We start from the raw sequence: 72,089 nt of genomic DNA, 5'->3' as shown, positions 1-72,089 counted from the left end.
CCTTTTCTATTGTTTCTCCATCCTCCTTTGTCATGGTGAGGAGCAAAGGGAAAATTGCCATTTCAACAGGCATGGCAGACTAAATTCAAATATATAGGTCCTTGAGATAGTCTTTTAAATCTCTTGCATTCAATTCTTCTTTTTGCTGAACTCAGCTTTCCTCCTTATCTTCATTCCACCTGAGGGAACCTTTCCATGACATCATGCTCTGACAGGAGGATGAATACTTTTATCTTTGATAGGATGAAATAAAATTAATTTCTTATTTGAGCTTCCTCCTAAGATGTCAACTGCCCATACTCTGGTTGAGTATGCTGGAAAGCACATCAACTAGATATCATTTGGTTTAAATACAGATAAGTGACTTCACTATTTGGGGATAGGAGTTGTCTTTTACTGTGGCATCAGTGTACTTCTGAATTACGTGCAGTAACATTCAAATGGTTCAAAACCAGCTCCTTAGCGGTGTACATAGCAACAAATGACTTAGATGGGGAATGTTATGAAATACTTTTAACAAATATTTTAATGAATTTTTAAGTTATCTCTTCAGTCTGAATTTGTGTGTGTATTCATGTGTACAGACACATAAGAAAGCATCTTTGCTTATTTTCATAGAAGATTTCATGCTTGTGGATCAGAACCACTGAAAACTAGGTTTACAGCCTGATCCATTGGACCGCAACTGAGCTGTCTATTGTTAGTATCATAAATGGTACTGCAATCACTATTTGTGTAGTTCTAGCATGTTTCATACACGAAGACAACTGTATACATATAAAGCTGGCTAGACCACAGCACAGGTAAGTAGTCAGCCAGTAAAGGAGGTCTCCTTGGATAGTAGTGGTAGAACTACTAAATTTCCAAATTTGCAGACGGTTATTAAAAATTAGGAGGAAATAAATTATGGGATGTGATCAACAGTTCTTATACAGAAATAATTTTACTATGTGTTTCTTCATGCAGGTCCTTGATGTGCAAGATTCATTGCTAGTATAAATTTATGTAGGTTCATGGAACACAGGGGTGTTATGCTAACAGAAAATAATTCTGTGGCTCCAAGCCCATCTATTTTAACTGGCTACCAGGTTCTTCCTCCTGCACCCCATTTTCTGTCTTCAAAAAGTTATTTTAAAATTTAATGTTTATTCATTAGGAAAGAACTAGTGATTAATTGACAGCATTGTTATGCCTATACTAACATTGCCAGAGACCCAGTGTTGAAACAATGGCTTTCCAGGTATGATTTCTTTTGTTCTTCATTTTTGAGCACATTTCTCTGATTGCAAAGTTCAGACAATGCTGCAGTATAGCAGATTTAGATTCATATCAGCTGTGCTTATTTAAAAATATGTTCAGATCATATTTTCATGCATTCCTCCTTACTCAACAGACATTGGTTTGTTGTTAAAATAATAACATATCTCAGCAATATAATCTTCCTTTGATAGCCTGTTCAATATATTTTTAGAATGTAATTAAACCATATCAGTACAGTGACAGAAAATTGATGACCTTTTAATTATTTCAGGATAGCTGAGTGCATAATCATTTCTTATATACCTTGAGAAAACAGAGGATGGTTTGTGAATTAATTATGAATTTAAATATGCCAAGTTCTTTTTGTTTTTCAGTTTTAAACATATTAGCCAGTTCTTGCTGTACACCAGGGGGATGTGAATAAATGTATACTCTGTCCCAACATTTGCTTTACTAGGAAGCTTGTGTAGCTGAATGCTTCAAATCCTGGATGCAGTGTGAGCAATACATGTCAGATGATTAAGATGTGTGTGACCAATGTAGACATATTTTTTTGGCCAGTTCTGGGTTTGCACTGTGGGCTGTGAACCTTTGGAGTATGTGGTCTTTTATGACTGAGATCCCTGTGCCATCACTGATGAGGTTGTCACTCCAGCACAGTTGTAATACAGCCAGGGCCAGAGCAAGCTGCTTGCCCTCTATGCTCTGCAAGGTCATCCTTCTCATGGCAGGGCTTTGGCCACGGTATGTCCACTTAGAATCCAAGGAGTCTGCACAACACAGACAACAGCTGTGTATCCTGGGAAGTTTTTATTTTTTTCTTTTTTTTTTTTGGAAAGGGAAGCCCAGATAACAGTGAATTCCCAGGAGGCTCAGTTCAAATAAAGATCCAAAACCAAAGGAACAGAGGTCTGAGCATTTGGTTTTTGTCAACTGCACAGACAACGACATGGGGAGATGATGCCCATTAATTTAGCCTTTAGACTGTTACCATTGATGCTGATCTGCACAGCTGAGTCCTAGAACTCTTGGGAAGTCAGTGTGCTCTGTACTGACGTGGGAATTACTACAATAAGAGTAATAGAACAGGTCTTTTAAACACTTTGGGGAATAACTTTCCCTGAAACAGAAGTACTTCTAAAGACTTTGCCTCATCAGCCTGTGACCCAATAACCAGGTACAGAGTGGGGACTTGTACAAAGCTGAAAGAAGACTGGATGTGGGAGATTATGCCTTTTTTCCCTTAATGAAATTAAAGTCAGGTATTTAATCTTTAGCAGGATTTTTAAAGTCATTAGTTCAAGAAAGAAGTAACACTGCTTTATAACAAAGCAGCTCAAGTAAGTGATCTTGATTAATTATTGTGTATGGGGAAAATACGCTATGTCTCAAGTAGCTTTTTGCTGAATACACTTTAAAACTGAATCAAGCTTATGATTTGCTGTCATGTAGTACCCTTTAGTCCTGTTCTTGCTGAGTTTTTTGGTTTTTCTTTCTCTCTCCAGAAGTTTGAGTGTTTCCACTGCATTGTTCATGTCAAAGATTTCCATTAAGGGCATGCCTTTATGATGATATAGACTTTTAGCTTTCTTTTAAGTGGTGGGAAAGGGGCAATAGGGTTTACATGAAGAATGATACCCATGCACTTTTACACATCCAAAACCAAGCTATAGAGCAGACCCAGAAAAGAACAAGATCAAGGGCTTCCCACATGGCTGCAAAGAGCACTACAAGTAAAAGGTAACCATCTTTCTCCACTTATTCTCAATGAAAAAGCATTGAATAAAACTTTCTCAACTGCAGAGCCAGGCATTTCTAAGATGAACAACCTAGTTTATGCCATTTCAGACTGGTTATCTAATTTATAAAGTTTCTGCTATGAGTTAGACCATGAGACAGGCTTTTGGCCAATGCAAAGCTGTTAGCTAAAATGGCTATACAAGGAAAAGCATTCTCTCCTTTGTTCCAGCAACTTAGCATTTATTTTCCACCAAAGGCAGCAAGCTGCTCACCACAGCTCCTTGCCCAAACCAAAAGATCTCCACTTCAAACATTATCAGCTGTGCCCTACAGTGTTGCCACAATTCCTAACAGATGGTGGAATGTCTATACACTGTATTGTTCGGATTAAACTGCATGAGGATTGTATGTGCGTAATATTCCACTATGACTTGGAACCAGTCAATCTGGGAAAATTCAGTGACAGCACTGAAATCCACAGTTCACGCTACGTATTGCAGCCTATACAGTGTGGTACACAATGTGATACACTCGCCTGAATACCCCTGAAACAGGAAAATGACATTAAAGTATCAAAACGTTTTTTCCAAACTTCTGAATTTCCTTGCTTTTATTAATGCTTTTTGACCTGAGCTTCTGTGGTTTAATTTCCTGTAGGTATCAAGTAACAGTGAATCAAGCAAAGACCTTAACCTTTAGTCCCTTTCGCATTTAGAGCTGCCTCCTCTTGACAGTGTTTAAACTGGTGTTAATTCCCCTTCTTTTCTTCCCCCGCCTCACTTAATGCTTGCACTTTAGTATTGTAGAATATCATCCTACTCCCTATGCTGATCTGAGCTACCTTTATTAATCAGGTACCTTTTGAACACCACCACTATGACAGACAAAGTAAGCAGTTTTCTAGCTACAGTTAAATAGTTTGTTTTGCCCAAGTGCTCTGGGACTGCTCCGGGCAAAAGCTTGCACCACGCAGAGCAGTGGCTGCATTGTCTGGCACAGAGGAGTCGCAGCACTGCTCTTTTGAGCTGTTTCACAGTGCTGCTATGAGAGAAACTAGGCACAACATCAGGGCCCTGGATTTGCAGTGGGTTTACTCTCCTCTGAGATAGCTGTGCTCCAGCTGAGATACCTCGAGCTTACAGCAGCATCCAAGGGTGATCAAAGATATCAGTTCTGTGAGCTGAGGAACGAAGAAACTACCGACTTCAGAAATCACTAAAAGATGAAGGATTTAACTTATGTGGCAGGAATGAAAATAATGCATAGTTGCATCTTGCTTAATTTTCTACTGTTTTTCACACCTTGCCTTTCCTCACTTTTCTTTTAAAAATCTCTCTGTAGAGCTGCCTAACCTGTCATCTGTTATACCCTGCTGACTTTTTATGTTCCTTTCTTTCTAAATAGAACCTCTAAACATCATAACACCAAAAATTCTTGCTTGCAATACCTCAGGAAAACAATTACCTGCTAAAGGCAGGGCTCAGGCAAAAGAGCAGCCCTCTAAAGCAACTGAGCTGCCATGTGCCAACATCTGTGCTAACAAACACCGCTTACTCCCTTTCACATTCTTTGATTTAAGGGCTTCATCTGTCTCAGAAAAGTTTAGCATGAGTGATTAGAGAAAAGGTTCTGAGGAGAATTTGTGCCCTGTAATAGGAAAGAGTATTTAGGTGTTAGTTTTAACATGGTTTTTAACTTGTAGTTGAAAAGGTCTTGGTGAAAAACTCTGTGATCTAGGTCAAAAACAGGTTGCCATAAATAAGGTGAGGGTTAATAGATACGTATATCATGTGTGTGGTAACTTGTGGACATGCAGGAGACTCAGTTATGAGTCTTGTTGAGTGGGTTAGTCTACATCAGCATTTTGTTAGCAGAATCCCAAATGCTGTCAGACTTGTCCCCTGGTGCTGGGTAGCTCAGTTCTGGGACGGTTTCCCAGTGAGTAAGAGGAATTAATGGATGGGACCTGGTGTGCGGCTGGGCCTTCTTTCTTCATCCTCAACGCTGTGCTGCACTTTAATGCCATGGCAGCAAAACACCTCCAGATTTCATTGTCTCAGTCTGGTCACAGACAGGTCCCTGTTATGGCTCCTTTCTTCCTATCTGTGGAGTCTGCAAGGGACCCCAAACCCAGGAACCACTTCTGGGCAGTAGCATTCAGGATGAGTTTCCTGGGATGAGCAGGTTTTGAGGAATTATTTTCAGGCTATGGAGTCTAAAATAGCTTGTCATCTTCAAGCTATTTGCTTTTGTTTGTGGAGCCTGCAAACTATTTTGATAGTCAGTTTCTACCAACCACGTGTATTTTTAAGATTTTTCCTCTATAAATGTGTGGAGTGTTTAGTTGTTTTTTGGTTTTTGTTTGTTTTTATTTGTTTTTGTTTTGTTTTGTTTTGTTTTGTTTTTTTAATAGTACATTGAAAAGGGGATTTGAGGAGTTCTTCAGGTTTTCTGAAAGGAGTTTATACCTTTCACAGTATTTTGTATCTCTCCCCTTCTTTGATGCTGTCACACCCGTTTTCACTTCACTGAACTAGCTCTGTTTTGATTCTGTTATAGGCTTATACATCTGAAAATGTTAAAACTAGAAATTCTCTGAAGCTCAGGGTGCTCTGACTCAAACTTCAAGGAGTGACTGAGGAAGGCTTCACCATCCCCAGCCCTGCACAAGGACCTGCACATTTCCCTCTGCTGCTGGTGTGCAGTGAGGAGTGGGATGATGCCCGCCGAGGCAGAAGAGCCACACAGAAGCAATTCTCCTCTAGCTGGCTGCTGCCTTTCCGAAGGAGCTTAGTACACATTCCCTGACTGCATTTCTTCTCTTGGCCTTTTGGTGTCATTCTGTGATTAACAAGGAGAGGAAAAAGCCTCGTAATTGCTTTCCCCCTCTTTTCAGAGCAAGGCAGAGCCGTAGCAAAGAATGATACCTGCTGGAAAGGCATCGAGCATGACTAAACTCATAAAAGTTAAGGATGGCGTTAAGCTTATACATTGGGCCCAGTTCCTACTAAGGGCACTGAGAAAGATGTGCCCATCACTTTCAGTCAGTAAGGTGACTTCCTATTTAGGTCAGTGATGCTCAGTTATAAATAAGAGGGGGTAAAAGGTTCAGGAGACCCCTACCTGGCCCTGCCTTGGCTCAGCCCATGCCCTGGAGACCATCTCTGAGGATCTGCTTGATGCAGCCTGGGTGAGGGGAGGAGGGCACAAATGCTGCCTGGAAGTGCAGTGGGATAAAAAGTGGAGGAGTGCCCGTTTAATGTTCAACTGTTAAAAAGGAGAACTCTAAAACTGAAGTCTAAGAGCTAAGATGAGTGTGGAAAAGTGCTGTGTGATCAGCTGCTGTGGGGCTGTATCACAATGCAAGCCTGCAAGCAGGAAAGCATCGTTCAGTGTGACCCCAGGAACCCAGAAAGGCTGCACTCTGGTACATGCTCCTGCACCTTGTGGAGACAAGATGCACACGACAGGGATGACCACACTGGGGAACGAAAAAAGTGCTAGAGCTGTACCAATGATTTTGATTTTAGTTTGCTGGTTGGTCTAGGGCAAAAAGAAATTAGTTGATAGAAAGTTTTCCTAGCAATTTTTTTTTTTTAAGGTTAAATGGACCATTTCCTTTGATCTAAAAGAAAATATTCCAGCACTCAGAAGTGTGTGTGTGTGTGTATGGGGGCATAGTGCCGATTTTTGCAGGATTTTACCTCCTTGATTGAAGGAATTTTTTTAGATTCCTTTAAGTGGTTGTCCTGGTTTTGGCTGGGATAGAGTTAATTTTCTTCCTAGCACCTGGTACAGTGCAGTGTTTCAGATTTAGTGTGAAAATAATGTTGATAACACACTGATATTTTTGTTGTTAAGTAACGTTTATCCTAAGTTAAGGTTTTTTCACTTTCCCATGCTCTGCCAGTGAGCAGATGTACAAGAAGCTGGGAGGGAGCATGGCCAGGAGAGCTGACCTGAATCAGCCAAAGGGATATTCCATACCATAGGATGTCATGCTCAGTATATAAACTGATGGAGTTGGCTGGGAGGGGCCGATCACTGCTCGGGCATCGGTCAGTGGGTGGTGAGCAATTGCACTGTGCATCACTTGTCCTCTCTTGGGTTTTATTTCTCTCTCTTTTTGTTATATTCCTTTTCATTACAATTATTATTAATATTATATTTTATTATTACTGCTGTCATTATTATATTTCAGTTTAGTTTAGTTATTGAACTGTTCTTATCTCAACCTGTGAGTTTTACTTTTTTTTTTTTTTATTCTCCTCCCCATCCCACTGGGAGGGGGGAGAATTGAGAGAGTGGCTGTGTAGTGCTTAGTTGCTGACTGGGGTTAAACCACAACAGTGGTGTAAATAAATAAAGTGCATACTGTGAGCACACTGGACCAGGTGTGTCATGGTTGTGTGGATAGACCCGACTGACCAGTTTCTGCAAACCTGGACTGAAGTCCACTTTGTGCCCTCAGAGAAATTGCACAACATTCAGCCTGTTAGGCTGAAACATCTAATAGCTGTTTCAGGATCTACAAAATTGGGAGGCACTTGAGAAATGATAATGCAATCCTGCCAGCCACTTTGAAAGGAATAATTTCTTTTTTATGGAGCTATCCTGCAGAAGACAATTTAGTTCGCCATCTTCCTAAAGCCTGCTCTACTAGCTAAAGACATGGAGGAAAGCATTGCATTTGTGGTAGAGCATAAAAAAGTGTTTTTTCTTTTCTAATGAGCTCTCTTCAAAAACTAATTTTGCTTCTTTTGAGTACAAACAGATATTTATAGCCATAGGTAAGGGCTCTGCCTGAATATGTGTATTAAGTAACACCAGAAAGAGCTTAATTTTCCCTCAGACTTCCATTAAATATTTCTAGAAAATTTGGGAATATTATAAAAATTATTCCTTTCTTCCTTCGTTTTCCCTTCTCCCTTTGTGAATAAGTCCATCTCTAGGAAGAGGAAGTAAATTGATACAGTTGGATACCAGGCACTACATTCTGCAGCATATCAGAAGTACTGAAAAAATAAAAAGAAAAATAAACCTTTAAGGAACTTTGACCAATTTGCTTTTTTGCTGCTTTTGTTTCACAACCCTGCTGGATTATGTTCTCCTTTTCTTAAAACTCTCAACATGGTGGAAAATACTTAGTTATGAGATTCTTTTAAGAAAAACAGATTTAGCCTTCACTGAATCATCTAGGGAGAATTTTCCAGTGCACTAGAAAGATTTGATACTGGCACTTTTTCTGAAATAACCAAGATGCTGAAGAACAAGAGTTTTGATTCTGACTGCCAAGCATTTCATGATCCAAATGCCTGAGCAGAGGGACCACCGATACAAGAAGGTCTCAGTTTGCTCCAGAACATATTTGAAGCTGTTTCCAGACATGGGAGTCAGCCAGTCTTTCCTTATTTCATAATAAATGCAGTGAGGTTTGAAAACCACTGGGTTTTAGCACATGTGTAAAACTGATCTTCCCAGCCCATTTAGGGCAATGACAAGGCTCTCATGGGCTTCCACAGGTTTTGAAGCGGCTTCAATCATCTTGAGTGGTACCTTCTCCCAACACCAGGGCTGTCAGGGGCTGGGCCTGTAGACTCTTGTCCATGCCCATACCAGTCCTGCAGAGATTGCTTGCCTTTGCTGAGACCTTATGAGATGTTGCATGAGATGCGTCTCTTTCCCTGTTGCCTGGGCAAGCTGGTAATGCGCTTCAGGAAGGAGAGCTGTGGCAGAGGGGAGGGAGAGGTGTGGTATCACCTTGTTCTGCCCAAGTCCTTTTGCCTCTCTATCTCTAGAAAATGTGGGTAATTCAGGATAGAGAGCTTGACAGCTCTCATTAGATAAAACTTTTTGGATGTATTTATCTTTTGATTTTGAGGTCTTTCCTCCAACCTTTCAGACTCCTCCATGCTGATAGCATACTGACAACTGGTGTCTTCTGGAAGAGTGGTTTTTCGTTTCCTTTTCAGTGTGCTTTTGAGTGATGTTCTGTCAGACTGCAGGAAATAAAAAAACATGTTTTTTTTTTTTATCCTGTACCAAGGTCCTGGCCTCCTTCCATAAACCCTATTCTCTACAGAGATAGAAGACAGAAGTACTTTTCTGAACCAATTCTAATCTTAAAGTATAGAGTTTGGTTTGAGGTTTCATGCTGAGGTTTGGAGTGACTCATATTTTGCAAACAGGTCTACTCAGTCTCTTAGAGTTACACCACCTATTTAAGGTAGAAATATGCAAGCTAGTACATAATGCATACTGTCTGCATGCTCCAAACCACAAGTTGCTCAAAAAAGCCAGAGAGGTGAATCCTGCTGGGAAAGTTCAAAATAATGAAAGAACAGCCACTTCTTGCTCTATTGCTATGACAGCTATATTTGTGATGTCAAGTCACATGGGGAATATAAAACTAAAATATAGTTAATAAGAGCCTTCAATCAGTGCTGGCTACTCAAATGTTCTGTCAGTACCTTCTACTGTGATTTCAGCGCTGTTGATCTGTAGAAAATATGTAGCCTGTTTAGGAAGAGAGTAAGTATTTTGTATTCTTTTGCTCAGAATATTGCTTTATGTCTTACAATTCAGGACTTTCTTATTCTGCCAGAAACTCCCTTTGTTCAAACGTGAATAAATACATTGTTATTTTTTAGAACAGGTAACCTGGAAAAGGTTATTTTACCTTTAAAGAGATATTTGCTGTATAGCTCTAGAGTTTGCAGAATGACAACAATAAAGCGTCAGAGAAACCAACAGAGAAAAGCATAGTGCTAATGGAAACAGACGTATTTTTCCATGCTCCTTAAGAAAAACAAAAGCAGCTGCCGCTTTTTGTTGAATGGTATCTCTGATTGGACTGAATCTGTTCTGTGCTATTCTTTTGCTCTAATGGGGGCAAATAAAATATTCTTCTGTATAACCCAGGGGAGTAGTTAGCCATCTCCTCTTAATTTGAGTGATCTTTAGATTTCTTATATGAGGTTCTGAATCAGACAAAGTGCTCAGAGTCAGCTCTTATCTCTACATAGTAAATAAGGTTGAAATTTAAAAAAGGCCATTAGCAATCAATACAGCTGGGAGATTTAATTTCCAGCACATGCTTGTTTTGTTTTATTGTTACATACCTTAAGAGTTCCAAGGGATTATTTCCTTATTATTACATTTGCAACATTCTTCTACGTAACCTGCCCTTCTCTGCTCACACTGTTTGCTACTTGATTGATCTGCTCTTGGAGTGTTGCTATCTTGTTGAAGGGCCAGAGCACAGTGGTCTTACCGGAGCAGCGACAGGCTGTGCTGTCTTGTGGCTAGGGTGCCGAGGGAACAATAAAAAAGAAGAATGGCCAGACCCCTCCCTTGAGATAGGAAGCGCTCCTTTCCTGCCAGCTTGGGAGTTAGAGCCAATTCACTGCTCTGAGCTTTCCACCTATGGTAGTAAAACAGAAGCCGTTCCAAACACAGCTTCCTCAAAGCTGTTCTTCAGGATAAAATGCAGTTGTTCAATATAATGGTTTAATTATATACTACATTTTCTGTAACTTAATAGGCCAAACACTGTTGGGGCAGACACTGGAATTGCTCATCCTTGTCATTCTCTTCAGGGATAAGAGCATCTTCGTTCAAAACAGAGCAAATAAGTCAGAATTGGGAAAAAAAAAAAAAAAAAAAAAGAGTATTTTAGGATACAACAATAAAACTGGTGGTGAATTTGTACTGTAAAGTTAGAGGTGCAGCTTGCCTGATAGCTGTGACTAGTCTGTATCTGTTGTAATGAGAGTTTGCCATCCCAAAACTGAAAAGCACAGAGATAAACTAAATGAACCAAGGAGTGAAAGCTGTTTTTTCCCCAGAAGTACTCAAAATTTCTTGTGTTATATCTTGTAGCATCCCCTGTTAAGCAAGATACCTATTTCACCCAGAAAAATTTGAAAGTGATCCCTCATGCAGTCATTTTGGCTTTATGCTGATGGTCTCAGTGAGATTCATAAACAGGATTTGGCTTTAATGTCAACTAGCCAATGTTAAAACATTGATCTGAGGACTAAGCATAAAAGTAGAGAGTCACGAAAATGTAGTGCTTTACGTATTCTGTATTCTGCAAGGGAATATTATGAAAGCCAAACAAAATTACCTGAAGTATGAACTGACAAATGAAGTCTCTCTGTAGAAACATATGTGGGATGTTTCACATACTCAAAAATAAATATTCTTGCTGTACATTGCCGTATATAGTAGAATTTTGATGTAATTATCAAGCACTTCTAGAAGCAATCTTCTTTTATTCAACACAATTTTGAAAGCAAATCATGTCATACATAGAAACAGGTTTAGCTTTGTGTGTTCCTAACGCAAGAGTACAAACATTTTTCATTTAGATTCTACAACACCTTTGAATCATAAAATTGATGCAATCTAACGTATGAAGCATCTGTTACGGTCTGTTTCATTAGACCTATTACATCTATATAAGAAGAGTTTACATTTGCTTTAGAAAAAAAAAAAAGAATACATCAGCTAGTTCATTATCACCTTAATTTCTGATACTTTGTCAGGACCTGATAATTTAAAAAGCCAACTAAGACTGTGGCCGTGCTCTGGTATAAGCTGGATCTTAGGTAGTTGCTATCAGTTATTAACTAAGGAAAACCATCTTTTTTTATTGATGTCACCTGTTCCAACCTCCAAAGGGTGTTTTTTTTATTTATAAACAGCACAGACTGTAAGAAGAGTCCCAGAGCTTTGAATGAAAGACCTGAGCCTACCATAGGCAAGATCAAACAGAAAGGGCAGGTTTTCTGGATGCTGCTTCTTGAAGTGATGATAGCGCAGTACATATCAAACATTTAAAGGTCAATGAATGTTTTAGTTGTGGGTTAAAGTGAATATTAATAGCTTATCAATATGGTCAGGACTTTTTTCTAAAAGCCTCCTCAGCTAGGAATAACATGGATTACACTTGTTCATTGTGAAGGAGAATTTATTTTTAAGCTTCCCCCCCCCTTTTTGTATTTAGGCACTTGATAAAATTAAAATACTTTTTTTTAAATTTATGCATGCATTATTATATGTATACTGCCATAAAAGTGTTTGAAAATCCATCTCAAAACCCCTGTGGATTATCAAAAAACATTTTCATCTTGTTTTGGTCTTTAAATCTGAGCCAGGTAAGGTGTAACAATGGAAAAAAAAAATCTGAATAAAAGGGTTCTTAACCTAATTAAAGTTAATGGACCCTAAATAGGCATGAGTATGTAATCATCTCTAACAGGGATTATATTTGCATCTGATAAACTGGGAGAGGCTGCAAGCACATTTAGAATTCAGGATTAAAATTGAACATGATCTTGCTAAATAATATCAATAATCTGAAGAAAAAAATAGTATTTTATTTGCAAAGAACAGAATTAAATACAATAAAATAAGAGCAATTTTTTGCACAGTCACAAGAGGGAACTGACTGGCTGGGTAGCAGTACGGCCAAGCAGCACCCTGGCAGTTGGTGACAATCATGAAATGAATATAGGGGTGACTCAGCTCCAGCCTTGTCATACGCTGCGAGTGTTGGGTCCCACAGGTCCATCATGGGAACTGTCAGGCTCTCACAAAACCCCCCCAGATTTTGTCCACTTGCCCAATTGCGTGTGGGAAACCTGCGGCAGCGTATGGGCTGCAGGCTGCTTCTCAGGTTGGAGTCACCTCCTCAGCAAAAAGCTGCCTTCAGAGAGCAGACAAATCACCACTTTGGCATTTTGGGATATGGACGCTAATATTTTAATGGTTATGAAATACAGCTGTTTCGTTCTTTTAAATGAAACATGCTGTTGAACTGGAAGGCAGCATTAGCTTCAGTTGGACCCTTTTTCTGAGTACAAATGGAATAAAATTCCTGGGTTAAAATGCTTATATTCTCATTCTAACCCTCTTCCATGATAAAGTGAATCTTCCTGTCCAATCTTACCACCTCAGACTCAGGGGTACAAGGAAGGCCAGATGGCAGCAGCATCTCAACTAGTGACCATCTTGTTGCAAGTTTGATGTTTGAAACAACCAAGGCAAATGGATCTAACAATTAAATTCATAATTCTGTATTCTCTCCAGTCTCTGCAATTTTACAATCCAGAATTGTTAATGCTGTTATTCTACTGTAATTTCTTGCAAAAACAAGTATTATCTTTCAAAGTTGCTCTTTGTCTTGAAAGTTTGACGGATATCAAGAATTTTGATTAATATTTCACAGCCTTCTCAATTTCACTTTACTACCAAGGTACATTTAGCATAGACATCAGTGCTGATACCTGACTTCAGCAAGGTGTTGTAATGTTTTTGAAAGGAATAAGGTGATAACAACAATGGCAATGTGATAAATTTATATTCTAAGACAAAATACCTTTTTAAGCAGAATTTCCATTGGCAGAAGAACCTGCAGGGTGTGACTCCAATGTAGAATAAATGGTAAGGACACAGCTTTCAAAAATTATTATAATAATCATACCTTTCAGTGTAATGCTATTTTTCAGTAGTTTGGAGGGTGTTGGAAGAGGTGTACAACTTTTTAGAAGGACAAAGATGCAGCTTCATCCTGGAAACTTAGAGATATGCCCCCAAAGCCTTTGTTTGCCCTAATATTCCATAATGTTAGGCTTTTAGAGTCAATAATCCATTAGTAATCAAGAGATGTATCATTTATTAATTATGCACCATATTAATATTTAATCTTTTGGGTTGCCGAGCATATTTCTAAATCTACTTTTTAATTACATTAAAAAAAAATAAATCTTCAAGGCAACCATTAGAAAAGTAATTTTTCTGCGCATTATGACTTCAATTACTTTGAAACAGCTGTCTGTGAACTCTTTGTGATGGTACAGTACTTGGTAAAATGGCCATCTCAGCTCATCCATGCTCTTCACTCATTTGAAAGCTAATTGAATATTAGAGCAAAGGGAATGTTACAAAGAATTTCCTATGAGCACTAAAGTACTCTGGAATTAGACCTGGAAATGTGGTGCCAACCGCCTGCCACCGCCCGCTTGGCAGGAGGATGCTGGCCAGTGATAAACAACCATCTGCCTCTAGCCCGAGACAAGATTTCTGGCTCGGCACACAGGGTGAAGCAAGGGTATTAAAGGGCCTTTCAGCCCCTGGGGTCAGGAGGCACGTGGCCCAGACTCGGCTGCCTTGGCTTGGAGGAGCCAGGGGGAGTCAGGCAGTCAGGTCAGCTCCTCGGAGGTGCCCAGATGCAGGACCTGCCTCAGCTCCACCGCAGGTGGGGTGGGATCGCTTGGGTGGCAGCCCACTCGGAGGGGCTGATTGCCCCTCGTAGCTCTCCCAGGAGGGCTCAGAGAGTGGGGTAAAATCCAGGGTCCTGAGGCCTGTGCAACCTGCCTGAGAAGGCAGAGCCTTTCTACACAGCTTTGCACAGATGTATTACTAATAATGATAGCAACATCATGGTAGACCGGTGCCCCATCAAGCTAAGCATGTACAGAGACAAAACATGAAGTCCTTTGTTTTGCAAAAGATGAAGTCTGATAAGCTGTTCCCCTTAAATGCCATTTTTCTTTGGCATTCCTTGAACTTGTCAGTGGAACTGTCAGTTGCAAGCCACTCACCAGAAAGTCTCTTATGGTTTCCCTTGTCAAAATCTGAGTTTTAAAATGTAATAGAGGAAATATTTCCCCACTGCTCTCTTTTACCTCACCTCCTTTAGGTGCAAAGCATTTGCTACATATAGTAAACAGGCTCTGTTTATTTGGGTATCAATGAAGGCAAGAGTTTATTTGAAGGATGTAAATTTTGGAAGGAAATTTTCTGTACTCGTACAATAATTTCAGAAACAGCCTCTAGAAAAAAATCCCTTCAGTCATAGAAGAATAAGTTGTCTGTGAAGAAAATAGTGAAATTATTCTGAACACTATGTTTATTGGAGTATCCAGCTGAATAAGGATGGACAACCAGGGAAGTTAAGATGAGTTACTTGCAGGGTTGAAGTCAATCTACATAAAGAATATACATTAAATCCCAAAGGGCATATTCTTACTAGGAGCATAGTGGCCTTAGCTTAGTGAAACTTTTTCTGCTTTGTAGTCCAAACCAAGAAAGAGAAGTTCTGAATGTGTTTAAATTAGGTTATCATGCTCCTGAAATAAAAAGGTGTCTGGAGTCTGACTCTAGCTGAAACCCTGGATATTGCACATGACGCTGGCAGCATTTAATAATGAACTCAAAACCAAACAGAAATTACAACAAAGAAGTCTAGAGCCTAATTCTCTGAAAACTTTTACATTCAAATCCAGAGCTGTTAATGATTTCCTCTACTTTAAACCTAGATTTTATCTTTTCTTCAAATGAAGTATTATTAGTACAAAAAAGTCTTTATAATAAAGATATTTGAAGTGGATGTCATGTATGTCACCAAAAGAAAAATATTCTTCTTTCACAAACATATTCTTGTGTCAATCTACATAAACAAAATGCAGAAATGAGGAGGAACTGTTGTATTCCTATCGCTTGCATATTATTAAAACATCTGCTTTTAAAACTGTATGTGTATGCATATATTTGACTTAGAGTATATTGAACATCTCAGAAAGTATAACTTGTCAAAGCTGGATCATGCTGCAGCCCCTGAAAAGGGACGATATTTGTGGACACCAGGCCTCCTGGGTTCAATTCTCTTATCCCAAGCGTTGATGCTCTTTATTGCTCTCAACAACTTCTCTTTCCCTCCATTTTCCCATGTGGGCCTATTAATTTATGAAGTGATGGTGAGTCACTTAATGATGCTGATGACGGGAAGAGTGCCATGGAAGTAGCCAAGCATGATTTCCCAGGGGAGGAGGTCAGAATGGGGTGCAGGGGATGCTTCTGCCAGTGGACTGGGAGGACCTTGTCCCAGTGAGTGATCCTGGCAAGGCTGTGCTCAGGGAGAGCATCTTCCCAGAGCCGGGCAGGGAAAGCGGTTCCTTAGGATTGTTAACTTGTCTCCTGACTGGTCCTCTTCTGTCTCCGTGTTAATGCTGTGCATAGCTGAGAGAGGAAAAAAAGTATTAATACTTATCCTCCATTACATACCTGATAAAAATGAAAGCTGATTTTTCCATTAAGCTATGCAATAGCCTGTTCCTTGAGTTTTCACAAGACATTAAAGGAATGAAGCATTATCAAAAAGACATTCTGTTACAAAAGAACACTAATCAATGCTGAGAACATTGGTTATAAATTATTCAGATTTCGTTATAAACTACTCAGATCTTAAAAAGACCCAAACCCCAAGCCCTTGTAGTGTGCAACACTGGCAGCTGGGTACAACAGCATGACTGCCTCACCTGGGAAGTTCCAGCATGGTATGCTGCATCTTGCAGCATCTGAATAAATGCATAACAGAAATGCCTGTTTCAGTGGATTAGAAGGAATAAATCAGTGAGTGGCCTTGCCCCCAATAGAACCTGATCACTGTAACTTGTTGTGCATTCTTCCTTCACCACACATCAATTTTTAATGAAACCATTTCAAAATAAAGTCATAATGTGAGTCATAAATCACAAAACGGTGGTAATAAACCACTTTGGTTTATATTAGCTCTGTGCAGATGATACTTAAGCATTTCCACCATCAGCAGGGAATACGTGAGCATTCTCCACACAACATTTCCTCTATTACTTCCATCTTAAATTGTGGAAATGTGGGAAGCAAAGCCAGTCCCCATCAACCTCTGGGTCACTATTTATTCTCTTAATTGAATGACTGTAGGCTAACAAGTGAAGATTTTTAGCACTTTTCCGACAGCTGCAAAGTATTTTTCTGTAACTTAGGGTTATAAAAACAATGCTGCCAGGTACAGCTAAGATGGAAAATGGAAAAAAATGGTCAAAGTGGAGGGAAAGACATGGTTAACTGACACAAGGGATAGGCAAGGGTGGATATTACTGTTTTATTGTTATGTTGTGCCCTAAAGGGCCACCTTTTGTTAAAAGGAGTAGCTATCTTGTAGATCTGTAATACAGAATATGAATTTTGTATTTTTTAATTTTTGTTTTTCTATTCCTATAATTACTTTTGCAGAATATGCTGAGCTCTTCTTCTTGCTGGTCTCTTCCCTGTACTGTGGACCTTAACAAGACCTATAATACACAGTAATCAGGAGTAATTCAAAAGAAGACCTAGACTCTGCAAGTCAACATCTCACAAAATACAAGTATTTGGGGTCCCAGGTGTCTGGAGGCCTGCACAGAACAGCCTTTCATTGCTGAACTGGCTTTCTGGACACAGATCTGTTTGCAGGACATGGAACAGTCTGGATGTGTCCAGTGACATAAGGCTGTCCTGTCCAGAGCAGGGAATTATAAAAGACTAAAATAGACTATTTCCGCTCACTGGAAACCTCCTTCCTCTTAAACTTGTGAAGGTACCAAAGCTGAGAGAGTACACCTTATGCTTTTGTCCAGTAAAATGAAAGGTCAGCATTGGAATAAATAAGATAACTTGTAGCCATCACCTAGCACTTTATTAATTCTCAGGTTTGAAGAATTTGCATAATAATTCCCTTGGCAACTTTCACAAGTGTTTTCTTCTTTACTTCCAAGCATGCAAGAATCCTGGGACCCATAACCCATGATGATCTCTTAATTGGGCAAAATATAATTTCCAATTAGAGTTATCCTTGTGTGCTTCATGATCCTGAGTAATATGAAGTTTGTATTCACACCTGCATTCACAAGCTTATGAGGGACTTCGGGAATTCTGGAGTATAAATTAACATGAACAATAAGTAAATATATAATTTCTGGGTTTGTAGAGGGAGTCATAGCATCTATATCTAGAAGAAAGAACAGATAATATAAGTTTAAATACAGTCTGAGGCACTATGACTGAAGATCTTCCATAGAAGTTTTGGTTACATGTATTAATTGTGAAAAGAGCTGTATCTTGATAAAACAATGCTTTGATACTTTAAGAATGTATCTAACATCAGTCAGATCTAGAAAACACCTTGTAAGTTAGGTTAAATGCAGTAGCAACTGAGGAGTCATAGGGATTTAAGACATTTAAATAGCCCGTCTGCTCTAGTCCAGTGGAGTAGAGCTCATTTCTGCACAGGGAGAGTTCAGCCTGGAGGAGTTGGCTATGCCAGCCTGCCGACTGCCCCTCTGCCTCTGCGGGGTCACCTTTTCTGCCACCAGGTCGAGCCCCACCAGGCGCTGACTCCACTGAGGCCACATCCTCTCCAGGCAGGAACTCCCACAAGTGAAAACTCTTGGACAGCAGCCCCTCTCAGACGTACTTCTCCAGCCAGCTACAGGGTGTGGGCTTGTTAACTAATCACTTAGGTGAAAAAAAATGAAATGGTTATAATGAATTTATGACAAGCACTAAATGCAAAGACTGACAGAAAATAGACTGCTTGGTGGTGGAGTTTGGCCATAGGCCAAACCTTCCCTTTTATGAAATGAAGATGGGGGACAGGAAAATGTGGTTGGAAGGTCCCTTAGGAAGCCATCTAACCCACCCTCCAGGCTCAAGGAGGAGCAATTCTGCCAAGGCCATTTGCTGAGGGACCCTGTTAAGGTTTTTCAATGGCAGTCTGATGTCCTTGCTTCTGTCTAATAATGTCTAACAGGTGTCTTTCCTTCTGTGCTTATATTTCTGTGTGCTGTAACAAAAAGCATATTGGCTTTTTTGCAACAGTCTTGTTATGGACATAAAGACAATTATTGTGTCTTCCAACAGTTGTTGCCTCTAAACAGTTCACTCTCTTATTTTTTTCCCCATGATCTTGAGATGATAATCTTCAACATGAGATCTTTTCTCAACGTTACTCTTCTCTGAACTCTGCTTCCGATCTTTCTATGTGTTATGCCTCAGCCTGGCTCTTCCATTTCAGCTGAGACTGAGCAGAAAAACTATTTCATTCTCTTGCAGACTTCACTGTATGTCCCAATATACATTTACCATTTCTGCAGCACAACAGTGCTAATGCAGTAAGTCTGCCATGTGCTGTATGCCTTCATTCATATACGAACTAAACACATTGTGCCTACCTGTGGGGACTAGATGATACAGGGTGCTCTTGTGGTATCACCCTCAGGTGCTGAGTTTTTGTCACTCACAGCTTAAAATGAAGAGCTAACTCTTTGTTTCAAGACTCTCAGGTGCTTGGAGTCAAATCAGTCTGAATCTTCAGCTGTGCAAGCACCAGCCTAACTTGTGCTAGGATGGTGTCCTTACCCTTCCTCATATAAAGGCTTCTCTCAGCCTGCATAGAGCATAGAAAGAAGTAAGAACTAAGAAGATTGTGAGAAGTGACTTTCCAAAGCACAGCAAGTAGATCTGTCTGCGATTTTGAGAGCTCCCAGTTGGCAGGTGCAGCTCAGAATAGCCCACTTCAGGCCAGACAGGCCTTTCCTCAATGGCATGAGATCAGGCTGCTCTGCAAAGAGGCAGGTCCAGCCCCAGGCTGGCCTCATGGAGCAGCGATTCCTGCCACGCACACCCCCAGCAACATGGATTTTCTCTGCACCCTGCAACAGGGGAAAACGTAGCTTACAGGGTTCCTGTAGTAACAAATAGAAACGAGACAGACTCAACAGTGAAAAGAAGGACAGAGCAGGAGCTGAACACAAATTATTTTTACCTTAGGACAGCAAAGTAGAGGAATGAGACCGCTGAAGTTCTTGATCAAAATTAGAGAACTCAGTGCATCTTCGAGCCCTCGCCATCACTGGGCTAGGAAAGGAAAAGCTGTACTTGAATTTGCTGTTTTTTCTCATTCATCATCCTTGAGAAGAGGGGCTAATGACAAATCCATACTGGCAGGAACCAAATGTGGAATTCCTCTTTGCCCTCTTGACTTGGATTTCTTGTTGCAATGGAAACTTAGTCCAAAGACCGCTGTGAAGTGAACCTGTAAGCTCTGTTTGGCTTTAAATCAGGCATGCATGGTGGTATTTTAAGTGCATGTTATAAACTTATCAAACAAAAATCACTTATTTTTTAGGTGGTGGTCTGGAATCATTAACACAGTTGTCATTTTCTTCAATATAAACATTAAACTATTGATTTAAATGCTAAATGCATATTTTACAAAATTCCGAGGCTTCTTATAATCTAGATAAGAGTCAGATTTCTTTCCATGTGTTTTACCTGTCTCTTCTGTTAAAACTATTTTAAGCAATACCTGATATGTACCAGAAAACAATTTCAGTGAACACATCCCAGCACTGCTACAGTTCTGAAGAAGGTTTTTAAAATATATATATTTTTTCAAGATAACAATTTTGAAAATGATTGCAGGAGGGAAACATATTAGCAATTAAATTAGCGTGTTTTAGCACAACAAGCAATAAACTGCTTAACACTGAGCTCCTGTGAATTAAAAGCCAGAACAGCATTGGACAAAAGTCAAGGTTATGCTGACACATTTATTTCTCAGTAAATGAAGACTGTTTAGTTTTAATGCATTTGTGGTTAGCAATAGTTTCAAAAGATCAATGTAAATTCATTTTGAACTAGTAAATAATGTCTTAATGAGACTTCTGACAGCATGCTTTCACACCTTATGGTTTCTTACCTTTAAAAATGCCCAAAGGTGAACCTATTTTTCCTGGCATTTTACAATAAACAAATAACATCATGCAGTATTTTATGACTTCTGTCTGAAGTGTATTCAGGGGAACTGCAGTTTGATTTTAACAACTACAGAACTGCGGTCGTTCAGTCCACAGTGTGTTACTGTTCTTCTCCGACAAGGGCTTAACTCTGACTCAGGGTAAAAAAGCAGTTAAATGATCCTTTTTTTTTACCTCTGTCACATGAAGTAGCTTATATGAAATGAAGTGCAGGATTTTACCATAAATCTCTGATGGTATCGTGATGTAAACCATCGCATGAAGTAGCTTATGTGAAATGAAGTGCAGGATTTTACTATAAACCTCTGATGGTATCACAATGTAAACCATCTGCTATGCAGAAACTTGTTGTTGTTTATAAAGGCACTCTCCCATTTTCTAACTGGAAGCCCAACTCGGTTGCCATGTAGGTCTGTCTGAGTCCTTCTATTGGTATTTAATAGGTGTTGAATCAGACACATAGTGAATCCACCATGTTAGGCATAAGGATTTTACAACATGAGTCTGAGATGGCATCATTGCTCACATGTGTAAGGCCGCAAGGATGTGATGCAGGTTGTCCTGAAAGAGTTGTCAGACCGGTCTTTCTAATACAGTGTTGATGGATATGCAGAATTTGAGTCTTGCAGGAGGGCACACGTTTTTCAAAAGTGCAGGTTTATGTCAATCTCTTTGTGAAGGCACATGATATAGGTTGCAATCCAGCAGCCCTCCCAGTGACTTCCATAAGGCTGTTCACGTGACTGACAGTATTCATCTGCTTTCTGACTCAGGGTGCTATTGAGCCAACACTACAGGTCTGAAGGAAAAACAGGAAAATATAAATCTTGCATAAATTCTAAGGAAGTTCTAAAAATAACTACTAAGTTTGTATGTAATAGATTTTCAAAGTCTGACACCTTGCAACTTGCTAATTCTATAAGGGAGTACTCTGGCAGTCAGACATATAGAAATACTCCCCTTACTAGCGATATCCAGCTCCCTTATTCTAGCTCTAATAACATGGCAAGAATAATAAACTGGATCTTAAAACTGTAATGTCCTTGTGACTGCTATCTATCCCTGACCTCGAAGTAACATAATTCAGAGGAAGGGATTGCTAAATCTTGGCAGGAAATAAGTATTTCTTTGGCTCTTGTCTTCTGGTGAAGCAAGTTGCTGTTTCATGAACAATTCCTCAGGAAAAGCACACATGTCCTCAAACCTACTTCACTGTTGGTTCCTCTGCTGGTTCCTCCTCCTGGGGAGGCAGGATGGTGGGGTGAAATCAAGATCTTCCCAAAGCACCTGCCCTCATTGGGCAACAAATGTACTCTGAGGGCTTTATAAAAAGTTCGTGCTTTCCTGAACAAGAATGCCAGGGTGTTATTACAGATATTTTGATAATATTCTTTGTTGCCTTTAATGGATTTGTGATTGAGCCCTTGTCGCTTCAGGTAATCCATCCCAGTGAAGGCTGATGCTTATTGGCAGAGTGACCCAAGGTGAGGAAGTGAAGGATCCAAACTCTGCACCTTAAACTGGGAATCTCCTGTGATTACCCATGTTTAATATTTCATTTCAAAAAAAAGGCAAAATAAAAAAACAACCTTCCAAAACTGGAAGGAAATGAATCAACCTAATCAACCTACCAGGGAGAATTAAAACAGAGTCCATAAAACTTTACAAGGAACTTCTCCAAAAGTGTAAAGAGAAGAAAGTGTTGAAAAGTAATCAAATATAACCTGCACCAGTAATTATACTTAAAGAAAACAATTGTCCTTCTCAAAGTGAAAAAGTCAAACTACCACCAAGGTGTTACAATAATAATAATGCACAGCAATTCCAGCAGTCTTGCAGGAGATGAAAAGTTAAACAGGGGAAGTGATGTGGAAATGCTGGGTTATTTACCTGGATTCATTTTGTTTGAGAGATTTTCTCCATTTGACTCTTAGCAACCTTTGCATGAAGAGAATTAGGCTGTGTTTAAATTTCTTTCCACAAATCCTTTTTTTTTGTTTTTGTTTTTACCAGTGAAAAATTCACAAGTTCTTCAGAAAACCATTTTTGAGAAAGTACACAAATATAACCCGTATGGTCTCAGCAAATCTTTTGTTCATTAACTCAATTTTGCATCTTAGATGAGATTGTCCAAACATGTAACCAAACCTACACAGTGACCTAAGTGTCATACAAACAGTGTAAAACACTAAAAGATATGTTAGGCTATCAACTGGTTTAAATAAGTACATAAAGCAGCCCAAGAAATGGCCACACACCAACGTGCCCAAACCATCTGGCAGTACGCAATAGCAAGCTGTTTTGTTTGAAAGGAGAATGAGCTGCTAAAATGTCCAAATCAGCTTTCGTTATTTCCTTTCTGTTGCTTTCAGTGTGACTGACTGCATTCAGTTTGACATCATGATGATGAGATCTGTGTCTTTCCCCAACTTGACATATCATTGAAGCCCTTATGCACTCTCTTCTATTGGAAGGGGTGTAGTCGGGCGTTTCTATGCTCAGCTCAACAGGCGGCAGGGCAGGCAGGCACTTTGAGAGGAAAAATTTCCTGTGACAACAAAAGGGCAGAGGTCTTTTTGGGTGCTCTTTGGGGGTTCTGTTGTGTTGTCCACCTTGCCTGCATGCAAAACAAAGCACCTGAATTAGACAGTGATCTAAATGCTACTGAGACAAGTCATACTTTCTGTGGAATTCAGTAGGCATTGGACCAGGGTCTTTGTCCCCCTTAGTTCTCCAGACCAGCTTTTGGTTTCACTTGGTTCTATATGTTTTACCTGCATCTCTGGAGGTATGCACTTGATCCAAGAGGTCATGTGTTTTTAACAGCTTTATGACACTCCACCTCTAACCTTGACTTGCAGGGATGTAGGATTGTGAACCTGCCCCTGACTGTATAACTGGACCGTAGAGTTAACAAGACACCAGTGAATTTGCTAATGAACTTGCCCAGAAGGTACAGGAAAGGGTCAGTTCTGCACTTTCCTCGAGACAAATTGAACCATAAATTTTACAAGTTTTTGTTGACATTAATTGGGTTACACTTGTGTAAGAAATTCTTCTTTCTTCCTCATTTGTCTTGCGAGTCGTTTGCAGTGCCAAATATTTCTGCCATGCCAGTCACTCAGCCATGTGATTTCCAGACTTAACAATTTCTCTGAGACACCACAGACTCAAACTTCACTGTAGTTTATTGCTCAATAAAAAACAAAAACTTCAGATATTTCACCAGACTGCTGTTCTCAGAGGGTCAAAGTAAAACTTCCATTTAAAAAAAATTTTCTCCCAACCTCCTCCTTTTTTATTAGTCCTTTATTCACATCTCAAAACCACTGGGCGTTGAACAAAAGGCTCTTTTCAGAACAGTCACTTCTGTTCAAGATTAAGTGAAGTGATTTATTACATTTATGTAGTGTTAGGCAGTGATCATTCAGATGTTAAATTAATGGACATTTCCTCACCAGTTCCTTGCCAGTTCCTGTGGTACTGTTAATGTACCATTTGATCCAGAATACATGAAATAATCCCCCCGCTAGCTCTGGAGAAAGAGTTGTCCTTTGTCACTGTTGTTAATCCCCAGTAGGGTGAGTTGCCATGCCCAGACATAGGGAGACCTGAAGGAGTTTTGCATTCAAAGTCTGTCAAATGCAGAGGTGCTTGTGCTCTGCTGTGCTCTGGGGAAATTCTGACATTCCTAAGACCCACTCCAGTGCAGAGGTACACAAATTGGTAAGAAACCCATGGAAATTGGGGATAGAAAGGCTGAAGGTGCAGACTTTGGTCTTGAGTACCATGCTGCTGTACATTGGCACATCACTGTTCTAGCTAATGCCCCTTGGGATCTGCAGACTCATTCTTCATGGCATTGGAAAGATGCTTGCTGCAGGAAAGGAGATGCTGGAGGAGAGGATGGCTACTTCACTCACCAGAGAGGTTGAAACATTTTCAGGAATGAATGTCTGCTGGGAGGAATACAGAAAGAACAGTAAATGTAATTTTAGCTGCAGCTCTTGTGAGTGAGATCCTGCATTATGTAGATCCACAAACGGGAAGTTTCTTCAGCTTGTATAAGGACAGCACAATGTGACTTCTTGTGTGCACCAAAAGCATAGGAACATTTGCAGGTGTGTACTGCAAGTAATTTATTACTACCTATAGGAGAAAAGTTAGCAGGCAGAGGGGTTACTTTTTGTTTTGTTGTTTTATTTGTCTTGGTATAAGCTTCTTTGTTAAAGCCAAATCCTCCAGTCCAACATGCCAGACTTGTAAATGTGTTTGCTCTTAACTGGAAAAGCATTGATATTCTGCCATCCTTAAAAAATGTGGGTTTCCAAATCTCTGTGATCTCTGGGCTTGTCAGGGCAGGGATCCAAGCAGAACGGTTTGGTCTGAGAAAAGATGACTGAGCGGTTTACCGTCATGTAGGATCTCTCTGTATAAGATTGCTGCTCAAAAGGGTGTGTTTAACAGTAAGTTGCCGTGACACAATGACGTGCCTTGGAGAGATGTCCAGGGTAGTCCTAAACGAGCTGGCTATGGTCCTGGAGGGTGTATACTTAGGCTGATGCAGGTTTCTGCTGGGGCTGATGTAGCCTTGGGGAGGCTCATGCTGTACCAACCCTGGCAGGGTGCAGCACTAGTGTGGTTTCTGCTACCTGAGCCAGCTGTGGTACCTCTGTGTGGCACCGGGCTGTGTGATCAGGGCTCTGATCCTGCTGACCAGCAAGAGGCCTTGCAGTTTTTTTGACCCTTTCATTCATCAAAGCCATTAAATAGAAATTGACTTTTAGGCATTACTTCAGTCTCTTCTTATTGAGCAAATTCACTTTTATTTTGTGGAGCATGTGTGTTTGCAAGGCAGCTGAAGGACAGGAGCTGTTATCCAGCGATAAGTCACGTGGACAAAAATACACGCTTAAATACTCTGAATTAGGTTGGTTTCCTGACTAGTGAGGCAGTGCAGTTGGGTGTGTGCTCAGATTTAAATATGTGGTTAAGTCCTATTCATGCCAATGAAATCTAAGCATGTGCTTAATGTTGAGCAGTTTATTGAATTGTGGCAAAACTGAGCAGCCTTTGTAGAATTAATTAATCTATCTGAGCCACTTTTTATGTATGTGACCAAAGAGAACTGTACAGCTTCTGTGTGATTTTTAAACATATCTTTCAGTTAAATCAAGGATACAGACACAAATGGTAGTACACGTTATATGGATTTATGACATTCCCTGGAGGATTCTGGGTCAATAAAGCAGTGAATGGATTACAAAGAGGCCTCTAAAGTGTTTGCTGGAATTTGCAAGGAATGAATGAATTACTGTTTGTTTTATGACTGGAAAACATCTTTCTATGGATGTTGCAGATCAGGCTGACTGACAGACATAACATGCTTTTGCTGTGTTTTGAACAACCGTCTTTATTGTATTTAGGCCAGAAGTTGAAAAATAAAAGGGAAGTAGAATGTCATAGTATTATACTGTTAAAATAGATTGCAAAATAATATAGGTTCAATGCAAATGATTTTTTATTACTCAGCATGGTTACTTTTCATGCAGTAACTCACAGGCTTTCACCAGGACCAGCACTCCATTGTTATGGAGATACGTTGTACGTAATGCAAGAAGCTTGTACCACATGTAGACCTTATCTAAAAGCCTGGTTTACATAGATTTAAATTGAAAGCCAGCTTGAGTTTTCTAAACAACTAGAAGAACTATCACTGAGCCTTGTGCAAAGCAGGATGTTTCATCTCCAGCTGGCACAGAATTGTTGTGTGTAGATACAACCAAAGGCAAGATATAACAAGCAAACGTTAAAAATGTGAAAAGCAAAGTTGTGAAGGATGAGAGGCCAAAGGAAGAAACCTCAGGTCTGCCCAGCTTCCTTGCTGCACGCATGGACTCCAGAGTGCCTGTCAGTCAGTTTCCCTCTCTGTCCTTGCCACGCTGGTCAGGTGGGCAGTAGGGATCTGGCATTGCTTGCCTAAAAGACCAATAAGTTTTTTGGACTATTTTGATTTCAGGATGGGGGAGCTTAAGTAGCAGGAGGGCCAAGATGCCCCCATGTTCCTTGTCAGGCCAGTGGTGAGGAGACTGCTGTCGCCCCCATGTCCCCTTGTTCCCTCTCTTGCCAGAGGCAATGGGGATGATCTTTGCTTTTGCCTGGCTTGACCATCCAGAATCACCCGAGGGTGAAGAGTGGTCAGTGAGGGAGAGGTTAGTGCTCTGGAGAGATTTTTTTCTTTTCTGAGGTATGGCTCATGCCACCAACAATGAAAGAGCATCTAGACTTTGATTCCTGCCTTGTATTCCTTTCCTAGTCCTGGCAGCAAACAGAGACTCCTTGCTGTGATTTGACTGGTTGGCTTTTACTCCACCTTAAATTCTAAATTCCATACCAAATTTATGTAGGAAAGATTCCAGTGGTGCATGGTGCTTGCTAAACACAGACAGCAGCATTAGTTACCTTGCAGCTGTCAAAAAGCAGCAGGTTGTTGAGCAGCGATCACATTCAGCAACCACAAGATGCATTCAGGGAATTGGTACTGTCAGTGTTTGATATTAGCACTCAATGGCATAACTGTAATAATTAATACATAATGATAATGCAAGGGCTAATGAAATTAGTAATGCAATTGCTATTAATACTTTGCAAGCCTACCTAATCACTTGCACAGCACCCACTGTGTTGTATTGGGGGGCTTTAAGGCACGTGTCTTTCCATTCTACAGGGAGACATAACTTTTGTTGACTTCGAAGAATTAAGGATAGGATTGTCCGAGGAAGGAAAAAGGTAGATGAGAATAACAACAATAACAAATACAAGGAAAGAATTAGGCGATCTGTGTTTCTGATTTTATCAGCTTATTATTATCAGCAGTGCCAGAAAATACATGTTCTAGGTCACTTAACTGAATGGAAAACATCCAAGAAGACAGCCAAATTAAATGAAAATAGAGGCTCTCTACCTTGAGTTCAAATAAAGCACAGACATTAGGCGGCAATGGAAAGTCCATTAAATTTTAATTTGCTAGTCATTAAAGCATGCCATTCATTTGTAATATTACATGGCAAGGAAGCCCAAGTACAGAAGTGTATGGCTTAGTGTTCTTAATGGTATTCTTATAAATTTCTGTCTGTGATTATGATCAGTTCTTTCTTATTGTCCATGAAATTTACGAACCAATTTATTACATCAGCTGAATGGAAATATCAGATAATGCAATGCAATAAAAAGTAGATACTGATTTTAAGAAATCAGTGTGTCCTCCATGGTCTCCTGTGAGAAGAGCTAGAAGAGAGCACCTAATTACTTCAGCAACATTAAAAACAACTGCAACATAATGGCGTATGGAACCATTTAATCAAAATGGACACACAACACTCTTGTAATTATATGAAAAGGTCATGGAAATCATCAATTTAGACGAATATGATGTGAAGAATATGACTTAAAACTTCCAGTAAAGCTATCTCCTGGAGATTATTTGAACCACAAAAAAGTGGTTTGTATTTCCAGTTTAATAGCTGAGGGCACAATGCCATACTGTGTGTTTTGGCTTGCGAGATCTCAAAGCAGAACTTTCTTAATTGGAACTGCTCAGATACACAGCATGGAGGTTCATTTCAAGTAACATACCTGCTGCTGGAAAATATAACTGCCTACGATTTAATTATATAGAAGCTATACTCTGGCTTTTTGATTGGTCCTGTGAATTTCTCCACAGAGTTGAAACACCAATTCATCTGTTTTAGCAGAAGCAAAGGAAAAATGAACTGCTTTCAATTTCCTTTTTAGTATGCAGTAATGGATAATTTCCAGCTCTGGGAAAAAAAAACCCAACGCCCTAGCCTATACCTGGGGGTAACCTAGTTCTACCAGGTAATATAATCTGTTTTCCTTGCTGCAGCTGAGCAATGATTGATCTCGACATCTTGATTTTGGGCAAGACAATGGAGCAGGAAGAAAATCTGCTCCTGGAAAGTGGTATATGCTTTGAAGTGAAAAGGAAATACACATTTATGTGACTGTCAGGGTAGGGCAAATTAAAAGGTAGACACAGGGGATACTTTTACATGGCACAAAAAGTACTCTGCTCATACCAAAACCTGTCATTGCCTGGGCATTGGAGAAAGAAAATAACAGTTTTACAATTTGTCCATTCTATTACTGCGTTTCTCCGTTGAGCTGAGGATCCCATGAGGATGGCCTCATTAATGCAGCTGTTTTTCTTCTGGTAGCTGTTTGGAACTAGTGCTGGTTATCTTTGCACAGGTTTTTCTTGTGCTTCTCTTGGGCACATGTGCACTTTATTGATACTAGGAGTCAAGAAAGATGTGGTTACTTTATAATCTGATCCTTTTAAGCAGAGTCTCCAGCCCACTGGGACTGCCAAGGAGAATTTAGAAACCTGGTGGAGAGTGACCACCCCCTCCTCTGCTCCTCACAGGTATGTTTCAGGCTATCAGCTCCTGCCCATGTCATGGGAGATGCTGAGCAGGTACCGAGGGATGTCCTTGCTTCTAATCCTACAATTAGTGTGGAGAAAAGGGGCCTCAGTGCCGTTTCTGGAGGTCTGTGACACTGCCCTCGGTACATGGGGTGGGAAAAGAAACCCCATGGCCACGCATATGTTCAGCCCAGAGGCTGGGTGCCTCACTGTGCTGTGTCAGGGAGCTTGGCTTGTGGCACACAGTCCCCACAGCTGGGAACCAGGAGTTAATTCACAGCCAAAATGAGGTGAAATGGCACAAATGTGAGAGAACAGCCCTTTTTGTATATCTGTGTAGAGAGGATACTTTATCTGTGTCTAGCTATAAAAGAGTTGCTATAAAGCCTCATTATTGCCATGACCCATGTCATTGAAACCAAAGCAGCTGAAGGAGCTCGGTGCAATTCTGACTCAAGAAGGGGGAAGTGTGGTACACAGGTCAGCTCTTCTTTGGGGAGAGAGAGCCAGGATTTGGAACATACTGAGCAGACCAGTTGTGCTGGAAGAAATCACTTTAATAATCTATAACTTTAATTACAAAGTGAAAGGGGTGAAGTTAAATTCAAATATGAAAAGGAGCTGAAAAATTCTACAGATGTAGTTTCATTTTACAGATTAATAACTAAAACATTTTTTGCCCTTTATTATATTGACTTGAATTTGTTATATGGGGTACACAGTCAAATCTGGCTCTGTCTCTGCTAAGAGCTTTGATAAGTGTGAGTACTCTGAGTCGATTATACCTTTTGAAAGAACAGATTTTAAAAATATGTAATAAATAGGAAGAGAAGATATTTGCCAGTATATCAGATTTCAGTTATTTTTATTGTTAGGCATTTCTTTTTCCGAAGCACATGATGTTAGCAAGTAAACCTATTTGTCCAGGCATGTAAGAGAGAAGAGAATCAAGCTTGTATTTCTCATTTTAAGAGGCAATTGTCAGTGGATTTATGAAAACTCTGAATTAGATAAAACAAATTCACAGCAGTACAAAGAAAACTTGACCGGGTCATGTAAAACAATGATTTAAAGCGACAATTTGTTATAGAGTAGGTGATTAGGTCATTTCAGAAAATAAGAAAATATAATAATTGTCCAGTTGTCAAATGGCTAAACCTAACATGAAATAACATTCACCCTCATTCTAACAGACCAAAACTGAACGCTTCTAAATCCATAATGAAGCAACTAAATGAACTGCCCTAGCCACCCATCAGCTTCTTCCCCACTACATTTTAGAGAGGATAAATCATTGTGTCAGGCTCTTTGGTGCCTATGAATGGCTCAGAACATTTTCTGTCTCACAGCCACCTGGGCTCACACTCACACTCATGCTTAGGTCTGTGCCTATGCCACTATATCCAACAGCAACAGGGAGCAATCCATGTCCCCAGGGGCTACTGGCAGAGTTTGGCTAACGTGCAGCCTGTGACTTTTGGGAGCCTGTGTTGCTACCAGACACCTCTGACCATTACAGCTTGCTGGGGCACCAGCTCAGGACCCTCAGATCCACACCAGGCATGATCATGGTGAAAGACTGCAAAACCATCAGCTGCAATTTTTGCACTGGTGTGTGTTGCCATATTTGAATCATGTGGCTTTTGCCCAGCATGGAGGTCAGTGAGCTGAATTCATGCTGTGCCTCATCTCCACAGGGGTCATAGCCTGCAGGAAAGAAGGGCATGGCCAGATGTTATGAAATGGGAGCAGGAGCTGTGGACAGAGCAGGGAGGGTGTGCCTGTCCTTGGCTTGGGGGGGAACTGGGACTCCAGGTAGGCTGATGTGCCCAGGCATACTTGCTGCCACTGCTATTGGGTGCCATGGCTGTGGCTGGTGCCCCTAAACTGAGGGACGGTGGGACAGCAGTGCTACCAGGGCTGTGTGTCTTGTGCTACCACCATTCATGCCTGCACGGTGTGAGGTTGCTGAGTCATTGCAGCTGAATCTGGGCTCCCTGGCCATGGAGCCAGATGAGTCCCCTGCCTCAGCCTGGGGACCTGAGGCCAGCATGGATGATGGTAGAGGATTCATCTAAGCCTCTCTGGCAGAATATAACAGCATTGCTCCCATCATGTACCATATTGCAGCATCAGCTCTACCAAGGTCTCTAGTCTTACTGCAATAGCTGTAAAAAAATCCACAGTTTCTTCTTTCTGCATGTACGTAACTTTTGCTTTTCCTCTTTCTCTCCCTTATTCCTCTCACCTGGGGCTCTCGGGGCTACTTGCCCTCCAAGACCAACGTCTATTGCCATGTTTTGAGGGGCCCTGACCCTAGGAGAACCCTTTGGAGAAGAGATCCAGGTGATTCTGTAATATTGCAAAGGGAAAAGAAACACTGTAATGCTGGCTTGGCTTGCCCAACCCTGGTGTGCCTGGGAAGGGCAGGGCTATCTTACCTGGCTAGGGTGGGCAGGGGCATTTCTGGATGTGGTGCAGCATCCTCAGCCCCATCCCAGAGGTGTGCCAAGAGGTGGGTGCATACCCACCTGCCCTTGCACCTGAGAGGTCATGAGCAATGTGCACTGTGCTGTGTTTGCTGCCATCACACACTGTAATGCCAGCAGGCAGGAACAGGAGCGGAGGTGTTGATATGGCTGTTAAGGAAATAATCTCTTGCTGCTGTGGCTTTATCTGCTGTGTTTATCATATGAGGCTGCCAGTTTGAGAGGCTCCCACTTCCTGTTTCCTGCAGCTGTGCAAGCTGTCAAGCACCACAGGTCAGCTATCTCCCAGATTTGGTCCTTGGTCCCTCAGCACTGTTAAGGAGATGTGATGGAGCAGTCTGCCTGTGTTATTGCTGTGTACCTGTGCTGTTGCCCCAGCCTCTGCACCTGGATACAAGTATGCAGAAGGCAGATGCCCAGAGTACAGCTCCTCTCCCCACCTGCTCCCTGCATGTCCCAGCCACCAGCACTCCTCTGGGAGCATGGGGTCCTGGTGTCCTTCTGGCTGCCAGGTAGCTGCCAGCCCTGGAGTTTTAGGTTGCAGGTTGCCAAAGCACGGCTTCTTTGCTGGAGCCAAACATCTGGTGCAGCTTGTTACAGTACTCTCCAGTGTGCCAAGCCATGCTGGCATGTCTCTTGGCATTCTGTGCCTCTCTGTAATCAGATTTCAGTTTCTGAAATTTGCCTTGGCATGGCTGCTCGCTGTTGGTACAGTCTCAGCGGCAGGTCTCCAGGCCACCTTGGGACAAGCTGCCAACAGCAACTTCTCCTATCTTCTGCTTCTTGTCCCCCAGCCTACTCCCCCCGAATGGCCATGTGGGGTCTCTCCATGCCCCCTTGCAGCTCTCTGGTGTGCTTCAATCACCTCCCTGTGTGTTTTTCTGTCTTCTACTGCTAGAAGGATGGATTTGGCTGACACAGGTAAAAGGGCTGTTTGCAGCCCCTGGGAGGGGTGTTTAGGTAACAAGACTATGAGGGTGTGTGCTCTTCCCTGGTGCATGAGGTAAGGGTGTGGGGTGCGGGGGATACAGAGCCTGCTGAGACAGTGCCAGAGTCATGCACAGGACAGAGCAAGTCAGTCCTGTCAATCTGATCCCTATCACCTGTACAAAATAGCTTCTGGAAATAACTGTAACCATGCTCAGGTATTATTTCTAGGACCTAGTGGGGCAGCTCCAGCACAGATCCCAGGGATATAATAACACCTGTGAAGTGCAGAAAGTCAGAAGGCCACTGCTATAGCTGGAGATGTGGCCCTAACCCTATTTAGCAACATAAACATATACTCAAGCTGTATATATATAGTAGCAAACCAGACAGACCCAGGGCACAGGTTCAAGTGCTAGCCTGTGATTTGTTTCTGTTTATTAACTACTATCAAACTCTGTGATCAGGTTTGGGCCTGTGCCAACTAGTACTTTGCCAGAGCAAGATTTGGAGATGGTACATGTTAGAGTCTCTTCCCTGTCCAGATGTTGGGTAGAGACACCATGGGGGAGGAAGAGATGTAACTGTATGGATGTAGCGTATGATTCTGCCTAGCCTCTGGGCCAGAGAGCAGCCCCTGTCTCTGTGTTATTTATTAGGATGAACCTAGCCAGGCAGCATCAGCCTCTTCCTTTGAATGTACTTAGCAAAGAATTAGTTGTTAATTTGCTTGCATGACTGAAAACAATTGTCTTCCTCAAACAAACAAACAAAAAAATCTTAAGATAGAAGAACATTATTAAGGTTGCGAAGTCAAGGCCTCAGAAATTAGCCATTGCTTGAGATTAGGATACTTGTGTAACCTTTATTTGTAGCCTTTCTGTGCTTGCTTTATGACAGTCTTCAGTAACTGTCTGCATGCTATTTTTTCCACTGAGCTTCTGTTTCCTTCGGTGCACAGGATGGGCTACACACAAATGATGACAAGTTTAGTTCTGTCTTCTGCCTAATATATGATTCCAGGCTTTACTTGTTGCACAATGTTCACAATCTGAAGATACGGCTATCAGTTTCCTCACTTCCTTTGCTGTGGCAGACACCAGTAGCCTGTGCGTGGACTCCACAAACAAGAGTGATTTTTAACTCCTAGTGCCCTGCTGAAGGAGAGGGTATAATACCCTTGTTTTACAGTTGCAGAATATCTCATAGTATGGATGTTCCATTTCTAACAGCCTGAGAATTTTATTTTTCAGTCTACTTAACACTAACACCAACATCCAAGAACAGATGCTATTTGCCTTTGATTGAAGTTATGAGTTTCAACATTTTGGCAAATCAGACCATAAGGCCTTAGGTTTGGTATGCAGAAAATGAGGAGTGCATGACTTGTGATAAATCCTCAGACCTGACATCATGCAGGCACACTGTGGCAGAGACAAGAGCAGAATTCAGCTCCCCCAAGGCTACAGTCAGGCTTTTCTGTTCCTCTGGTCCCCTGACTCATTGGCTTCATACTTTCCAACCTCTGCAGCAAATAAAACAGATGTACTTCAGACATTGTGCTACTTTACCATGCTGTCTTGATTCATGCCTGGAGCTGGTGTCCTCTGTTCATTCAGCAAAACACAGTTGCTATGGAGAAGATCACAGAATGAACATAACAGGTCTGTCTGGACCCTAACCTAAACCCAAACTTAGGTCTTCCTTTTTTAGAACTGTAGGTAAGGATCTGGATAGGGAGCCATCCTCCCCACCTATTGGTATTGAGCAACCTGGACTTCTAATGCAATTTCAAACCCAGTATCTCTTGCTCAGACCTAGACATATCTTACATAATCAAAGATAAATAGTCTTAATTACAGCAGCTCCTAGTTTCAGAATGCTTGAATTTGCAATATTAATGTTATTCCCAGAGGGAGAGAAAATAAAAATAGGTAATTCCTAGTCTTTGGGGGTGGAGTCAGGGAGAAGGAAGATATCTATGGACTGGGAATGTACTACTACCTCTGTGGTTTGAGAGAATTGACGTCATCTACATGGACTTGTGCAAAGCACTTAACAGTGTCCCGCATGACATGCTTGTCTCTAAACTGGAGAGACATGGATCTGACGGATGAACCACTTGGTGTATAAGAAATTAGCTGGATGGTCGCACTCAAAGATGGCTTGGTGTCCAAGTGGAGAGCAGTGATGAGTGGCATTCCTCAGGGGTTGGTATTAGGACCGGTGCTGTTTAACATCTTTGTTGGCAACATGGACAGTGGGATTGAGTGCACCCTCAGCAAGTTTGCCAATGACACCAAGCTGTGTGGTGCGGTTGACACGCTGGAGGGAAAGGATGCCATCTGGAAGGACTTTGACAGGCTTGAGAGATGGGCCTGTGCAAACCTCATGAAGTTCAATAAGGCCAAGTACAAGGTCCTGCACATGGGTTGGGGAAATCCCAAGCACAAATACGGGCTGGGTGGAGAATGGGTTGAGGGCAACCCTGAGGAGAAGGACTTGGGGTTGTTGGTTGACAAGAAACTCAATGCGACCCAGCTATGTATGCCTGCAGCCCAGAAAGCTAATCATATCCTGGGCTGCATCAAAAGAAATGTGACCACCAGGCTGAGGGAGGTGATTCTCCTACTCTACTCCACTCTCATGAGATCCCGCCTGCAGTGCTGAGTCCAGCTCTGGGACCCCTGGTATGAGAAGGACATGGACCTGTTGGAACAAATCCGGAGGAGGGCCATGAAGATGATCAGGGGGCTGGAGCACCTCTCCTATGAGGACAGGCTGAGAGAGTTGGGGTTGTTCAGCCTGGAGAAGAGAAAGATCCAGGGAGATTTTATTGCAACCTTACAGTTCCTTAAAGGGGGTCTACAAGAAAGCTGGAGAGGGACTTTTTACAAAGGCATGTTGTGATAGGATGAGGAGTAATGGTTTTAAACTGAAAGAGGGTAGATTTAGATATAAGGAAAAAATTCTTTACTGTGAGGGTGGTGACATACTGGAACAGGTTGCCCAGAAATGCTGTGGCTGCCCCCTCCCTGGATGTGTTCAAGGCCAGGTTGGACGGGGCTTTGAGCAACCTGGTCTAGTGGAACGTGTCCCTGCCCATGGCAGGGGGGTTGGAACTAGGCGATCTTTAAGGTCCCTTCCAACCCAAACCATTCTGTGATTCTATGATTGTCTGCAACAGATGCAGAGAGCTCCTCTGCTGGGGCTAATGTGGTGGCTGTTGCCAACATGAGGTAACAACCCCTGGCACGACCTGAAGCTGGGAAGGACGAGGAGAAACATTCTTCGCTGAGGCACTCGTAGATGTTTATGAACAGCAGGGAAGTGGCTGAGTCTCTTTCAGACCTTTGAGTGAAATGGGATCTAATAAGTCCTGAACATGCTCCCCCCCCCAAACCAACTCTCCTGCCCTGTTCCCTCCACCCTAGGATTTTCAAAGCTGCTGTTTATCTGCCCCAGATAACATCAAAGCTAGAATAGTTACTTGTGGGAACACAACTGGGAAAACCTGGCGCCTTTTGAAATACTGTCCTCTGAATACAAAGAACAAGCACGGGGAGGTCCAGGGAGTCACTTCTCCCTCCAGGCCTTGGTAAATATTTTTCACTAGTTCTAAAAATAAAAATGCTTTAGACAGCTACCTAAGCAATCCAGACTCAACAAATACCTTTATTATATGAAAATAAAGAAAACTTCCTGCATGTGGTTTGCTTTCAGCTACCGTTATCTGTTTAATAGACACTGAGCTAAGTAAGAAAAGCATAATAAAAAAAAGCAGATTTATGTTAGACTTCTTGCATAACACAGGGAAGCATTTTGTTTTCTCCAGTGACCTTAGAAGTCCCTATGCTCTATTAATTGCTCGTTTGTTGTATGCATTCACTGAGGGGGGAAGCACATAGTTGAAAATAAGTTTTCTGTGTTACATATTTGCCACATAAGAAAGGAAAGCAGTGCTTCAGATTTAAACCATGTAGTTAGTATGGGCTAACTGACTAGACTAGCTCTCCCACAATTAAGCATTAGATGTGCTTGATATCTCATTTACAGGTCAAATCAGACTCCACAAGGTCAGCTGCTGCTCCTGAATGCTGCCTGCCCCACTCCGACTCTGCCTGGTGGCAACTGCTCACCGCTGGAATTTGTTTCTGAGCATTACAGAGCTCTTGGACTGTCTGCCCTAAAGCAACTGTGGCCAGACAAAGGCAATCTCTTTTCACATAGAGCAGAATCTCAAGCCCTGTGAACTTAGCTCCCTCTGTTTGGCGTTACTGATCCGTTAGTCTAAATATGGTACATGGCAGTTTGATGGAAATCATTTCCAGTAAGAGAGGATGTTTCCTCAGCAGTTTTCAAGCTGGCTCTGACTCAGGCATTCTCATGGGAGCCCATTTAACTGGTCATTAGGGAGACAGCAAAAAGGCATTGAGGAATTTCGTAACAAAGATGTGCATCCTGTATGAAAGACCTCCTGAGAATCCTCCTGGCCATTGGCTCTGTGCATGCTTGAGAGATTTTATTAATGCTGCTGAAAAAGTATTGCTGAAACTAATCTATTATTTGTGCATAATTTTAAAGATGCTGTATTGTACTTGTTCCAGCAATGTGATGAACCACTGTGCTTGTAAAATGCTGTGCTCAAACAAACCATAATTAAATGTTTAAAGTCGATTAACACCCTATATTGCCACACACTAATCGATGGTGGAATGGTTACTAAATGAATAATGGGGAGAAATATCCAGAATTTGCTAAGCAAAGTCTTCTCAGAAACTAGGACCAGAGTAAATATGTCAAGCAAAGAATCTATGTAAGAAAGTAAAGGTTGGGAATAACCCTTACAAAAGACTTGAGACAAAATAATACATCTTCATAACACACAGTTTCTGATTTACGCCTTTGTGTACATACGTGTTTCAGGCCAAATCTTTTCCTTATTAGCAGTGATGGAAAGTTAAGAAGGCTTTAATCCTGTAAAGAAGTCCCTGAATACGCAGATTTCTTTAGGTGTCATGGCTGGACCCACTGACTTTACTCGGATTACTAACTCATTTAAAACTGAGTCACGTTTTAAGAGTTTCATTGGACTGAATTAGTAGCTGGCAGAAGAGTGGGTGTCACAGGGGGCCGGAGTTTTGGTTTCCATTTCAAGCCATCCAGACTGTGGCTGCTCCTGACCGCAAAGCAACCCAGTGTGGAGGTGGCAGGCCAAGCATGCCAAGGCACTTCTGTGGGATTGAGATGCCCCAAAGCCAATTGTCATCACCACAAGTCTCAGGTAGTCCAGAGAGATGAGGACCTGTTGGATGAGCAACCCAGAAGGGGATCTTCTCATCTAGACCCTGACCCTTATGCAGAGACAATGTAAAAGGCCTCCCTTATTGACGCCTCTTTGTAAGGCTCAGGCTTTAGGCAGGAGTATTCTTCATTTGGAGACACATTGATTCTTATCATTAATAGTAAGACTGTTTGTTGAATGTTCACTGCCAAGCCAGTCTGAATCACAACCATTTTCTTTCTGCCCGAATAAACAAGAGCTATCATGAGTGAAATCATGTTGCCTAAGTACTGAATCAAATACCTATGGGATTGCAAATTTGGTTCCTGGGCATGGTGGCCTGGTGTTACATGCAGGAGTAGTGGACACTGAGGGAAAAAGCTCTAGAAAAGGAGCAGAAAGGCGCAGGGAAAAAACATACACAGGACAGAAGGAGAAGGAAGTTTGGGTAGATGTGCAATACATTTTGTAAAAAAAGTTGTACTGTTCAGGTGCTCTGCACTGAAAAATGGGACATACCACAGCTAATTAGCTCCTTAGTCTTGCTAGTCAAGAGTCTCAGAGAGAGTGAGACATTGATCTCACAGGTGAAATTCCAGAAAAATTTACATCAGGCAAATATGACATAGTTTTCTCCACTCTCAAAATTTACTTTCCGTGGATAGCTGGATGTTCCCTATGGGTCACTACTCCAATATCTCCTCTCGCTGATGATGCTCTCTGTAGCTAGTGCTATTATAACTCCGCATGCTCTTGTTATTCATCTGAACCTGTCTGATGTCCTTCTCCTTCATGATAAGCTCTTGACCTCAATAATTTCTCATGGTGAGAAGATCCTTACCATAACAACATGCATGAAAAAAGATTTTTTTTAAGCTGATCTAACTGGCTAAGCCTCTATTTTAAGCTATTAAGCCTAGTCCAGCCTTACCAATGCATAGCTTTTTAGGCAGTCTTATCTGGTGTACTTTAGTCAAGGTATCCCTGCAGCTGAATTTAATATGTAAAGATTTAGCAAAACAAACTTGCTGGTACTTGTTTTGAAAAAAATTCCTGCAATGAGAGACATGAATTACACATAATTATTGACCCTGCAGTGTAAATACTGATGATAGGAAGCTTTTAAAATGTACATCATTAAACCACTAGAGTGTTTATAGATATAGAGACATCAGTGGTTTAGCAATTAAATGGATATTTATGAACTCTTCTAAATAGATATTATTAATCCAAAAATTTCAGTTTTAAGATAATTTGAAAAAACACTTTTCAGATCCAGGACACTAAATTGTCTACAAGCTGTTATAATCTTTAATTTAAAACTACATAAATATCCCACACATAACATTTTAGGGCCTGTTCCAAGGACCTTAAGTGAATGTAAAGTCTTTCCACTGACTTCAATCAGCTTTGAAAAGACACTTAATCTCCTGCCGGCATTACCTGCTCACCATTAACTGCTCTGGCATGTCCATGCTACTCTTCTGGCCCTTGCAGAGGAAGGGGATGAGGAGTGTGATGCCAAGAAAGATTGTGTACTTTATTTAACAGTGTTATCCTGATGGCACTCAGCTCCTTTCTTGTTCAATTTTTGCCATTGGTCACTGATGATGTGTTGTGTGAGTGATGGAGAAAAGCCAGTTGTTTTCAAGTATTTAGTTGGAGCTGGCTCTAGGCAGAAATGGGACCTGGTCTGTATAGTGCATGCTCTGGGTCCCGGGGAAGGAGGCGCAGTGCTGCAGCAAGAACAAGTCTGGGGAAGGCCTGTACAGTCCAGGAATTGATGAGATATAGGTTCAAATGGTGGTCTGGACCACAGAAAAACAAAAACTCAGGGGAGATAATCTGGGTTATGCTGGTAGGTAGGAAGAGTATACGGGACCAAGGTGAAAGGAAAGGCATTGCACAATGCTAATATCTCCCTCAAACCATAGAATCACAGAATGGCTTGGTTTGGAAGGGACCTTAAAGATCATCCAGTTCCACCAACCCTGCCATGGGCAGGGACACCTTCCACTAGACCAGGTTGCTCAAAGCCCTGCCCAACCTGGCCTTGAACACGTCCAGGGAGGGGGCAGCCACAGCATTTCTGGGCAACCTGTTCCAGTATGTCACCACCCTCACAGTAAAGAATTTCTTCCTTGTATCTCATCTAAATCTTTCAGTTTAAATCCATTACTCCTCATCCTATCACTACATGCCTTTGTAAAAAGTCTCTCTCCAACTTTCTTGTAGGCCCCCTTTAAGGAACTGTAAGGTTGCAATAAAATCTCCCTGGATCTTTCTCTTCTCCAGGCTGAACAACCCCAACTCTCTCAGCCTGTTTTCATAGGAGAGGTGCTCCAGCCCCCTGATCATCTTCATGGCCCTCCTTTGGATCTTTGTCTTAAACTGATAATACATCAAGAGTGTGAGACCAAACACACTGATGGTGTCCCCAGTGGGCATTTCATCTGCAGCCATAGGGAGTGACATGACTTCCAAAACCCTTGCAGAAGGGGAATATTGTGCAGTCCGCTATACTAACTGGTCACCAAGGGCAGAGTTACGAGATTGGATTTTAGAGATGGGTTTAGACTGAGACAGAAAGTGACAGGCTGGAATTCAGGTTATTTAAATGTCACTGCTTATAAGTTCCCTTCCTTACCCCTCACCTCTCATGTTTGTACTGCCACAGCTACTTAGACACATAAGGCAGGTCAGGAGGAGATGGAGATGAACATACCTGCAGAGACATCAGGGGGTGCTGATCACCTGAACTGTGAAAATAACTGGTTTGAACTAAAATAAGAGCTGTTGTTCTGTTTGGGTTCAGGATTCGAGTAACCTTTTCTGAAACCATAGTGTTTAAGTAACCTCTCCCCTTTCCCTTTCTGCCTCACTCCCTCACCTTCTGTCTCTGAGTTTCCACATGGTAGTACAGCCCGATGAAGACTATCAGGTCTGATTTTCAGCCAGGTAAGTTCAGCTGGAAATTGGAAGGGTACTGCTTACACCAGCCACTAGGCCTTTGTGGGACTTGCCAGGCCACAAGCAATTCACTGGCTGCTCTTTTGCTGATATGCAAGAAGACAGCCTGGACGAAAAGTCCAACTACTTATTTACCTCTGAATGGATGGCAGGACCTGACTTCTGATGAGCTTCTGTCACCTCTGGTAGGGCCTGAGTGGCTCTGGGTGCTAGGTCTCAGCTCAGCTGCCTCTGGTGCCCAAGAAAGATGCTTAGTGCTCAGGATAAAGGGAAAGAGGAGAGAAAAACCTTGAAATAGTTGTGATCTTTGGCTCCAAGCCAAGGAAGTTTGACTATCTTTGGATGAGGGAAATTTTGAATAAATTATCCAAGTTATTGCAGAGATTATTACTCTCTCTGGGTCTTCTCTGGGGAAGGTGATGATGGGAGAGCACGGGAAAGGAAGCTGCTTAAGTCTGGTAGAGTGGAGGCTTGCACTCAATGTTGGGCCAACCTAACAAAATTGTCCCATGAGAAGTGTGTGCAGTGGAGGCCCCCAGCAGTGTTTGTTTTTGTTGGCTCTGCATCTGTGGTCTTCAAATATGGCAGGAGATATTGCCAGAGTTCAGAAGAAGGGAGCTGAAGGTTTCTGGAGCCTTCTGCCAGCTTTTCGCCCTGTTGCCATTGAGGGGCTTTTTGGTGACAGGGTCAGAATGGCTCTGAAGAGTCAGAGAAAGGGGCAGAGCTCAACATGGCACCTCTTGCAAGATACTCTCAACCATATTGGGTTGGAAAAGCTCTATATCCCTATATATCGTTGTGCAAAACTTCTGTACAGAACCTAGAAAATCAGTGCCCTGACGTGTGCTGCCCCCGTCATCTCACAGAGGACCAAACATAGATATTCAGTGAAGCTGATATTTTAAATGCCCCAAATGCCAATGCTTCTCTTGCTCATGTGGGAAAAAGAGCAGCGCAGCTGCTGAGTGGTCTCTGAATTTCCCCTCAGTTCCGGGAGGGGGAGGCATGCGAGAGGGGATACCAGGCGCCTGCTCCACATCCCTGGAGAGGGGACAGGCTGGGGAAGCTGTGGGGCTGAGGAACAGGCTGCCCTCTGCTAGACGTGAGCGCAGACCTCTGTGTGCAGCTTCTCATCAGGGTGAGTCACAGGACTCGCTGTGTGGGCATAGCTTCATCAGTGTATCATTGCTCCCCCTGCTCCATCCCTGGGTGGGTTCTGCATGGAGAGCCCAGATGGAGGAATTTCTTTCTTTACACAGTGGGTGTTAATCAACATTTTGGGAAATGCAATTACAGGTTCACAAGCTGTGGAAACCTTTGGGTTTCCCATACTTGGTCAGTATGGTCGTCGTCCATGGCTCAGCTCTTTCATTAGCTGCCAGGGACACTTAACCTCTCACAGTGTCTGCATGAGACTGGGAATGTTTTCTGAATGACTAAGGTGCTAGCCCTGGAGTCATACGTGTATGTTTTGCAACAGCTAGAGCTAGGATTTTCCTAAGAGAATTAGGAACGCAGTTTTCTGGGAGCCAAACTCTATTAGCATTTTTTGAAAATCCCTGCCTTTTTGTTACTAGCTTTCCAGCTGAGCATGTTAGACTCCTGGCACCGCTGCTGTACTCTGCTACATTACTCAGCTTTTGTGCTGCCAGACTGAAATGTCAATGCAAGTAACTGTCAGCCTCCCAGGAGGCGAAATGTAGAGCACCATTCCCCCCTCCCTAGGTAAGAGGTTTCAGGATACAGCTCAGTCAGTTACGAGAAAGGTTATAGGATATGTTGCCTGAGGTAGTGAGGGGCTGGACTTGCCAATACACAATGCCCTTCCCAGTCCTGAGTTCCCAAGAACACCCTGAACCATGTGGAAAATTAAGGTTTTCCCATTATGTGCACTTTCCTGAGTTGTTCCGCTAAATTATATTCCTGTTGCCATTTTTCTGCATTCCTACATGACTATGTCCTGACTGTCCAGTGAAAACCTTCATTATCAAAAGCCATAATTCACCTACCAGCTCTCAGAGGTCACCACTTATTGGACATTTATATCCCGACCTTAAGACCTTGCCTATACAGAAAGGCTGTACCTCTCTAGCCTTATTGGTATAATTAGAGTAAACCAATCTCTACCTTTCCCCCACTCCTCCTTGGTGCGGATGCAATCACACAGCTATAAAGATGTTTATACAAATCTGAGTTATTCTTACAGAGAAAGCAGAGTGTGTTTTACCACAACAAGGCATTTTTATTTCAGTATAACAGCATCCCCACCAAGCCTTATGCTGATCTAATTAGGGTTAATTCTGTGCAGAAGTGGATGCCAGAATGAGCACGCTGAAACATGGATATGTGGGGGCAGATGCATACACAGGGCTACTGTCTATGCCTTACATTTGTTCTGATGTGGCACTCCCACCCATGGTGGCACAGACCTAGCACTGTGCGAGAAGGAGGTCATATCGCCAACAGAAATAATTGTATGCATACAAAAACTGTGTTTAGACAAGGTGTATAGAGAAACACAACTTATTTTCTATCATTTCCTACACTTCAGAGGCTGGACTGCCCTGCTGTGAGGCAATCCTGACAAGAACCAGAAGCATAACATCCACGAGATGACATGTAAGGTTTGGTCTAAGAGATGAAATGATGAAATTATTCACCATTTAAATAGACACTTCAAGAGAACAAGATCCTATGAATTAATGCTTCATGGTCTGAAGTGCTTTTAGTGTTTCAATTCATTTTGAAGGATTTGGGAGAAAATGGCCCCTGCATCTGGAAAGAAACCTCACACTGACCTCACCCAAGAAATCTGGATGCCTTCTTCATCTTTTAAAGGAGCAAGTAAAGATGAATCTAAATGAAGTGATCAGCAAAACTTCAAGCCAAGTCAGTTACAACACATCTGGAAGTACAAGCCAATTAGGCCTGCCCTGGGGGTTTAATACAACGTGCTAGACAATACCAGTATCTGAAAGTCTGTAGTGCTTTCTAGTCCATGCAAAAAAACCCAATTAACTGAAAACAAGGTAAATAATAAACATGTTATGTAGTATATTTTTTAACATGTAGTATTCATGCCATTTCTCCAGGGCACCTCAATTCCAGAATGAGATGAGGCTTTATTCAAACCTTGCTGACATTAAAGCATTTTTAAAGGAACGAGGATGTTTGGCAGAGCTTCAGTAGTTGGAAACTCCTTGGCCGTGCGCAGCCATACCCTGCCTTACTCAGATGCTGATCCTGAGGCCTGAACCAGCTGCCCCTACAAATTCAAGCAGCCATAGGCCTGCTCTGCCAGCTTATTTATCAGCTGGGAAAGTCCCATGTGGCCCACTACCTATAGGCTGGCAAGGCCTAGCATTATCAGGGTGCTCCTTGCTTTGTCTTCACTTTCTTGGTCATGATGTGCTCCTACATGGAGAAGATGGGCTGAGTAATTTTGGCTTTAGCATTCCAGCTGGCTGCTAATGACTGGTCTAAGGAGCTTCAGTCCTACTCTGGTGGTACAAAGGAATTTCAGTGGAGACCAATGATCTGTCCAATAGTAGTAACTTTTAGGAAGTTTTTAGTTTTCCAATAGAAATATCAAAACCCAGGCTGTGGTAATAGCCATAATTTCTTTCCCATTGTCCTTAAAGGTATTGTGAATGTTCAGTGAGGAAGCATAGACTGTCTTGTGTCATGAGTCCTCAGTTCCTCATGCTCTGCAGTGAAGTTGGTCAGTGCAAATTTTAGACAAGATAAACTGAAGGCAACATCCATTTTCCTTTTACAGTCAGGAATAAGAATTTGCTTTCTCTTCTTACACACCTTCCCAACTTGTGGACAACATCCTACTTTCAGTAAAGTCAATGGGCTTCTGCCATTGCCTTCAGTGGAACCCAACTGACCAACAGGTTTGGAAGTTCTCTTATTTTACAGACAATACATCAGCCCTGAGATAAACCAAACAGCTGATGTGTGAAATACTATCATTTCAGGCACATCATCCCCACATCAGTCAACCTTCACTACTGTAAAAGTACTCTGCAAAAAGAACTCTCCAGATAGCCTGTACTCTCACAGAGTCTGCACGGGACCAGAAGTGGTACACCAATGGCAGCAGGCAGCAATGCCAAGCATTAGGGGAAGGGGCCTGGGGAAGGCTGGGGTTGGTGGGACTCTGGGCTGTGCCCCACACATTCGTGTTACCTGCATAAACATACAACCTGCTCTGTTTCTACATTGCGGGATTTTGCTTTTCGCAGCTAACCTCTTGTTATACAAGTGATTTCTTACACACTGCACTGAGCAACACCTAATCATTTTCCTTCACACAGGGAAGTTAATGATTGTTTAATGTGTCTGGAGCAATGATGTCCTGTGTTTGGCTTACAGGTCTCTAAGGCTATCCAGGAAGTTTAACTATGCAGTACTCAACAGCTGAGCTTTCCATTTAATTAATTTTGGCGTTCTTTTTGTATTCCCATCTCTTTTAATTTCCAAGATTTCTTTGGAAAATAAACACACCTGATTTTGCAGATTAAAGCAAAAAGCCACATTCATTATTTCACATCAAACATTTTCTAATGGATGAATGAGGAGGGGAAATGTCCTCAGGCCTCTGATAAAGAGAAGAGAGATCCCATGGCTTCCACCCAATGTAGAAGGATGGATCTTGCCTTGTGTAATTGAGGGTTTCTGCACCAAAAAACACTCAGAGCAGCCCACTTCTTCCTGGGTGTCAGAAAAGGCCCAGCAGCTCTCTGTTGTACTCTGTCAAGAGAAAAAAGGGAGAGAAACCGATGTTGAAGTAACACAGTGGTGGCCCTGTGGTTTCCCATACAGACCTCCTCAGCTGGAGCACAGAGCTGTTGGTGGTGTCAGTCTCTCCTCAGTGTTCCCTCTCAGTCACAAGATACATTGAGCTGATTTAGGGCACTGCTGCTGTCTTACATCAACTGCAATTTGGACATCATATTCTCTTTTGCTGTTATTTGTATTTCATCCTAAAAATGTGAAAGCATGTCTCTGAGGAACCAGAAGGTCTGAGGTACCCAATATCTCAGGTGGTCATTTTGAGGAATGAAAAAGTCTTACTCAAGTTTCTGGTTTTTGTGTGGGTTTTTTTCTGAAGCTTGGAGCCTTGGTGCTACCTCATCTTTCCAGCTGGACTTGTTTCCAGCCAGGGGCAGCTATGGGCCCAGGCAAGGTAGGACTGCTTTGGAATGCTTTGACTTTTCTGCAAACAAGTCCACTAGTCAAACATGTGTTATTGGCGGCGTTTGTTATTCATATTTTGAAATTTCACATTGAGTTTCAAAGATAACATAATGCAGAAAAATGCATTTAATGATCAATCTAGAAGGGAGGGGGAACTGCTGTTCATGAGATCAGGGTGGATAATGCAAATGCTTTCAGTGCCTGGGGATGTAGACAAATTAGGAAGAGGCCAGAGGAGAGCTACAAGAACAATAAGAAATTTAAAAAACACGGTCTGTTAGGAAAGATTAAAGGAAGTAGGGGGCTTATTCAAGGGCAAAGGTTGGTGAAGGATATATAAAGTCTTTGAATATTTAAAGGCTGTTATAGGATGGCAATCAATTTTCTTCAAGTCCACATAGGGAAGTACAGAAAGAAATCTACTCAATCTGCAGCAAATATACCTTGCTTATTAGCAAAAATCTCTTGGTGTTGTTTTTGTTTGTTCCTCTTTAAAAAAAAAAAAAAAAGTTAGTGAAATGATAGGGCAGGTTATCCAGGAAAATCATGGAATTCCTTCCCAAAATGTTTTCAAGACTCAGCTGAATAACCTTCTGCCAGAGATGCCTAGTTACACTTAATCTTACCCCAGTACAGGCATTTGTACTTAAGATGAACTTAAGCTGCATAAATATTGATGAGAAACAAGTGATCATCTCTCCAGTGTGTTTTAATAACCTGCTCTGTGCAGTGTGATCCAGGAACTCAACATAGCTGAAAATAGACCCTTGTCTGTGGACAACTGGACCAAAAAAACCTGGTCTGATGGAGGGTTTAGGGAATCAGCAGTCTGCTGATGCAACCTGCATGAATGTCTTTCTGTGACTCAGGCAGCCACAGAGACCCTTGATGACTGAGTTACTGAGCAGGGCACAGCCTGCAGACAGGTCCAAGGACATCTCAGGTGTTCTGTCCTCAGGTTTTTCCCTGTTCTGGGGAAACCAGGTGATATTTTCCTTCTCACTGATAGCCAGGTGACCCTCCTTCTCTCTAGACTTGCTGTCCTTTGTCAGGCTGTCTGGTTTGAATCCCTGTGCATCATCAAAGCAACACTCACATCCTCCTTGTTGAATCAGGGGACTTGGAGAGAGTTTAGGGAAAGGATGACATGCATAAGTAGTGATTTAGCAAACATAAGACAAGATGAAAAGACCTGGTCTGTTCAGTGGGGTGGAGAAATAACAAGTTCCCGGTACAAAAACTGTCCTTAGGGAGCATGTCATGGTATGCCATTCTCCATGTCCCCTAGGAGGAGGATCAGGTGAGAAGCGATGCATCCTTTTCTCCACCCTGGCAGTTTCTCTGTGGATACTGCCCCTTCCCTCCTCCCACCTGGTTCTCCAGGCCTTGCTGCAGAGAGGTCATTCTTGCTCTGAGCCTGGAAGAGCCCATGTTGTTGCGTGTGTCTTCAGTGCTGGCTATGCTTGGCCCAGCATGGAGGCTGAGGGAGCCCTTCCCCATGACCACCAGAGCATGCTAACAAGGGCCTGTGGGAGCTGCCAGAGGGCATGATACAAGGGAAGCTCACTCCATTTTGTTGGCAACGAAACATCTTTTCTCTGAATAAAAATGTCCTTGAGAAAGAAATTTATAGTTAATAGCTGGAAGGTTTTGTGAGAACTTAGTATGGGCAGAAAGCTCTGGAGTCTTATGGTCTGGGATATAATAGAGGAGGATGGTTTCCATGAATACTCGGGGGTATTATTTTGTGCTGCACATGGTTTTTTTCTGAGCCTGATCTCTTCCTACAATACACAGCATGTGCTGTACAGAAGCACGACAAGACAAAGCTAACCACGTAGGTCATGACTCTGAGCATGTGGGAAGCCACTCTCCAAATATAAAAGTTAAGGTAAATATCTGGTGTTGATAAACACATTGTGCATACTTAAGGCCACCACTGTTCCTTGGGTGCCCTTTGTTAGTGTAAATAAGCTTCATCTTGGTTTGTGGCAAACCTCAAATATTTGACTTCAGTCTCAGCACAGTTGAGCAGACAGTATACAGAGTTATTCATGTGTTCCTGTGCATGCTTTTTAACACTGTAACTTATCACATTAAATCATTCTTGACAATGAAACCCCAAGCTTTTCCAAAGAAAACAATAATAGAGGGTCTCCTCTTGCAGGGAGAAGGGGATGTGTGTGGGTGAAGGTGCCTGGTGTATCCTGCTGTGGCAAGGATGCAGCTTGAGTCCACTTCTCTGCACAGCGTCCTGAAGCAAGTGTGCGTGTTTTGACCACCATCATCTGACTTTTGGGAGTACAGGGAACTGTTGGATTATGTGGGGAACTACACCTTTGAAAAGCTCTGACCAGAGCCAGATGGATCCCAGATTCCTTGGCTCTGAACACCCTAGATTGTGCAAAGCGGGTGGCTATGTTGCTGGAAAAGTACTAAATAGCTCAGCACAGGGGGTTCTTTGTCTCCTTCACTCACAGCTATTAGCATGAAGAAAGCAGAAATTGCACAGCACGGTTTCACCCTGGTCACTCCAGCTTTGGAGTGCTGTTTGGGCAGCTCTGGCTCAATGTGCCTGCTTCACAGGAGTGTGACTGTGTAAGAGGACAGTGGTACAGAGCTGATTATGTCTGAATGGAAAAGTAGTCTAGAAAAATGTTTAGTGTGTGTGGCAGACATATCTGTGCTCCGAGGGACATGAAAGGCTTCATTCCCAAAGAGGCTTTGGGGCTTAGCTGACATTGTACCTGTGTAGGACCCAAATTTACATCATCCGGCTCTTGTCTGCCATCTGAATTTGGAAGCAAATGAGGTTTGCCAGCATGTTCCTGAGGTGCCGAAGGTGTTGCGCACAGCTGAAGGATGTGCATACAGCCACCCTAGTTACAATCGTTCCAGCAGGCTTTAGCTTGGAGCCATCCACAACTAGGGCAGCTGTATGCACATCCTTGTAAACAAAGCATGGGGTTCTCCACCGTGCATCACCTTCCCATCAGTACTCACACAAAACCCGGGCACGTGGTAATTACTTCCTACTCAGCAGCCCAGTGAGTAGTGCCTTGTATGGAGACTTGGGTCTTGGTCCTTCTTCTGCCTGGTTGGGGCCAGGCTTTGTCTCTTGGGTGGTGGGCCAGCATCAGCTGTCAGGTACTTTGGGGTGAAAGCTTCCTCTCTGGAAGCTCTTCCATTTGGCAGAAAATGCTTAAACACGTACTGTGTTTCAGAAAAAGTGAGAGTGACCGTGTACCCTGGTGATTAGGATTTCTAGCAGAATGCCTCAGATTAAATCTTCGTTCCAGTGAGTGTGGTGACTCAGAGGACACTGTTTTAGAAGGGGCATCAGTTGTCCCAGTAACAAAAAACTACACCCTTCAGCTGAACAGGGAGTTGCCAGTTTTGCTGATCCCCTATCACGTATGTAAGTTAATGTTTTTGGCAACATGTTCATAACAAAGCTGAACTCTCTTATTCTCTGTGCAAAAATTCTGTTTGCTCCTTGTTCAAAGCCACATAGACATACCTTTCTGCCAGTCTGGTCTATGCTTCATTTTTAATTCCCTATTTTTCTCTTCCCCATAAGATTTCAGCTGTCTGTCCCCACTAGCAGTGACCCAGGAGGAATTTGCAAATCCCAGAGGTTTGACCTGTCTGTGGGCTGTGGGGTGGTGGGTCACGGGCGGCGGGGGCCATTCCTGTCAGCGCTTGGCCAGAGTGGGTTGTTTCCGAGCTCCAGTTTCTTCCCACCCACATGAACGGGACACGCAGCACCGGCTGGATTTCCCAGAATGAGCCTGGCCAGGAAAATGCAGAAGCCTTGGCTCCAGCTCTGGGTTTTGGCAAAGTTGTCTCTTAGGAGTGGGGCTGTAATGGCAGCATGGTGTGGCAGGAAGGCTGGCTGTAAACCCAAGCGAGCAGCTGGTACCAGGAAAGCATCTGTATTTTTTTAAAAAGAGAAAAAGACAAACAAGCTCCTCTTTCAGCTGTCCGAAGTTAAAATGCCAGGTCTGGCTCCTTCTCAGCTCTTTGAGCCCTTTATTGGGAATTATGTCCTCAGCCATGGCCTGGACACCTCCCCTTCCCCGTTTCCCCATGGGAGGGATGAACAGCTGCAGCTCCTTGGGAAATGTTCTCCTCCCTTCCTTTCTGGCAGGTAGATGCAGCTCTTGAGCTTTCTGAGGAATCAGTTGCATCAACAATGACAGCCAAATAGTTACCAAGGATGACAAATTTTGGCCATACTGAACGGTTTGTTGAGGAAACTATGAACGTCACAAACTGCTCAGTATATGACCTGATCACTGGTTATCATGAAGGTGACCTCAAGATTTGCTTTGTTGAATGCAGCAGATGAGCCCTGTCTTGCTGTCACCATTAAACTTGATGGACCTGTGCTGACCTACAGCAGCTTGGAGACTGAGCCAGAGCACAAAGCAGCCCTTAATTTTAAGAAAAAGGTTTAGAGCACTGCAGGAGGTACAGAAAGTGCAGGAGTTCCTGGATATGCTGTAACTGTACTGGTCCTGCCCATCCTGAGGGGTGAAGTTTACTTCTCTGGGATATGCTGAACTACCTATCTAACTAACATCACAGGTCCTCAGCACAGGCATGACTTATCAGAGAAGGCAAAATCCTAAAACTGACATGGCAGAAAGAAACCTTCAGGTGGTCCTGGAATGGGTGTTTTGCCATACTGGCATTTATCCATGGAGTTATGGGCACACCCACATCTATGTCCCCATGGAGGTCAGAAACCTAGACTTGTAGGAAAAAATCTTATTAAAAAGCAGGTGAAGGCAACCAAGCTGTTTCTAAATTTCAGAAAATTGTAGTTAATTTGAAGAAAATGTAAAAATTCTGGTAATAAATCTGAGCCACTATGAGTAAGACCAAAAGTCAGTGTTGCCTGGCCCTTGGCAGTAACTAACAGCAGACACTAAAGAAAACAAGCATTCAGTGTTACCGTCACCAAGTGTACATCCTTCCAGCTTTCAGGAATGTGACTTCTGAAATTTTTGAGCCAGAATTTGTATCTGCATCTTGGTGTGAAATACTATTTGATGAAGTTTTTCTCCTCCTAATTTTTGTGATTTGTATTTCTGGTATCCACAACACTCTGTACAGTGAGTTTTACATCTGAGTGGGGGCAAGATTTAGGTTGTCTCTTTTTTAAATTAACCTGATGCATGCAGAGGTGAACAAAACCATAAATTGCAAAGATCATGAGTGAGTCATTCAAATTAGTAATCCATTCCAAAGGGTGCCCTTCAGTTTCTCTTGCTGCCCTCCTTTGAGACCTGGTATTAGCACATGGAGAACTTGGAGATTTGGAAAAGACTCAATAAACTAACCCTGTATTCTTTCCTATTTTTTTTTCCCATAAACAATTGATGATTTAGTCACCATTAACTTTTGAACTTTTAAAGAGATGTTGCTTCGAAACTCAGTTTGTAGAGTATCATTGCAATGCTGTAATTAACTTGGCCTTAAGCTGGGAGTGGAGCAAACAAGCAAGCTTTCACAACGTTTTAGCTCAGAAAAATTGACATCATGAAGACATGTTTTCCTTACTACATCTTCCTGTATCTTGTCTATCCTATCAATCAGATACAAGTATTACGACAAGCCTTTTGTAGGCATATCTCATTATGTCTTACACAGTGAATGGAGAAAATCAGAAGGCCCACAAAACACCAGGGCGTTTTTATGGGCTATATGATGCTAAAAGATAATTTATCAAGTGGAAAGAAGCTGGATATTAGGTGTGCCATTCTGCCAGGCTGTTATCTGATAAATGCTTTGGTAGTGTCCAGGTACAGTGCTCAGGTTAAAACAACTTTGGAGGTGTCATTGCCTTATAGAAAAAGGCTATACCAGAACAGACGTATGGCCATATGGACAGAGGTGGCAGGCATTCTGCTTCCAGCAGTGGCTCATAGCATGCTCTGAGGGAAGAGGTGTGAGAAATAGGATCTGTGCAGTACTACTGCCCATGAGTACGCTCTCGGAGTAGCTGGCAGGTTATAATTTTCAGAGATGGAAAACATCCTGCACAGTTTATTTCAATAGTCACTGATGTATCTAGATGCTATTTCTCATGAAACTCATATTTTAAGTGTGAAGAACTGCATATTGTAATTACTCTGAGGACATCTGCATTTCTACTTGTTTATAAACCTCTCTGGGTCACCTGTCTTATTTGGTCGGGAGTTGCTGTGAGTCTAACATATTGACCTGAGGTGCACTCTAGTTGCGTGCACTTCACGTCGGGGCTGTGTCAGGGAGTTTGTGAGCCTCTATAGCAGCTGCTCATCACTGGTTTGATGGCAGCAGTGGGACCGGCACACAGTACGCCCCTTGAGGAACTGGGCAAAGAGAGTTTAAAAACGCAACCACTAAGATGTATCGAATCTCTGTGGTTAGACCTCAGGTACCCTCCACTTCACCCACTACAGTGAGGCACCACTGCGCCTGTCATCCTGCACATGTAACCACTTCACAGGGCAAGCCTAGCAAGGGAAACCACAGGCTGAATGAAGACAAACTGTCATTTCAGGATTCACACGGGAATATAACTTATTCTCTGTGTTATACAAACTCAGTAATTATGTCTGTCAATGGGTTGATATTTTATGTAGATAATGTTCACATTACTGGCTGACTCAAGCAACTCTGGAGAGCAGTTCTTCAGTGTGAAATATGTTAATAAGCTAAGCTTTCTCTTAAGTTTGAATAGCGATTACTGTGGCACCAATAGGATACTTTTCTGATAAAGATGCCCATAATTAGGAGATCAGTTAAGCTGGTGCTTTAAATCCTCCTGTGGCAGTCCTAGGGGTGACATCACACTGCTGCTGCCAGGTTGGTTATATGGACCATGGTGGTGCAAGCAAATATTTCAGTCTTGGGTTCACCCTTTGGGGAGCAAAGTTTCCTGAATGACAAATTGAGGAATGAGAATGCCTCGGTTCAGGCATGTAGCTCGGGTCCTCTGAACTCCAGGACTTAGATGGGATTTCACTTGCACACACCTCCCATGAAATGTTTATCAGGACAGGGAAAGGGGCAGAAGAGTAGGACCTACTTGTTCCCTGCCCTGCTAAGAGGTGTAAATTGGGATAAGACTGAGAGCCACTGGATCCAGACTGCTGCACCTATTCATCACGGACTAAGCGTATATTTTTATTGCTTCCCAGGTGGAAAAGAGACTGAGAGAAACAATGTGGGAACTCCTCCAAGCTGTTCAACACCTCTGTGCTGTTTTCACAGCAGGGATATGTACTACTGAGGACACTGCGTGAAAGTTAGCAACACATAACAAGATGATGAATCACTAAACATGCCAGTCTATGATCAAGATACCCTTTTCACAGATATAGTAATTCTTTTTATTAAGTGAATATGAAACAAACTGTGTTGCTTCTGCCAAGGGAAGAAAAAGGGCAGAGCTTGGACATAATGCAAAACTAAGCACTGGTGAGCCAGCTTACTCCTGAGGATGCTGCTGCCCTTTGTGCCTGAGGCAGCAGCCAGACAGATTCCCAGGGCCTTTGGGAGAGGAAATGCAGGCAGCAGGGCTGCTCTGCTGCCCACGATGGTATGCACACCTCGGCAATGGCATGGCTTGCCCCAATCTGATTTTATCAATGCCTCTAGAAATCCTAAATGGAGTGCATCTCATCTGACCTCAGATGTTGTGCAACCTATGTCTGAATTTGTTGTCTGGACTGTCTTTACAGTGAGTGGCAACAAAGAGGCCTGTGGCAAACAGTCCACCTCATTCAAAGATTTATTGGAGGAGGAGATGAGCTGTGTCCTACAAAAGCCTATTTCTCTCAGGGCTCTAACAGGAGTCTGTGCAAACAGTGTTGACATGGACATCATCACTGCAGGTATTTCCATTGAACTGCTCATTGAGTTAATGACCCCTAGTAAACATATCTAAGAAAAAAATTCTGGTTCATGAAGGGATGTGTCAGCTCTTCTCTGTCTAAGGGCTCCTCCATCGAGGCTACCTCTGTGGAGAGTCGTTGGCACTTCCAGTTTTTTATGCTTTAGCTAACATAAATGGTCTTACACATACATGTTAATTCCCAATCACATTTAACTGAAGTGTTTGTGTCAGATAACATGGGAATTTATCAGCTCTTAACATCTTGTCAACAGTATGGCATAACTTGGTGGACACCGCATCACTATGATGTGTTTCAAGTCTTGCTAATTTATTGAAATGTTTTAAACCTTGTTCCAAAATTGTATTTCCTGTAAAAAATAAAGGGAATGAAGTTAAAGAAATCCCTGTGCTTAGGATTGTGATGCTATTTTAAATTACAAAATCAAAAGCACCAAGATCAGTAACCTCCACAATTACATATCCTCAACAACATGAAGTTGCTGCACCAGGTGCAGTATGAACTACCCTTGTTTTTCTTGCTAACAGATGGATTGTGTCATCTAAGAACTACCCTGAGTTAATGACACTGAGTTACATCACCTCTGGGAAGCATTGCACTACTGGGCTTCCCAACCGTTTCCAGAAAACTAGAGGAAGCTCGGCAGCTATTCCACATCCTTGAGGAAAACACCCTGTCTCTTCTCCTGGCTTTTGCAGAAAGTAAGTGGACTTTGAGCAGCCCAGCTGATAGAGGAATTTACTTACAAAGCCAGTCTGAAAAACAGTGATGTCATTCTTTTTATTATATTAAAGCTACTGTGCTACCCACCAACCCCTTCTCATCCTACACTGTGTCATTAGAGATTCCCCTATGCTGACAGCAAAGAGACATCTTTCCTGAGGGTCAGGTCTCTCTTAGGAGTCAGAAGTGTCTACCAGTCCTGCAGTGCCTTACCTGTGAATAGCAGGTAAGAGAAGCTTGTGACTCAGAGAGTCACCTGTTTCAGGTGCTCACACCTCTGAAAAGAAATGCCTTTCCTGAATATGCATCCTCTGTAGAAGTCTGTCTGGATCCAGAACATAAGAAAACAGTCCACTTCTATTGCTGTATTCAAGATCAATAATAAGTGGAAGAAACTGAAGAATGAGACTTCTAAAAGACCTGTGTGAACCACTCTGATTAGACTACATTGGCATTGACTCTATCCCTCCTCCTAAATCTGTCCTGCAAACATGCTTCTGCCTCATCTGCCACGAGTTATAACAAACCACATCAGCATCCTCCCTGTCTCACAGACACCCCATGACAGGAATATGATTAATCTATATAAAGAGAAATCTCAGGGTCAGTATCCCAGTTCTTACTGGTTTTGTTTGGCAAACTAGCACAGATAGATAATTTTCCACATATGACAGAAATTTCCTCTTCTTTGAGTGTGTTGATGTCCAAAATTCAAGCTGTTCTAGGCCTAAGGGTAGCTGCCTAGAAGGGAATTAACCAAGAAAAAAAAAAAAAAAAAAAAACAAAGGTGGAGTTTATTGCATCAAAATAGGGCAATTAACCCACTTTTTATTCAGTCAGAAGTAGCTGGAATATGTTCAGGTGGGCTGGATGCCTGGGCTTGACACAAGCTGGCTTTGCTGAAGTACGGTACCCAGGATATCCCACTGACAGAATTACTTCATGTTAGATCTGTAGGTGGCAGGCACATGCAGCTTTCTCCAGCAGAACTAGAGGGTGGCTAGTCACATACCAGTTCTGTCCCCAGCTGCACCATCAACACATCATTCTTTTCTGAAAAACTGTCAAAGTAGTAGCTTTGCACCAGATCTGGGTCTTTTTGCAGAGCACTTCCCATTCTTTGAATGTGCCCATTGGATCTGGTGGTAGTTTTGTGAGAACAGCAGAAAGTTTTCCCTCTAAAATGTGCGACTCCCAACCCAACAGTGATGATCAACCTTTTATGTCTCAATGTATCATATGCAGACTAATTACACCGAGTACTTATGTGCTGCTTTATCACTTCATCCTGCAGTCTTTCTTGCAACAAGTTGCAAAATGAGGCCCCGAGGGTGTGAGGCTCTAGCACATGAAGAGAAAAAGTTAATCTGCCCAATTTTTAAAAGGCTGCTTTCATTCTCACAGCATGTGTCATTTCCGTGGGGCCCGGTGTCTTTGGTTTTTGTTCTGATATTACGGAAGAACATAATCTTTTCTCATGTTTTTCACTTGTTTACTGACCGTATGCAAGTGGCAGCAATGGGAAAGGGCAAATACACAGGAGCAGACGTGACAGATACAGTCACAACCTGGAACGAAATTGAGACTGAAAGGAAACATCCATGGGGTGCCCTAGAAGGAGATCGCTCTTCTAGAGATGGCAGTCCTCACAGGGAAAGTGCTTCTTGTTTGTTTTCTCTTCAGTCTTTCTCTCTACAGGCTTTCTTCAAATAGTGACTTTCCTTTTTCTGAATGAGATCCTGTAACCAGAGCCCTCTCAGTCAAGGAAAAGAGCTGTCAGTTATCTTCCTGACTTTGTTAAAGCTAGACTAATAAACTATTAATATTCCCGACTCTAATTAATTGCCTGGAATTTATGGGACGCACAGTATTTACAGCATATCACTTATTTTGCTGCTGAGTTAATAGTATACTGCAAAAACTAAAATAAAAAGGGGACAGAAGTATTGTACAGGTGACAGCACAAAACCAGAAGCAAGCTCTTGTCACATAGTGGAATATCAGCATCTGCTGGGGACCATCCAAGATCAGTTTCAGGCCACATTTTTCTATTCTTGTTAAAAAAGTGTGGTGTGGATTGCAACAACACAGTTGCAACTAGTTATATGCAGAGGAAACTATAAACTTCAGCCTATTACTAACATGATGAAATTCAGAATTAATGTGGTTTAGAAAATAAGTTTTTTAAAAACTTTCTGGTTCAATATAGTTTCTTCTCCTCTTCCAGTCTTGACACAGTACAGTAATATGCTTGTTGTGAGATAATCAAGAAAGAATAGACAAATTACAAAGAAGGGAAAGAAGGCAATCAATGAAGGCGATCTATATCTCATTCACATTGTTGAATAAATAATAGCAGAGGAGGTCTAAAATTAGATTTGAGAAGAAATCTGAACTAGTTCAAACATGGGCTGATGCACATCTCCAGTCTAACTAGCATACTGGAGAGTTAGATTCTCAGCTGGGGCAGATTGACTGAAATCAATGGTGCCCTCCCACTGCTTGCCTGGCTCCTTCTGGCTGGGCCAGAGATGCTTATGCCAGGTGGGGGGAGGGGGTGTCAATCTTGCAAGTCACTCACTTTTGGAGAGACTGACCAGTTTTAAGTGACATCTATTTACAAGAGCTGCTCCGCATGTTGCAGGAGCGAGCTTTGCCAGTCCATTACTGAACCATGAGTAGGGAAACCAGCTCCTTAGGTTTGCCATGCAAAGCCTGTCCTGCACACACTGCATCCTGATACAGAACGAGATGGGCTTGATAGCTGATCACAGATATTCCCCATTTCCAGTCCCAGGAGGAGAAAGATTATAAGGAAGACAACAGTTAAGCTTGGATCTTGCAAATTCAAAATGAAGATCTGCAGTCTTCTGCAGGAAGAAATGAGAACCAGCTTGGCATGTCTCTCCACAATTAAGAAGTAATGAATGCTAGTGTGAGCTATGTAAGCAGTGCTAGTTTGAGGTCTACCCCACTGAATTTGAAGATTAAATAGCATTAAGGCATGCCACCAAAAAGGCAGCCTTGTTGACTGATCACATCTACTTCAGCACCTGCTTAGGAAGTGCTAGACATAGCTCCCTCTTTAGATGCAAACCGCTCATTTGTTATAAAAGCACAAACCATACAGTGTGAACACTGTGCATCAACCCTCCAAAATCGTTTAACAGTTACCCCCTAAACAGCCATTTTACCTGGCTTTGTGTTTTGTGTTCCTCATCTCTCTGAGGGGGAGCAGATCTCTGGGTTACAGCCCTACGTAGCCTCAACTCATTTATCAATCTGGCTCAAACCATGGACCTTAACTGTGCAGGGCACCTGAAAGAGACTTCCTTCCAGGCGGCTGTGACCAGTGATTGATGTGACTCAGAACAGCTTTCCAAAAACAGTGCATTGTTCATCCACCCAAAGACATGCCCATGCAGAGGAAACAGTTTAAAACAACAGAAGTTCATGCATCTCTGATCTTACCTAAACTTTGTATGTTCCTTGCAAATTCAGAAACCAGACATAGCCCCTGCTTGGGAGATATGAGTTGCCCTCCTAATCCCATTGCTTGTTGCTCAGTCTCCCCTTCCCTTGACTATCAGAGGTTGGAGGTTTTGGCAGTTGGGTCTGCTTGTTGTCTTTACATCTAGAAAAATGAGTCTGTTAACCTGCCTGGGGTCTCACAGACAGGGGCTGACTGAATCTTGCCTATTGTTCACTTTAGGACTCAGTGCTTTCCCTGCATGTATCTTATCACTAGCCACCATTTCTTTTCCTGCTTTTGCACTTCTTAAAAGCAACTTTGATGGATTTCATACAGATAATGAGACATGTCCAGAATTAAGACTATGCACATCATTGCTTTTTTCATTTGGTTGCTAAGCTAAAGAAAACCAAGAAAATTACTTTGGGGCCAAATACAACCCCTAAAAATCAGTGTCTTCCTTAAAAAGAAGAATGCTTTTGGTTATGAGACTGAAGTGAAGTGCAGTAAACTGGAGCTGATATCCCTTCTTCTGATTCATAGCAGGGCATGAAATTTGGTTACCCTCACCATGTATCTGTGAAGGGGTGACTGATGTCTAAAATGCTTGTGAATCTTATCTTCAACGTCTCCAAAATACCAAAGTTCACATTTGCAACAATTTTTCCTTGATTTTCATTTGTTTAGCCTGATCTGATGAGTTTGACCCCAACTTGCAAACAAATTCAGATCAAGTCAGTATGGTTTTTTTTCTGAAAATGCCATCAGGTCTACATATAATATTGAAGCATGAAGATATACATGTCCCACATGTTCCACAAAGACAGCTTTTCAGAGGCACACATGGTGACTGGGCACCTAACTCGCATTTATGCTTTTACAAATCCTCTTATTGATGGGCTAATCAATAATGACAAAACTTTCTGAGAAAGAGCAGTAAATAAACCCATTAATCCCTCTTCAGTATAATTGCACAGAAGGTCAGATCACTTTATCTATGTCTGAGTGAAGAGGAAGAAAGAAATAGCTCAGATGGGGGAGGAGCCCTGGAAAGGATGGATGAAGGGATGGACATTCCTTGCTCTACCTCTTCCCAAGTGCCAGAGAGTTTCCCGCCTTCTGGAAGCTTTAAAGATTGCTGCTTCTTTTGCCAAACCAGTCATGCTTACAGGAATTGTTCACTTCTGAGTTTTCCATAATTTGGAAATGCCAATCCACTTCAATCTCCTTTTCTTTTTTAGTGGGAAAACCTCTTGCTACTGGCCGTAGAGTCAGCAGCTGGACAGAGCTCGCCAGACAGATGGCTCCCCGGGATCTGAGGAAATATTATTGGAAACAATACATCTTGGGCCAGCGGCCAGGGAGAAGGATTGGGAGAGGTCAAGGAAAAAGGCTGTGGTTGAGAAGGGTTGGAAAAAAAGGAAAGGCAAAACAAAGGAGGCCTCAATGTTTTTATCGGTGTACAAAACCTAAAGTTTAGGAGCCAGACTTAATTTCTTGATTGAAAAAGATGGAAATGATTTATTAGACTGAAAATATAAAACCCTTTAAAAAGAAGAAGCACCTCAAAACAATGTGTGTCTGATTAGATTCAGTGTCTGAATAGAAATAGGAATTCTACAAAGAATCAGCAGAGCAGTGTCACTGACACAGAGGCAGAGAGAGTCGATTTCTAACAAGGTATCTGCTTCCTCTGGCCAAAGGACTTTGGATTGATTATAATGGATTACTAAAATGTGTGGCAAGTTCATTACTGTCAAAGGGAGTGGATAACTCTTGAACAGTGCAGATATTTTATTTATGAGTGAATAAAAGAATTTTATAGCTGCCTATCCCTAATCTCCAGTGCTGTAATAGAGTAAAATCAATTCAAAGTTAAAGCAAAAAGAAAGATTTGAGGGAGAGGGAAGGATTTTCATAACCTTGTTTTGCTTCGTTTGTTGTTATTTTTGTCCTTTAGTTTGTTTCTGCTGACAAGTTTCTCTGGTTTTATTTGTGATATAAAGGCAAACTGAAGTGTAACAAATCGACAGGCTTTAATAAAGAGATGTGCAGTGTCTCTGATGTATTTGAGCGAACCTTTGCTGCTTGTGGTTTTGTATATGGTTATGGTAAATAACTATCATGCTGATTTTTGTGGTCTGGCCTTTGCTATGAGTCTTTGACCACTGGAGACTCATTTAACCTAAATAACCCAAACGCATTCCCAGCATCAAACTAACACCATAACAAAATCCATAAAACCCCAACCAGTCCCCAGTCCTGCCAAAACAGAGCACCCCAGGAGGGACCCCTGGTGAGGAGGTGCCCAGTCTCAGGGTTGAAGCACTTACTTTTCGCACATGTCGGGGAGGACGGCCCTGACAAGGCCCAGCCACGGAGAGCCTTGTTATGCCTCGGCTTTGTCACTGTGAGATCCCCCTTTCCCCATGGCTGGTTCCTGCCGGCTCTCTTAATAAATGAGCCCAAATGGGAGACAGGATGACAGGGCTGAGGCCCTGAGCACAGCTCGCTGTACCTCACAGAGGGATAGCCTTGACAGGGGGCACTCAACCCGAACTGACGCGGCGGGCGAGACTGAGTGTCCCTGTCTCAGCACACGCCTCAAAAGCACCAGCCTCTGGGCCTGGGGGGCCTTCACTGAGCATGATTCCACTCTTCTTGGAGAAATTAGTGTTAGGATTGCTACCCTGGCAGAACCAAATTAACAGAACACAAACCAGACAATGACTTCCACTCAGAATATTCCATATAAGGCACGAAATGTTTGTGCGTTCTTCTGATTGCTACCAGAAAAAGACCCTACTTGATACTTTTCCCCTGCTGGCCTGTAAAAAGGCTCCATGATATATATCTACATATATTTACATACATATACACATATATACATGCATATATCTTCTATATATGTATATATGTGCGTGTACATGCACACATATATGCACACATGCACTTACTTTTCAGCCCAGAACAATAACTGGGACAATGCATTTTTCTTTGCAAAGGATGAAAATCCCAGCTGGAAGCATAATAAAACACAAATGACATGCACAGAGTAGGGGGAAATTTCTCTGAAATTTCACTGAAATTTCTAGGGGGATGTCAGTCAGGGACATATGCAAGCAGTGAACCACAAAGTCAGATGCATGACATTAGCAGGAAAAGGAACTCTCTGGGCAGAGTTCCTTCAGAGCGTGACATTTATGATTCATCTGACTATAAATTTGTGTCCATCTGAAGACAAGAATTTTTTTTCCTTTTCCTGTGGAAATTTCTCACATAACGTAAGCCTCTTTGGCTTTCAGCAAACAAAGAGTAAGTTTTTTGACTTACACTTTTTGGGGGACTAGTTTCCTGATAAACACAGATGTTTTTCAGGAGGGCAGCTGACTTCTAAAATAAATTCAATGCAGTTAAGTTGTTTGCTGAAAAACAGAGGCAAACAATTTTCTGAATTACATTTAATGCAAAGGAGTGTTGTTAGGGATCTATAAACAACAGGTAATGAAAAATGCCATCTTCTGACACTACTTCCCTTTTTTGTTTTCATTCCTCCTCTTAAATGTCATCAGGCAAGCTAGAGCATCTTTCTAGGGGGTTTAATTGATAACCAGAGAAGATGTACGGAGAACAACAGTTAACACTGTACTGACTGTAGAGTGATAAATCAAGGCATGAGGTCATGCCAAGTCTGATTTCCTTTACTTGTCCTGCAACCTTATGTATAGCTCAAGCTTGACTCAAGTATCTATCTTTTCTTCTGTGATGGTGTTTTTACTCTCTTCCTCTTTCCTATTGTCTCCTTTTCCTTTCCTCAGGTCAGGTGGAAAGAGAGGGAGATAGGATTCCCCAAGACAGGGCATGGCAGGTAAGAGAAACAGTCACTGGAAAGTGCTGTGAGCCAATTGCTCAAAGTAAAAGAAACTGACTGGCTATTGAGAGAAACAAGGAGCAAACACATAGTGACAACTAAAAAGGACCAAACTAAGATTTCCTAGGGACCAGAAATGGCTGTACAATGGTGGCTGCAAATTCAGAAAGTGATCAAGTTGATGGCAGGACTCTCAAAAGAAAACCCCATTTGCAAAGACACAGTGGGCAGGTGGAGAGATGGGTATAAACACTTTTAATTTCCTGCTTGGTCACTTTGTTTTTTCTGTTTACAGGTATATGTATCCTTGCTTATAACCCCCCTTTTTAGTAGTTCTGTTTTTTTAACCTTCTTTAAGGAGCTCTATAGAAAAATAAGATAGCCATCCCAGAGCCCTGGCTGACTCAGATCCTGTCACACCACTTTTCTTCTTGGCTTCCAGAGAGAAAAGACAGAACACAGTTTACCCTAACTGTTCTGGTCTCCTCTGCAGATTGCAGGTCTATTCCTGAGCTCAGCCATTCCCTCTCCCATGTTCACCTGTTTTCCTCATCCCACGCTCTATGCACAGCCCCTTTCATTCTTTCTCTTCCAGCTGTTAATAAGTGAGACTGGGAATGCATATGAGCAATTGGCCCACAGAGAAACCTGTTGAACTGAGGCTAAAATTTCCCTTCAGGGAGCCAGGGGATTTTTATTTTTTTAATTTTTTTCACTTACAAGAAAGAAGAGACACAAGTCAGCGAAGTAAGCCAATGCAGCTGGCAATGGAGGAATTAGTCTGCTGGAAAATATACTTTCTTCCCCACCTCAGTTTTCTAAAACTGACCAAAAGGCCAAGCCAGGATATGAAAACTGAGAAACTTGGACTGTACTAAATATATTTTTTTTTTCTCAGTTCTTCTCCAGAGTTGAGCCAAGTTGCAGAGCTCAACTGAAACAGAGTTGTAGAAATCAACATCATCATGCAAGCAAACCACATGCTTCCTCTGTCACTGCTGAGGGGCATGCAGAGAGATGATACTCATAGAGTGATGATGATTTCTTCCTGTTGGGAAAAAAATCATGAACAAAGAGCTTGGTATTTGTTTTATGCCATTTGTTTATCTTCCATTACATACATCTGTGTCTTTGAGCAGAAGTAACTGCAAATAGCCTCAGACATCAATGCATGGTTCTCAGGAAACAGCGGCATGAGGAACTGACTTCTGTGACACAGTGAGAGGCAGGAAACTCCCTTGCTGTCTGCTATGGCTTTGCTACTGTTGTTACAAATTGAACAGCAGAAGAATCATTCTCCTCGGTGTTCCATGCTTGTTGCAGCTGAGAGTGAGACACCACAGCAGTGACATGGGGTGATTCACATTTGTTGTCAGAGACTGGGACTAGGTGTAAGGGCCAGCTGGATGGTGAAAGGCTTTTGGAGAAACAAGAAAGATTTTTTTTTCTGAATACTCAACTAATCACCTGAAATATCAGAAAGGAGCCCTGACCCTTATATCCCACAACAGCATTACCTGATTCATCCAGTTATATGTGCCATGTGTAGCAACTTGCTTCCTGACAGCTGTGGTTCACAAACTTCAGCAAATTCAGTGGGCCATGGGCTTTAGAGAGCCATGTGAGAGAGCATTAGGAGCAAGCTGACAGTGTGACTGATAAGAGTTCATCAAAAGTATGATGACAGTGCTTATTGTAGAAAAATTTGGTAAACATGGCTTGTTTTGAATAAATTTCTCTCTTGGCATGGCTGGAATCTCTATTTTCATACAGGACAAGAAGCTTAGACGTATCAGATAAGAGTCTAGGAAGCACTTTTTCACTCCAAAGTGCTTTACCTTTTGAATAATAACACTTTAAAATACTTTCTTGCTCCAGTTCTGTTATCTTGTAATTGAATTACAGTTTTGCTATTCAGCACTCCAAATCGCTAAAGCCTGACAAAATACAAAGAAACAAACTAACCATGTCTGAGCACCTCTTTGATCGTGCATTTAAATTTAGGTATTGCATAGAGGACTACAGTGCGACATGTTTCTGTGACTGTCCTGGGTCCTTCCAAGAAATGATACCATGTTTCTACACGAGAAAATTCATATTCATGTTCTATAGAAAGCAGTTTTCCACTGATGGATCATAGTTCCCACTAATCTGATTTTAACATGGAAGATGTCCTTCTCTGCATTTGCAAGATTATGAGGATATTACTGGCAATCTTATTTCATTTTACCTCTAGGAAATATTTCTAGGGGAGCAATGTCACACCTTTCTGTTTGCCTGGTACTTACAGCCTTAAGCTAAGGTAACAGTCAGTATCATCACACTTTATATGAAAACTTGACAAAGTGCTCTCCTGATCTGAGAAGAACCCCTCTGGATCTCCTAAACAGAGAAGAATTTGTCTGACTTGTACAGCTACGTTGTCAGCTTGTCTCATTTCTCCCACTTCACTTTCATTGCTATGTCTTCCCTTAGACCCCTGATGTAAAACACCCCTAGGCAGTGCTAGTGGGAGTGGTCCCTGTTGTTTAGAAAACAGACTGTATTTTCCATGCAAAAGTCCAGCCAAGCTGTACCCACAACCACTATCTTCTGAACTGGGAAAATCTCTGAGGCAAAGCTCTGTGGAGCTGACATGGATGACTGGTGGGCTGAATTACTACCTTTCAGCAGCTTGCTCAATGCCCTCCCTCCCTTGTCTGGAGAACATGTTTTAAGTCCCTCATAAAAGATCAGTTGCAAAATCTTCTGACACACTAGTAAATAATGGAATAGCTGGAATGAATCAGAGCCTTAGCTTACACTTTATTCACAGGGACTCTGCAAAATCAAAGGGGCAAATTGATCCGACAACATCAAACTGCTCAGTGTACAATGTATTAAAATGAATTTCTTGTTAGCTGTTAGGAACAGCATCTTGATTAGTATCTCTGTACTGAATGTTTTCCTGGGACCGTGCCAATGGTGCCTCTTTGTCTGATTTCGAAGGACTGTAATTGAGTAATAATTGCAAGTTCCTATTTTGAACCAACACTATCTGAAAGCCCTGATAAACTTCATAACCATTTAGCTAGAAATCTGAGAACTCTAAACAATTTATTTACAAAGAAAGACACAGACATCTTTTAACATACTACACCAATTGCCTGCCCTCCACCACAAGGATGACATGTACATTGGCATTTGGATGGTGCCAATTAACAGCATGTTGCAGTTTGGGTTATTTATTTTTAAAAATTTTTAAATAATTTTTCTCTCTTTGACATGGTCTACATTAGTTATTTGTACAAGCTTCTTCCTGCCTGCACAGCCAGAGTAGTTTTGCGGTGTTTTTAGATTCATGAAGGCTAGTCAAGGTAGTATCTGATTTTAGTCACTTGGGATTTCTTGCGCTAAGTTCAGTGAAGAGGAAAGGAATTCTGATGTGATAAAGATGAGGGAGAATAAAGCACAATGTAGAAATTAATAAAAGTGTTATTTCACTTATGGATGGGATGATGCATCTTGTTTTTCTGATGATATTCTCATTTGGCTGTTAATGTCTCATCTCTCTCTGGAAGTGACATACTCAGAATTACATACCGGCTTGCCTCTTCACCTCAAAGCTTTGCAGAGAGTAGTTTTCAGTGGTTGAGAGATGGATAGTAAAAAGAGACCTGAACACTTAATGCTGTACAGACCTACAGTAGCAGTATACACACTGTGCATGCTGGATATTGCATTCTTGTTGTACCTACTGGAGATGTAACTCATAAAGCTTTGGGTCAAGTTTTTAAAAAACGTTTCAGCAAGGACCTAGAATCATAGAAAAATAGGACTGGAGGGGACTAGGAGCATCACCTGCCTTGAAGATCTGTGTTATTCTTGACAGATACTTCTCTGTTCTTAAAAACCTCCAGAGATGATGAGTCCACTGCGCTCAGTTAAGCACTCTTAGGGGTGCATTGCCCTTAGCGTTTGGGAAAGCCTGCCTATGCTAAACCTGACTCTCCTGTTCTGCAACTACTGCCCACCCCCCTTCAATTTCTGCTATCCAAGACTGAGGAGAATGGTTTTATTCCTTTGCAACAGCCTTTATCGTGCTAGACGGCAGTAATCCCTCCCTCTAGACTTCTCTAGGCAAAACAACCCCAGACTTTTTGCACTTTCTTCACAGTCAAAAGGGGCTTACCCACCAGCTCACACCATCCACTCTGCTGTAACTATCCAAAGACAAGGTGGGGATCTTTGCAGGGGCTGGGACAGACACCTGTAGGCAATAACTCCCTCCAGCTGCCCCAGCAAAGCCTGCTGGAGCCTGTCAGAGCTCGATGGCGACGGCTGTGCTGGGCTCTGCTGTGAATTCAGCTCCCCTTGCTTTCATCACAACTGGTGTGGCAGGAGAGCACGGGAAACCCTTGCATTTCTTATTCACTCCTTACCACAGTCTCCAGGTTTCAGTCAGAGATAATTTAAAGGGGTTATCAGCATTTAGCCATAAAGGAAGCAGCAGGCTGACCTGCCTTTACCAGTGCCCAGCCTGCTTGGGGTCAATAGTGCAAAAGACTCATTTTCACTTGTCTCTAACAATACAGAAATTGATTTGCAGGTCCAACAGGTTACCTTTATCTATTTGTCCAGCAGCAGTATACTGTGCATGCATGTAGGGAAAAGCACCTCTGAAGCTTTTAAATGGATTTCTGCTCTGGGTAATGCTCCTTCCATGAACTATAGCTATTAAAACATGATGGCTATTGGCCATGATTTTTTGTGTACTTAGTTTAAAAAACACGATTCATATGAATGTCAGAGTGTAGCTACCATACTGGCTGTTTCACAGAATGCCAAACTTTAAAAAGTCTCTCCTTTAGAAGAAAACATAGCTCTTCAGAAGGCCACCTTCTCAAATAATTAGAGCAGCTTTTACAATGACAGTTCAAAATTAGATAGTTTTTCTTTCGTTTCTCTACAGCTTGCTGTCTTACTGGGAAGAACTGACTTGCTGTTCTCAGCCTGTGTTTCATGGAAGATGAGACATGCCCAACTTTGCTGCAGATTCACTCTGATGGAGCACTTTGGGGAGAGCTGTAATGTATCTTTTAGATTCAATCTTCAATCACTTGACTGGCCATACATAGTTTGAGAAAAGCAGATGAAATAATCAATTCACAGACATTCCTTTGGAAATCGAACATGATTTTGCCACTGACATTTGTGACTTTCTTCAAGAAATCAGCACCCATTTCAAAATAGAAAAAAACACTTTTCCTTACAAAATGTGAGAGGCGTGGGTGAATCAAGTCCATTCTCCAATACTAATATAGAAATTAGCTTTTAGAAGAGTCATCTCTACAACACTCCCCACCCTTTTGTCTCTCTCTCTCTGTCTGAAATGACCACAGTCTCCTAAGTTAATACTGAACTCCCTCAAACCACACATTTAACTGTTGCCATCTTGCCTTCAGTTCTCCTCCCTCATATCCATCATGCTGCTGCTTCTTCACACGTGCTTGGAAACTATAGCACTCAGTTGACTCTAGAGCAACGCTTCAGAAAGAAAATTGTCTGACACATATTTTATCACGATGCTTTCTGTTAGATTTCCCTTTCCGAAAGATGAGCAAGGCCTTGTTGGACCTGAGCTAGGCATACAGGTAAAGCAATACCTTTCTTGACACCCTTCCCCTCTTTTACCACCAGATAGGTATTTTTAATCTTACACAGAGATATCTGTTCTTGATTCAACCCATTAAGATTTTTATAAGCTTTGGAAGTAGGACAGCAAATTAAATGGGAATTCAGATGTCAGTGTGAAAATACGTAAAGTCTGGACATGCTCTGCTGTGGCCCACTCCTCCTCTACAGAAAGCAGGACCATACCACTTCAAGTGCCTTTATCAGAAATGAATGCATGCTGCTCTGTTTTGGCTGTTGGTTTTGGACAAAAGTTCAGGTCTAGGATGACAGCTTTTCATTAAATTGATAATAAACTTTTCTTTCAGTGATGACAGGGTTTTTTTTTTTTGTTTTCAGAAAGGGTTTTAATTAAAGATAAAATAGAAAAAAGCTACCTCTTCTTACGTATGAAATTGGACTGGTTATTGATTTTATTTATAAATAAAAAGTTATGAATTCTTCTCTGTTAACAAGCTTAAACCAGCCCCTCTACCATAGCTGTTTCTGGCACAAGGATGACTTGCAATTGTATGTGTGAAAGTATAACAAATGGTAGCACAACCTCTTAAAAAAACCTTCCCAAAGATTTCTTAACGTTATTTTTTTGTCTGAAGCTGCTCTATGTAGGAGCCAACAAGAATTAGAAATACAATAAAAATTACTATGGATATTGACATAGGATTTGTTGCAGTACATCCAGCGTAACTGCCTCCTTTGCCCTCATTTACGACAGAGGCCACTAGGTGTGGTGAGATACCTCAGCTCCCTTGCCATCCTGTCAGGTCCTACCCCTGGGTTTTGGTGCGGGAGAAGGACTCTCTTTGCTGCTGGCTGTGCAGTCCAGGCTTGCAGCATCCCTGCAGGGTGACAAGCTTCTCCCTGACATTTGGCAGTGGATGTAGATCAAGTATTATGGTATTTCCCTTTAGAACTGCCAAACTAATTCACGAGGACTCAAGTATCCACTGTCAATCCAGAGTCATGTATCTTGATGGAATATCAAGAATTAAATAAATACAAAATGGATTAAAAGTGTAATTGAACCCATTTTATAAAATGACATATGTTCAGCTGTACATTCATTCTCTGAACACAGTGACCTAGACGGTAAACTTCAGCAACTAGTTAATAATAGGAAGCAATGTGTGTTTGCCCTGGGAAAGCAAAGCCATCGGTGGAGCACTTGGAGGCAGAACTTGCTGAAGCTTCTGACAGAAGGCAGTTTTGCTTTGAGTCACTGTGCTTCACTCTGCTCAGCTAAGTTGGGAAGAAACAGTAAGCTGGAGAGAAGCAAAGGCTCTGTTTTCCTCTTCCAAGCTACATAAAACACAAAAACTTCATGGCGGGGTGAGACCTATTAGACTTAAAATGACAGAAATGACTGCTGATACTAAATCCTTTCTTAAACAGTCAAATGTAGAACATTTAAGTTCACAATTTGTGTCCTGCAATTTAACTGATAATGACTAATACATAAAAAGGTGTCACACGTGATTTATTTGGATCCCAATTTCTGTCCAAACAGAATATGTCACAAATCATAAGCAAAGAAAACAATAAATTATCCAATGACAATGAAGTATATCATTAGCTCTTTAAGAACATTAAAAAATTGAGACTAAATACTTAGATTTCAGTCTATATTAGTGCTTCCACTTGATCAAAAGAAGTATAAATTTTAATGTAAAACACCTATTCATCAACTTCTTAACAACTTCTAATAAACACTATGTATCTTTAAGAAAGTAAACAAGCATACAGATTCAAAATAAAATTGAATCTCCAAACATAGTGCTTGAATTACTCAAATTAATACTCCCAAGCACAAGAAGACATGATACCAGTTCAAAATAATCACAGCTCTTCCAAGTCAGCATTTTATACCTGGGGGTGAGTATCTTTACATGATAACTGCAGCTGACAGAAGTGTCTCATCTGGCTCCTGTCTTGGGAAACACAGCCCACACAGGTTTTGATCAAGGACGAAGAACAGCAACAACTCCCCGCACCCGGGTCAGCTCTGACATGGATCCCCACCAGTGCCCAAAAGCAAGGAAGAAGAGGAGGAAATTTCATATTAATGGCAATTATACTAACCTTGGGCTCCTGTACCAAAATGCTGGCGATGAACTCCACCTCCAGCTTTCATGCCTGAGGTTTGTCTGCCTAATTAGCCAACATGAAAGTTTGGGTTTTTCATGCTTCCCCTTGGGGGAAGCTTGGCTTTAAGTCCAAATATTGTGGTCACTCTCACCACGTTTTCCTCAGAGTCATGCTGGTGTAGCTGTCTTCAAATAATTGGAGCTTTTCAAGGAAAACAACAGAAAACAACATTAATTTTTTTATTACAGAGAACAGGAAAGCTTTTCCTGGCTTCCTCCCTGGAAAGGCTTGAATGGGGGTGTGTGTGTATATTTATATATGCATATGTGTGTAAATATTTAGAGGGAACCTGTGGCTGATAGTGGGATAAGGAGCAGAAAATAGGATCTTAAACCAGGAAGCATCAGGCAAACTCTGTGACAGGCCATGGTGTAAGCTATGGCTACGTTAATGAAATACAAGGACTAGCCAAGGTCAGCTTCTCCTGGAGGCCAGCCTTCCTGTGCCCCCTCACATGGGGATTGGCTCAGACCTCACTCAGGGGAGCCCCCCATGCCTGTGCTGAACCCCAATGGTCTCACTACCTGTCCTGCAGAGAGCTGAGTCCTTGGCCCTGCTGCCACTCTTGGGCTGTCGGGGCTGCTCCCGCCACCATCTGGGGAGTTTCTTGGGTTGCCTAGGGGGCAGGCAGTGGCTGCACCTGCACCCTATGGATGCCCCACTTACAGCACCCCATGGCAGCGTCCCCTCCTGCAGCACCCCATGGCTGTGCCCTGAATGTGGGTACCCCTCCTCTGGCCACACACAGCACTTGTTGCAGCACAGGAGATGTCTAGTTCTACCCCCTTAAAATAACTGCTCTCCCCTGTGTTTATCTTGGCCCAGATGGCTCAGAAACACAGCCTGGTTTTTTTTTTTCAAAAAAAATGACTGCACATATAATGTGCGATATAACATTTCTCTTCAAAACTAGCAGGGATCTGATGGCAGGGAGTGAAGGCAATTTACAAAGTCTCAGAGTTACAACACAAGCTGACTATTTACTATCTTTACCCAAGTGAAAAATACCAGCTGTTTTGTTTGGTTGCTTTTTTTTTTCTAGGGGGGTGTTGTGGGTTTTTTTCTTTGTTAGCCATTTAACAGTATTTTATCTGAAACAGGAAACAAGGGTTACAGTTAGGTCAGGCTATAGGGTCTCCCGGACCACTGAGGAAAACAATAAACATACAGACAGAAAACCATTGGAAAGTGAGAAGGGAAATGTTGCCTCCACAAAGACAAAATCAATTATTTTTCCATAAAAGAGCAAAGTGAATGAATGGGGACTTCAGACATGACAGTGAGCAAGGACCTGAGCTAATGTGCAGCGCGCATGAGTGATGATGTGAATGCTGGTATGTGCCCGTGTGCATGTGGGACAAGGAGAGAGGAAAGGTGGGAGGCAGACAGTTGTTGGCAAAGCCCAAGGTCCTTCCCAACACCCTTTGAAATCAAGGAAGTGTTACTGGCTTCTTAAAAGTTGGGGTGAATCCAGCATCCTCGGGAGAGAGCATGCTGCCAAGTCTATGTCGGTTTGGAGTTCAGGCATTTAATCAATTACATTTGTATTGCCAAGGTTGTAAAAAGAAAATAGCTGTTCACTTCTGTGCCCTGTATTTTGTCTTTGTAAAACCAGTAGTGATGTTTGATTTCTGTGGCGAAAACAATTTAAAGAAAGAACCACTTACACCAAACAGCTTGTAAACAAACACAATCTATCCTGAAGATGGTGTTTCCAGGGCTGGCCTTAGTCAGTCTGAGTGCAAGTAAGAAACACAGGCAGTGCCTCTAATTTTTTTTTCCCAGAAAGTTAACTTGGCTGCTTTCCATGCGGAGCACGTAGCCTTCCTCTCACTGCACCTGCCCCTCAGCCCAACCAAGGCTGCTCCAGCACAACCCAAGACCCCAGTCCCTTGACCAGCTTCTCTCTCATGCCAGAGAAGCCCTGTACTGAAGGTCCAGCATGGTGCAGGGGTTCCCATTGTCTTGGAAAGTGGGGGACAGTGGCCTGATGGCACTGCAGGGCGCTTCCAGCACCCACTAACTGCATCTCATCTGCTTCATGCCCTGCTCTTACCTTATGTCATGATCAAAACCAGAATAAATTGTCTCGCATGTGCCATAAGGACATGCCTGGAATGGGTGTTTGGAGCATCTCTCAGAGAATCACAGAATCATTTAGGATGGAAAAGACCTTTAAGATCACCGAGTCCAACCATAAACCAAACACTGCCAAGTCCACCACTAAACCATGTCCCTAAGAACCACATCTACAGGTCTTTTAAATACCTCCGGGGATGATGACTCCACCACTCCCCTGGGCAGCCTGTTCCAATGCTTTACAACCTTTCAGTGAAGAATTTTTCCTGAT

This window comes from Strix aluco, chromosome 2 (genome assembly GCF_031877795.1).
Source record: "Strix aluco isolate bStrAlu1 chromosome 2, bStrAlu1.hap1, whole genome shotgun sequence".
Classification (NCBI taxonomy): domain Eukaryota; kingdom Metazoa; phylum Chordata; class Aves; order Strigiformes; family Strigidae; genus Strix; species Strix aluco.
The sequence above is the reverse complement of the archived record's forward strand: the minus strand, read 5'-3'. Positions refer to the sequence as shown.